The 59,596-nt window shown below is 46.8% G+C and overlaps 1 protein-coding gene across 1 annotated transcript; it reads right to left on the minus strand.

Moving 5' to 3' along the window:
- Window positions 1-19,235: 19,235 nt before the first annotated feature.
- Window positions 19,236-47,577, minus strand: GDNF (glial cell derived neurotrophic factor). Its single transcript, XM_040262357.1, has 3 exons — window positions 47,480-47,577; window positions 42,833-43,009; window positions 19,236-22,332 (listed from the first exon to the last, which is right to left on the minus strand). Exons 2-3 carry the CDS (start codon window positions 42,981-42,983, stop codon window positions 21,848-21,850), a joined length of 636 nt encoding a protein of 211 aa, XP_040118291.1. The 5' UTR covers window positions 42,984-43,009; window positions 47,480-47,577; the 3' UTR covers window positions 19,236-21,847.
- Between the last annotated feature and the right edge of the window lie 12,019 nt (window positions 47,578-59,596).

The following is a 59,596-nucleotide window of genomic DNA, read 5'->3' on the forward strand; positions in this document are numbered from 1 at the left end:
GTGACTTGCTCCGTGTCAGATGCACATGTATTTACGAGAACTGTGTGACCTCTATTGTTTCCTTTCTCTGGGACGCCAGGAGAGACGGCTCTAAGCGGCATTCCTTCAGTTGTGCTAGTTCCGGAGTTGGGAAGAACCTGTTCAACTCGCAAGCTGGACAGGCCTTTCTCTTGGACCTGAAAGATTTATGACCTGATCATCCAGAAGCCCCACCACAAAAACCTCATTGAGCCGGTTACATGTTATCTTCCGAATATCAGCTCAGATGAAAAGGGCCGTCTGGCCCACTGACAACCATCCATTGGATTCTGTACAGTGTATTATTGTCCAACGCTTCCTCAGGAGCTATAATTAGGTGATGGTGTAAGGAGGCCACGGCGTGCGTTTGAATAGCGACTCTATTTGGGTCATGATGTCACTCACTTGAGTCCCCTCTCATCATATAGCCTTCACCAGAGTGTGGTTGGAATTCAGCACACATGAAATCAGACCTTCACTGAGTTTTTCATGAAGTAATGATAGTGCTTGGGATGAAGAGCCTTTACATACCTGAAATAATTATGACTTAAGAGTCGAAGTTCTGGGACCCACTCTTTAGCTCTTTAATCTGGACAAGCCTCCTAGAGACTTCTTTTGTTCATCTGCTAATTAGGGATCATGGTACTAGTAACTTCTATGGGTTATAACATATGGTGTATATATTACTTGCCTTTCTCTCATCATACCCAATCGATGACTACATCCTGAATGTTCCACCTCTGAAGTATTAATATCTCGCAACTCTTTCCACAGTTCTCTGTCACCACCAGGCCCAGCCACCATCCACTCTTGCTGTAGATCCTTGCACTAGCCTCTTGGCTGGTTTCACTGCACCCACTCTTATGTTCCTCTAATCGACAGGCTGCTTCCACAATCATCTTGATGGCCAATCGCCTGGAACACAGCCTCCAGCTTCAAACCTTCCAGTGGTTTGAACTAAGCCATTCTCTGCAGCTGAAGCCCCAGTTCCTCATCTTGACTTGTAAGTAATGCATCGTCTGTCTTTGTCTGTATTGCAAAGCTCAGGTCATGCCACGCGTCTCCCCCACTCCCGCCACTGCATCAGCATTCCAGCCAAATCAGCTTATTTTCAGCCACTCAAATACCTCAGGAACTCTCCTCTTTGAAAGCCCTCTGCACTGGTTGTTCCTTCTGCTTAGCACATTCTCTTCCCTGCCTTGCCAACTCCAGATGCTCCTTTGAGAATCATTTTGAAATGCTGCTTCCTCAGGAAATCCTCCTGAGATGTCCCCCGCCACCTCCACCGTTATTATAATCTCCTAATAAACAGGCATGCTCTACTTCCCAGCATATGTCACAACTCCAATTAAATAATTACCTGGAAAGCATTTGTTTAAAGCTTATCTTCCTCTCTGGACTGTTTCTAAAACCCGGTTTCATTTCTAGTACACTAAGCGGCACACAACGTTCACTCATAAAACGTTGTGGAGGGATGAAACTTGTTATTCCTCTCAGCACTCAATCTGCCATTTTTTGCAATTGAATATCCTTGGGTCACCTTTGCTAGTTAATCTCCAGCCTCCTCTTGGTTGAGGATAGAAGGCTCTGTGTGAAGGAACTCCATCTCTAGGTTTTCCTGGCCACCGAGGGCTGAAAGCATGCTAAGAGTCAGAAAAGAGTCTCTAGGCTGCTGAATGTTACAGCTAGAAAGACACTTAGGGTTCAGTGAACCCCTTGGCCACATTTTAAAGACGGGGAAACTGAGGCCAAGAGAAATTGAAAGTTATGCTCAAGAGCAGAGCTAAGGAATGGATTCAGTGACCCTAAGATATTCTTTTCTCAGGCATTAACACACACATAGAAAACATATTTATACACAGTTTGTAGAACATTTTCTAAGTTTCATTTCTGTTGTTCTATTGATCTTTATAGCAGCCTTGAGAAGAAGGTAGGGCAATCGTTCATCCTCATTATACAGACAAGGAAATAAGGACAGGATGTCTGGTGACTTATGCCCACATCCAAGGTCAACCCAACTTACAAGTGCAAGAGCCTGAGTCCCCGAGCTTCAGGTTCTAGGGTGCATGTTTTTTCCACTACATTGCTCTGTTTCTCTTACAAATAAATACTTGTGTGTGTGCTTAGGCGCTCAGTTGTATCCGACTCTGCAACCCCATGGACAGTAGCCCACCAGGCTCCTCTGTCAACAGAATTTTCTAGGCAAGAATACTGAAATAGGTTGCCATGCCCTCCTCCAGGGAATCTTCCTGACCGAGGGACTGAACCCGCATCTCTTGCGTCTGCTGCATTGGCAGGCAGATTCTTTACCATTAGCGCCACCTGGGAAGCCCCAAACAAATACTTGGGCAACTCCATTTCTGGTAAGAAATGCATCAGCCAGAGAGTCTCAGATGGGAGCAGAGAAAAGTTCTGTTTCATTCTCTTCCTTGTTCACTTAGTGACTGTGACGTCTGTGACCCAGGTTTCCCTCTGTCCGGTGACACAGGATAAAGTCAGAGGAGGTGATGGGAGGCGGGGGCGAGGGATGTAGGTGCTAAGAAGTCAAGGCTAAGCCCTCGCTCTGCTACTCACAGCTGGGAACCCTAACCAGCTCATTAGGAGGCTCTCTGAGCCTTAGGTGTCTAGCTGTAAAACAGGTACTTGTTGCCTCTCTCTAGCATTGTTCAGGATTAAATGAGATAGTGCTTATAAGACACAGAGAAAACAGAAGGCACTGCTTAAGCACTATTTATCCTAACACCCAAGGCAGCCTGCAGCAACAGAGTTGAGAAAAAAATGTCAGAAAAGGTCAGCCTTTGGGTCAAAGAGGTATAAGGAGTTCTCAGGAGGGCACCATGAACCCTGAGGTATGGTTGAAAGGGGAGGTTTGCAGCTGATGCAGACTGTATTTTAGCTGCAGTCTCTTTGGCTGCCTCCTGATTTCATCAGTCCCCATGTGTCCTGACTGCTGCTTCAGTGCCTTGCTTGTGGTGAATGGAGGTGGAGTTGGGGGACTAGCTTGTTGAGGGTAGACAGTGTCCTAGCTGCCCCCGTCACCCCAGAAGAATCAACACATTTCCATACAAATTAAAATCCTGTCTCTGCATTTGGAGTGGAGAAGTTAAAAAGGAATGGGAGAAAACGTTTATAAATTCATCTGACTGTCAATCTGAAAATGGTTCCATTCTTAAAGCCATTTGTGAGCTTTTGTTTTCCTAAGCTGCAACTTTACAAAATGCATCCAGAAACCACGCTTTAAAGAAATCTACTCGACCGAGCTGTGAACACTGCTGATTTATGAGTACTTTTCTTCACAGTCTAGAAGTTAAAACAACATCCCTGATGGTGAAACTACAAAACATAAATTGAGAATTTCATTATTGACATTTAAATTAAAATTTCATGGCAGACTCAGGAGCGAGGAGGCGGGGTTGTGGAAAGATGTGGCAGGTGATCAAAGTAGAAATCCAGTTTAAAAAAAAAGAGATCAGGTCATTCCTGGGGAGGGTGGTCCGCTTCTGGAGAAATGATGGCCCTGGGAATTTACCATGTCCCTGGGCTGCGCTTCAGCGCACAGGCTGTCACTTGTCCACAGATCAAGGACAAGTCCAAGGGCAGACCCATCCTCCCGAAGTCCCCAAGACTGAGATGAAAGCAGAAGCTGGAATAATTTCCAGCGTGAAATCACTGTGGCAAAGGTCCGGAATCCTACACAGGCATAGCGAGCTCATTCTCTCCATGTGGGACTCCTTGTCTAATGAGGGGGCAGAGAATGTCTGAGTCTGCCCCCAACCAGGGCCCCAGGGCACCAAGTCCCCAAGCCAAGTCTCCTGTGCCACCATCGCCACCAAACCCCATTTTGAAGGGCACAGCTTCTTTTTCTAAGGAGAAGACAAAGCCTTCTCTCCTTCACAGAGTCATATAGTCATATATTTTTCAAAGATTGAAAATGATGAATCCAAGTTCATAAATGAGATATTCAGCATGGCAAGGAAATTGAGGCATGCACATACATATGCCTGGAAATAGCTTCTATGGTTAAGGAAGTGAGGATGTTACTGTGTGTGTGGGTGGGAAAGGAAGGTGCTCTTGGACTATACTGTCTAGCTTAGCTTAGTTAAATTGTCGAGCATAAGGAACCTAGTAGTAAGTGTCCAGTGGATTGGGAAGACACAGTTGTGATGGTGGGCAATATGATTCCCAGCGTCGTCACTGTGTCTGGCTGCAGGTCCCTGTTCTGCTTTTGCCCACAACCCTGGGCTCTCATCCCCGCCTCCAGGCCATCAGTGATCATGTGGGAGCTGGTGACCCCTAGCTCTTCATCCTCAGGCTCTACTGTCCATCTTCACCTTCACGTCCCACAGGCAGCCTAAGGGCACCACATCCAACGTGGAGAACTGGTCACCAAGCAAGGGCACTTGCTGTGCCCCCCGGTGGCTCCATCGATCCCATCATCCAAACATAAGCCTGGGAAGAGTCACACCCCCAGCTTCTCCCTCTGCCCTGTGTCTAACCTGTTGCCACATTATTTCTTCTTTCTGCTCATCGCACTGGTCTCCTCCTCTCCTTCCCACCCCAGCTATGACTGTCTTGGTTCAGACCTTCAGCTACGTCTTGCTCCTGGGCTGTTGCGGTTGCCTCCAAACTGGTCTCCCTGGCTTCTCTATCTCCTCCAAGCCATGCTCCACACTGTTGCTGCAGGAATCTTTCTGCAGCTCAAATGTAATTTTGATGTGACCCTCAAGGCTTTGGGTCACCTGCAAGATGAAGTCCAAATTCCTCACCGAGGCAGGCGAAGTTCCCCTGGCCCTGCACCCTGTCCATCTCTCCAGCTTCCTCTTTTCTTCAGTTCTCTAACTTCTTCACTCAGCACATGTTTATTACACCTGCTTGGTGCCAGGTACTGTGCAGGTGAAGGGACACGGTGGTGAAAGTAACCATCACCCTGCACCATATAATCTGTCTACACGAAGCACGTGCTGTTCAAGCTTAATGCGTTTGCTCACTCAGTTCTCTCTGCTGCTCCCCTGAGCCCGCACGTCCTTCCCCCACATCTGCGGGCAGGAACACTCATCTTTCAGTCCTTGGCTTAGGGCCCCTTCTTTAACAAAGCCACATCAGAACTCTCCTTTCTCTGCACCCCAGCTACCGTGTGTATACAGGTCTTTCATGAGCTCACAGTATTCCAAGGCTGGCCGTGCTTCATCTGACCTCTGTGGCCTCAGGCAAGTCCTGGGCCTTGGTTTCCTCGTCTGTGAAATGAAGGCATCATGATACTGCAAGGAAGGAAGAACTATACCTCGACCCATCTTAAATGTTCACTTGGGGCCCTTCAAAAAGAAATAACAGGAGAAAAATGGCTTACTAAGATGTGTAGCACACATCATATGGGAGAATCCTGTATAAAAATATAATAACTCAAAGTGGTGGCTTAGAATTTCAGCTTATCTAGCATCTTAAGCAAAGAACAGAAAATTTGGAGAGGAGAAATATCAATAACTTCAGATATGCAGATGACACCACCCTTATGGCAAAAAGTGAAAAGGAACTAAAAAGCCTCTTGATGAAAGTGAAAGAGGAGACTGAAAAAGTTGGCTTAAAGCTCAACATTCAGAAAACGAAGATCATGGCATCCGGTCCCATCACTTCATGGCAAATAGATGTGGAAACTGTCAGACTTTATTTTTTTGGGCTCCAAATCACTGCAGATGGTGACTGCAGCCATGAAATTAAAAGAGGCTTACTCCTTGGAAGAAAAGTTATGACCAACCTAGATAGCATATTCAAAGGCAGAGACATTACTTTGCCGACTAAGGTCCGTCTAGTCAAGGCTATGGTTTTTCCAGTGGTCATGTATGAATGTGAGAGCTGGACTGTGAAGAAGGCAGAGCGCCGAAGAATTGATGCTTTTGAACTGTGGTGTTGGAGAAGACTCTTGAGAGTCCCTTGGACTGCAAGGAGATCCAACCAGTCCATTCTGAAGGAGATCAGCCCTGGGTATTCTTTGGAAGGAATGATGCTAAAGCTGAAACTCCAGTACTCTGGCCACCTCATGCGAAGAGTTGACTCATTGGAAAAGACTCTGATGCTGGGAGGGATTGGGGGCAGGAGGAGAAGGGGACGACAGAGGATGAGATGGCTGGATGGCATCACTGACTCAATGGACGTGAGTCTGGATGAATTCCGGGACTTGGTGATGGACAGGGAGGCCTGGCGTGCTGCAATTCATGGGGTCACAAAGAGTCGGACACGACTGAGCGACTGAACTGAACTGAACTGAATGGGACAAAGGAAAGCAGTTGTAGGCTTCCAAGGGCGCCAAACTGTGGGAAGGTAAATAAAGGGAGGAAACTAATGGACTGAGGTTTGTTTGCAGATCTCTCCCAGGCCATCTCTGGTCTGATAAGAATCTGTCTTCAGAAAAAAGAGAATTTACATCCTGAAAAGGAAACTTTTTCTGACTTTGTTGCTTTTCTTTTTTTTTAAGGCTGCTCCATGTGGGCATGCAGGGATCTTATTCCCTGACCAGGGATTGAACCTGTGACCCCTGCAGCAGGAGCACCAAATCTTAACTACTGGACTGCCAGGGAAGTCCTGAGTTTGTTGCCTCTTAATTGCCTTTAGCTCAAGATGCCAAAGAGGCATATTTTGGGGTGACATATCCTGGTTTCTTTCAATTTCAACATGATGTTTTAAACATAGCCTGGCCCATTGTGTACCCACTGAATATTAGCTGCTATGATGACGATAATGATGTTGGCAACAAGGAAGAGAAAAATGAGGCAGCCGCCATGGAAAACAGTTTGGTGGTTTCTCACAGAGTTTAACATAGAGTCATCACATGACCAAGCAGTTTCATGCCTAGGTATTTACCCAAGGGAAGTGAAAACACATATACACATAGAAACTTGTACACAAATATTTATAACAGAATTATTTGTAATACCCAAACCCTAGAAACAACCCAAATGTCCATTGACAGATGAATGGATAAACAAATTGTGTATATAACACAAAGGAATATTACTCAGTCATGAAAAAGGAAGGTCTGATACAGGCTACAACTTGACTGAGTCTTAAAAACATGATCTGTCAGATTACTAAGGGATGAGTTGCGCCTTGTGGAAAACAGAATTCTAACAGTTTGTTCCAAAGTGACGTCTGTGAACACAGACCTGAAATACTAGGATTTGGATGGAAAAGGAAGGATGCCCCAAACAACAGGGAGCATGAGAGCAGGATCAAGCAAATACCGGGGAACATGGTGGGTGGGCGTGAAAAGGGATTCTTGTCAACACTGGTCAGAGGGTAGCAAGGAGGGAGGCCGGTGGGCAAGGTGCTATGGATGCCATCAAGAGGTGTGGGCTCCATCCTCTGGGAAGGGCCTGCAAAAACCAGGGCAGTGAATGAATAGGGAGACTAGGAGCAAAGGGATGTGGGAGGATTTTGTGGCTATGAGGAGAAGCCTGGGGAGAAGTAAGGCAGCTGTAGAAAAGACTCCATCTGCAGGGAATATATAGGACAGTGTGGCAGGTGAGGCTGAAATCAGACTGTGGGATTCAGTAGCGAATGTCTGCAACTCACAGCAGGCGAGCACTGCCCGTGCAGGTGGAAGTGGCGAATGCTATGATGTCTTGTCCGGCAGAAGGTGGGGCTCTGAGTGGGGCTGCAGGTGCCCTGGCTCCGGGTGTATCTCCCAGGTCTCCAGTTCCTTGAGTCCACTGGACATCACCTCCCTTGTGATCCTGCAGCCTTTGGCACTTGCCTCAATTTCAACTTGTTCTTCTTTCTCAGTAGATGGGGAACATCTTGAGGGCAGATGTCTTGATTGCCACACAGTTCAGACAGGAGGCACTCAGTCTCTGCTCATTTGATTGAAGAGCATCTCATCATCTAGGGAAGAGGACTTCCCTGGTGGTTCAGACAGTAAAGAATCCTCCTGTAATGCAGGAGACCTGGGTTCAATCCCTGAGTCAGGAAGATTCCCTGGGGAAGGGAATGGCTACTCACTCCAGTACTCTTGCCTGGAGAATTCCATGGACAGGGGAGCCTGGCCGGCTATGGTCTATGAGTTCGCAAAGAATCGGACACTACTGAGCAACTAACACTTTTACTTTTCACTGCCTTCCAAATACCCTTAGAAAAAGAAAATGCCTTCCCAATTAATGGTTACAGGTGACATTCCTAACTTGTTGCCTGGTGCGGACAGGAAGAAGGACTTGAGGAATGAATAAATCCCTCAGTTCAGTTCAGTTGCTCAGTCGTATACAGCTCTTTGAGACAGAGGATGAGATGGTTGGATGGCATCACCGACTCAATGGACATGAGTCTGAGTAAACTCCAGGAGTTGGTGATGAACAGGGAGGCCTCGCGTGCTGCAGTCTGTGGGGTCGCAAAGAGTCGGAGTAAGTCTCTAGGAGAGGTCAAAAGTCATCTCTTTTTTCTTTCCTTTTAGCTTCTGCATTTTTGCATGGTGGTTGCATTTTGGTGGGAAGCTTGGAAGGCCTCAAGAAGGATAATGGTGGGTTTGATCTGAGAAGAGATGAAAGAGTATGAAGGAGATTTGGTATGTGATGAAGGAGAAAAGAATCAAGAAAATGCTTGGTTTACCAGACTTTACCATGCAAACAGGCCAGGCCACAGGCCCTGGTTGTCATTGGGCACCTTTACTTGGCTGGGCCTCTGATGCTCCTGGGAGGCTGTGGGCCGTCTGACTGCATTTCAGCACTGTGCTTAGTGGCCTGGCTGTAACAGTCAGCATTACAGAGGCACTGTAGCTTCACTTCTGGGTTTTCTAATTCCACCTTGCAGGATAACTATCTGCTCTTTAAGCCAGTGTTACTTGCCTGATAGTGTTTTTCATACAAAAATTTTAGCTTTCAGCATTAACTCTGCTTGTGACTATTTACCCTTCCACCAAGGCCAGGAAAGTAGTCAGAACTGGCCCAGGCTTGTTGAAAGTGTTCCCGGATCAATATTCTTAAACTACCGTCTTCCCTGTGTCCCTCCACTGTAAACATCGGCCACGGTCTACGTTGTTGCTACTCAAGGCATGGTTTGAGGACCAGCATCAGCGGCATCACCTGGGAACTTGTTAAACTATCCCAGACCTGCTGAATCAGAATCTGCATTTTAGCAAAGTCCCTGGGTGCTTTGTTTGTACACTGAAGTTGGAGGAGGTCTGGTTGACGTAGACTGAGAGACGCACAGCTTCTTAGTTGACACCATATCACTGATGATTGCTCCTCCAAATAAATATTCACTCCAGGATATCTGATCTAAATCAGCTGGTGCCCTTAAAAAGCTCTCTCTTAATGTGTGTGCTTATGGCATTTACTTTTAGACGTCATTACTATTTTTGCCCACAGAAATTTGTCCAGTACTTATTCTTCCATAAGGGATTTCTCTTGAGATGCCACCTGTATTTCCCCAATTGTCCATGTCCCACAATCAATCCCATGTCCACCCCACTTCCATATCAAGCCTGACATTCCAGACGCTACACCATGTGAGAACCCACTGTCCCTTTCTTTGCATGGACAAGAGTTGGGCAGCCTTCAGAACATACCATATTTGTTCATTCACACTTACGTATCTTAGCTTTTTGGGGGGTCACCTATGGAAGTCCTTTTACCCCTTGGGTCATTCTTTCAAGATCTAATTGTAGCTACATGATTTGTTTGAAGCCCTTCCTAGACGCATCAAAAGTATCAAGGCCACACTGCTCCTTCCCTTATCCAAACTCAGATCATATGTCTATACCTATGATTTGGGCACAAAATCCTAGGGACCTTTGCATTGAAGTGTCAATAGTTTTACTTGCTTACAAAGAAACAGCTGGATGATTCTCTTTTTCACTTTAAATTTGGAAATAATTTTAGATAGAAAAGTTGTCAAAATAAAAAGAGGAGAACTCCCATACACCTTTCACTCAGCTTCTGCTAACACTAACATCTTCCATAACCACATACAGTGAGCAAAACCAGGAAATTAACCTTGGTACAACACTATCAATGACACTACAGATCTCACTAAGGGAGATTTCTTCAGTGTTCCTACTAATGTTCTTTTCCTATTCCAGGATCCAATCTGTGGTCTCACCTTGTTTTAGTAGTCATGTCTCCTTAGTCTCTTCCAAACTGGGAATAAATCTTCTCTTTCCTTGTTCCTCCCTCCCGCGCTTGACGCTTTTGAATAGTGCTGGTCAGATATGTTGTAGAACATCGTTCCGTTTGAGTTTGATACTTTCTCAAGGCTAGACTGAGGTTTTGCATTTCTGGTAAAAATTACGAGTGATTTTGCACCCTTCTCAGTGCATCCTTCTATCAGGGACTTGATATTAATACATCTTATTGCTGATGATCTTAGCCTTCCTCACCTTGTTAAGGTGGCTTCCGCTGAGTTTCTCTACTATAAAGTTACCATTTCTCCCTTTACAATTAATAACTATCTGGGGAGAGATATTTTGAAATTATGCAAATACCACTTTCTCCTCAAATATATGCCCACTGATTTTAACATCCATTGTGGATCTGCCTTCAAAATGTATCACTGTGGCACCCACTGTGTGTATATTCATAAACACTCAGTTGTGTGAGAGAAGTCCCTGTTTAAATCATTCCAGTAGGGTTTTCTATTACTTAGACTTTCTTTGAATTGTCTTTCTAAAGAGGTCCATTATAACAGGGTGGCACAATCAAATAAATAATGCAGTCTTGCATGCATCCATCCATCCATCTAATATTTCTTTCCATTTTTTTGTAAAATAAATCGATTGCCAATCTTCATATTTCTCCCAGTTAAGCCCTAACTGGTGTCCCCTACTCCCTGCTGTTCTGTTTGAATTATTACGTGAACTGGCTGTTTTGCCCAAATGAGTAAGCCAAGATAGGACCATTAATTTTTTTGAGCAGATGGTTGTCTAAATCGATGTGAAAAATGAGATGCCAAATTGTTTTCCTGGAATGTGCCATCACAGAGAATGCTGCTGTCGTGGACATCTGCTGCTTTTGCCCGCTCAGTGTCTCTCATCCCTTTCTTTAGGTGACAGCATCCAACTTGCTTTTTGCAGAATCTCCCCTCCTGTGTCTTTAGTCCACGTGGTTTCGTGGAGTTGGCCCACCCGCTGGCCTCGGAGGTGTGCACATGCCCCAGGCCTGCACAGAATTAGCCATCCCTTTGGCCATAGTAGGGTTTCAGTAGGAAAGAACTTGCCTGCCGCCGCAGGAGACTTAAGAGACTCGGGTTCAATCCCTGGGTCAGGAAGATTCCCCTGGAAGAGGGCATGGCAACCTATCCTAGTGTTCTTGCCTGGAGAATCCCACGGACAGAGAAGCCTGACAGGCTCCAGCTCATGGGATTGCAAAGAGTTGGACACAACTGAAGCAGCTTAGCTTGCACGCACACACTGGCCATAGTAAATGACTGAGAAATTGGCATCTGGTTCTAGTTGGCTAATCAGAATCTCTTCTAAAATCCTTGGTGGCATTATTACTGGGTATTTAAGAGAGCGGGGTGGAAGCCTGAAGCTTCACTGGACATCTTTGCCACTGTGTGTGGGGAAAACAGACTTGAGAATACGGTCGACACAGCGAGAGACAGTGAGGTGGGAAGAGTGAAAGGGACCTGTGCCTTGTGATGTCAGTTGATCACCTGGATCTAGCTTTTCCTGAAGCCAGGTCCATCCCAGGACTTTTCAGTTTCATGAGCCTACCTGTTCCCTTTCATTGTATAAGACAGCCTGAGTTGAGTTTCTTCTACTTGTAACTCAAAGTCCCGACAAATAGATACTTTTTAAGTATCCACTCCCCATGAGGACAGATGCTTGGGGCTCTGCAGGATTCAAAGACGGAGCCAGATGTGTGCCTTGCACTCTAGGAGCCCTCAACCTAGCCAAAACACAAGATCAGTGCACTAATATCCACACGAAAAGGGCCCATGTGATCAGCCTGATCCACCCACGAAGAGCTTGGCTGTTGGACTGCAGTGAAGCGAGTGATGAATACCAGCTGGGGGGAAATTGGAGCATTGAGGAGATGAGGGACTTTATTATTCCTGGCAGAGGGAAAGGCTTGGGTGAGGTCCAACTGTGGAAAGTGTAAGCATCTCAGTGAGTATTTTGAGATTTTGAGGTTCTATGGGTCATCCATAGTGACTGAAGGGTAAAGGTTAGGCTTAAAAGGAAGATTCAGGGGACCAAACAAAACAAAACAAAACAACCTAGAGAAAAGATTAGTTTAAAACAAATTGAAAAGCTTTTGATTGGCAGTCTGAGGGTTTGACTGGCAGCAGGAAGGCAGAGCAGGATTCTGAGTAGAGGAGCTAGGTGATTAAGATGTATTTGGCAGCAGTGAGCAGAGTTGGAGAGGGCAGGGCTGGGCAGCAGGTGAGGAAGCCAATGAGACTGGCTGGCTGAACTTCAGGGCAGGGTTGGGGAGGATCAGACAGAAAAAAGAAGGCTGGAGGCGGGTGGAATCCCAGCCTCTGAGAACATGCTGCCCAGAGCCTTTGGCCATATTTGCTCAAGAATCTTCCTTGTCATATCATTTGAAAGCCATACTTTTTATTTCACGCCAAACATTGTCAGAGGGAGCAGGGGCAGATTCATCCTGAACGTGAGCCAGCCAGCCTGGCACGCACACGTTTAATGGCATTCCAGACCTCGGGGCCTGGCAGGCGCCCTCGGAGCCCTGCCCCGGCTCTGGCTCCTGCCTCCCCGGAGTGAGGACCAGTATCCTTCTTCTTATTGGGTGACCTTCTGAGCAGAAAACGTCCAGCCCGAGACTCCGACCCAACCCCACACAAGCTGTGGACAGCTCGGCCCTCTTAGTGATGCCTCTGCTTTGGGAGCCATCCTGTTCACACCCTCTCTCCTCCTGCTCTCGCATTCTCCCCACTTGCCCAGGCTTGAGCAAGTCCCATCGGTACTGCAATCACTAACCCTCGCCCAAGTCACCATCGTTTCTCACCTTGATTCCTGCATCAGCCTGGCTGGTCTCCTGGCTTCCACAGTCTCAGTTCAGTTCAGTCCAGTTGCTCACTCATGTCTGACTCTTTGTGACCCCATGGACTGCAGCATGCCAGGCCTCTCTGTCCATCACCAACTCCCAGAGTTTACTCAAACTCATGTCCATCGAGTCGGTGATGCCATCCAACCATCTCATCCTCTGTTGAACCCTTCTCCTCCTGCCTTCCATGTTTCCCAGCATCGGGGTCTTTTCAAATGAGTCAGTTCTTTGCATCAGGTGGCCAAAGTATTGGAGCTTATTCCTTACAGTGAATATCCATAACTGATTTCCTTTAGGATGGACTGGTTTGATCTCCTTGCAGTCCAAGGGACTCTTAAGAGTCTTCTCTAACACCACAGTTCAAAAGCATCAGTTCTTTGGCTCTCAGCTTTCTTTATGGTCCAACTCTCACATCCATACATGACTACTAGAAAAACCATAGCTTTGACTAGACGGACCTTTGTTGGCAAGATAACGTCTCTGCTTTTTATTATGCTGTCTAGTTTTGTCATAGCTTTTCTTCCAAACAGCAAGTGTCTTTTAATTTCATGGCTGCAGTCACCATCTGCAGTGATTTTGGAGCCCAATAAAATGCAGTGACTTTGGAGCCCAGGAGTTCCGCAGTCTGCAACTCAGCAAAGCAGCTAGAACAACCGTTCTTTAACATCACAAACCAGATCTTGTCACCCGTCTTTTAAAACCCTTCTCATGGCTTTCTGCCTGAGTAAGAATAAAATCCCACATCCCTGTGGTGGCCCCAGGGACTCTGTGCCCTGACTCAGAGCATAACTGAATTTCCTCCTCAACTGGTTACCTCCTCAGCTGAATTTCCTACCCTTCCCTTGGAGCCTTTCTGCTGCTCCTCTGCCGGCCTCTGCTGATGGCTGCCTTTCTCTTCATGACCCATAACGTGCCTCATCATAACAGAGGCATGTATCTGTCAGAATAGGTGCAGGCATGCTTCAGTAACAGATAATTTCCACATTTCGGTGGCTCCCATAACACAAGGCTAGTTCTCAACCATCAGGCCATGTCTGTTGTGGGCTGGCAGAGTGGCCTTGTTCATCAGAGTCATTCCAAGTTGACAGAACAGCGCTTTCTTCACTCTTCCTGGTTGCTGTCCTCTAGAAAATGAAAGAGACTCTCAAGAGTCTCACAAGGGCCATTAAATGTTGGTTCAGAAGAAGCCCATGTCATCTCTGATCACATTCTTTGGCCAGTCACTGGCCTCGGTCAAGCACAAGAGAAGCCAGTTGTGTGATCTAATCACATAGCCAGGAATGGAAGGGGTCTGTCTTTATTTGGTCAACAGCGTGAGAGAGCAGCATAAGAACTCATTTATCTGTGTGTGTAGCATGGATTAGAACCCTTGGTGTGTCTTCCAGTCCAGACGTTATGAATGATGGCAGGGTCGGGGTAGAGACAGTGGAGAATGATGACAGAGAGGAGGGTTAATTACCTCTGCTCAAGCGCAGAGAAATGAGAACACAGCTGAGTTTGAATGCTCACTGGACCAGTAATGCATGTTAAAAAAAAAAAGGGGGGGGTGGTTATTTCTCAGGTCTTTTAGGCCAAGCATGACGGCATACTAGTGGTGAGGTGGAACAGTCCCCTTGCTCAGAAACAACTTACTTCTGGCATCTCCAGTTCTGCCATTAGAGATTCATTCCTTTGGTTCTATAATACCATTTCCCAAGTTGTGTCCGACAACACACTTAGATGTCAGCATGTGCTCCTTGGTCAAATAAGATGGTGAGGTGCTGAGTTAAACAACAGTGAACAGGCCTTGATTGGTATGTAACATGTACTGTCTCTTCCTGAGATGGAATCAAAATTTTCAGCATTTCTCCAGTTTTTAAAATCAAGGAACCCTTTCCTCCCTGAATGCTTCTCTAATGTTAACTAGATGGTTGGGGAAAGGCTGATCTGAGAGCCTTTTCAGTTCTCTGGTGTACGAGAGGCTTTTCGTGGGAGAAGGAAAGCACTGCAGACCAGGCTTTGAGAGGATGGGACAGCAGAGGGGCTGGGGGTCGGGGACAGAGGGTCTGAGAGGGAGAGGTCGGGTGCGAAGATCAAAAGTGACCCTTTCCTCAAGGATGGATACAGGGCAGAGTGCGAGCTCCTGACCCCACCTGCCCCTCCTCACACACCCGCCCTCCCTGCTCCCTCCCGCCTCTTGCCCAACCCATTCAGTCTCCAAAGCTCCACCTTTTCAAGCCAACAGCACACCAGGCCATCTCGAGTCCTGGCTTAGCTCTCCAGTCCTTGCTGCCTGAAACACCCTCTTTTCTTCAACTCCAGTCAGGGAAATTCCTTCTCTCTTTTAACCATCTGTCAGGCATCCACCTCCAGAATGCCATCCTTGATACCTTTATCTACCCCACAGCCTCAGCTGGGTTTATTATTCCTCTAAGCTCCCATAAAATACTCTGTCTCTTCATCGCTGCCCTCATCACTTGATATTTTTAAAAGATATTTGTTTACTTATTTATTTGGTTGTGCTGGGTCTTAGTTGTAGCCTGTGGGATCTAGTTACCTGACCAGGGGTCAAACCCAGGTCTCCTGGTTTGGGAGCTCAGAGTCTTAGTCACTGGACCATCAGGGAAGTCCCACCACTTTGTACTTTAATATTCTTATTTCTGTCCCTCTAATCTGGGATGCTCTTGAGGGCTTTATCTTTATAGCCTTATATCCTCCTCTGCTAGGAGATAGATACTCAGGAATTAATTGAATAAATGAGGCCCACATACAAGAAGTGTGTCAAAATCCCCTACATGTCCCAATTGAAAGAATTCCCCAAGTTAAAAGGATCTATTCCACATATTTGAAAACCTCATCTTGTCTGTCATGCCCACCTCAGCTGGTTCTCCTCTCCTGGGGCCTAAAGTCTTCTCTCTGCCTTCCTCACCATCTGCTCTTCTGTCTGACCCATTCTTACCTCTCTAATCCCCTCATGTCCGATTCATATCTTCTCAAGAAGAGTGAGTGAGTCTTAGAAGGTTAACGGCCATGCTTAGGTTTGTTTCCTGGAACAGGAAGTAAATGCAAATATCCTGAGAAGACAATCTAACTTTAAGGGTGAGAAGAAAGTGTTTTGTTTGTTTATTTTGTAGTTCAAGATTGGCTTTAATGACTGAATAAGATGGGGAAAACTAGAAAAAACCTGTGGGTAGAGGACCTGGACAGGTTGTTGCTGGCAATGCACTCAGAGCTGAATCACAGCTTTTGTGGGTCAGAGGCCCTCAATGAGTAATCATTTTAATAGTCATGTCCCAAATAGCACATGCCCCAAATGTTGCATGAGATATAATTATACTAAGAAATTAGGCCTGTTTATCTGAAATTAAAGTTATCTGGGAACCCTACTGTGTAGTTGTCCCTGACTTTTTTTTTTTTTTCCAGGTTTCTTCCCACCTGCTGCTCTTGGAGGCATTCTGGCACTTTTCAGGCACCTGTCACCGCATATCCTCCACCCCGACTGCACTCCCATCATTGTTATCCTCACCTGCAACGGGGCCGGGACGTGGCAGCATATTAATGATCACATATGAGTAAGTGGATGCTTTCCTCTTGTTTTCCCAACTCTCTATTTATTTTCAGGGATGACGTGGCAACATCTGGATTTGATTTCATTCAGGAGGTTGTGTGGGGAGATGAGAGTCAAGTCAACTATTGCGTGGGATTACAGTAACACCTTTTTAAACATGCATCTCAAGGAGATACTTGGGGCTCAGACACTTCCTTACCTGGTGGAAAAACGCTTGGGGCATGTGGCTGACACTTTCATCCCCTCCCTGCCGCTGTGCTCCGAGAAGTGAAGGTGGATGGTGTGAGGAGCCGACTCCCTCTTCCCTGTGATGCTGAGGTCAGGCAGCAAGTCAGCCGTGGCCCAAGAGGGTCCCTGTATGTGAAGGGGAGGGGGCTTTCTGTTTTTGAGACTTAGGTTAACGGAATTCTGATTTCCCATCTTTACTTTGGGAGTGGACTGGTTCTTTTAAAAGTTCTTTTAAAGTGTTACTTTGGCATCAGATGCATAGGAGAAAACGAGCCTGAGATGATGGTGGCCTGAGATGATGGTGGGCACAAGCTCCATGAGACCATCTGAGCCTGGTGTCCAGGGTTCTGACCCTGTACTCTCACACCATCCTCAGCAGTAGGGACTCCGATGCCCAACAAGAGCTGTACTCCTCTGAGGACCACTGTGAGGGGACATCCACTCCCCTCCTCCAGACTATGGGCCAGCCAAAGCATTGGTGGTTCCTAACAACTTGAGTTGGCTGAGCATGTGTGGTAGGCATCGTGAAAGTTGCTTTTCTCTTTGCTGCTAAGAATTTCCCAGCTTTCAACATACTCTCTCTTTCTTGGTTGCATGGAACGTCCAAAGCTGACCACTGGTTAATCATGCTGAACAAGAAACCCACAATGCTTAAATGTCCAGAATGTGTGTGTGTGTGTGTGTGTGTGTGTGTGTGTGTATACATGTGCACATGGGGAGCTCCCCAGCTGGTTCCCCATGTGTTTTGCCTTTTTACAAATCTCCAGTCCCCCTCTCTGCTCATCCCCATGTTTACAGGAGCAGGCAATATGGCCCAAGGTAGTTTCAAGGGATGGTGAACAGATATTAAGAGAAAGCAAACACAGCCATAGGCGTTTTCATGGTCCATCTGGGGAAATCTGCACGCTCCATGCTACTCCTGGGCCGTCACAGTGTCCATTAGTTTAATAATGGCTCTAATAGGTGCTACATTTCTCTTTTTAAATTTATTTTTGGCTCTGCTGGGTCTTCATCGCTGCACAGGCTTTTCTCTAGCTGTGGCGAGCAAGGGCTACTATGTAGTTGTGTGTAGGGGCTTCTCATTGCAGCTGCTTCTCGTTGTGGAGCTCAGGCTCTAGGGCAGGAGGGCTTCAATAGCTGGATCTTGTGGGCTCAGGAGTTGTGGCTCCTGGGCTTTAGAGCACAGGCTCAATAGCTGGGGTGCACGGCATGTGGGATCTCCTGGTGCTAGGGATCAACTCTGTGTCTGCTGCAATATCAGGTGGATTCTGTACCACTGAGTTCACTAGGGAAGCCCTACACTTCTCTTTTTAACTCCAAAAAGACGTTATATAACTCAATGTTTTCCCAACTTATTTGATCAGAGAACCACTCCATTTTTAAGGAATATCTCACCTGGTCTGTCATCCTGGGAACACACTTTGGGGAAATGGTAAAGGGAGAGGAGATAAGCAAGTGTTTGCATTCCTCTCCGAACTTTGAACCAGAATTTAGCATGGAGAAAGTGCCCTAGCCTAAGCGTTGCCCTGGCGGCAGGACTCCAAGTGCCCAGAGTGGGTACCAGGCACTGTCCTGGCGGGGAGGGGGAGGGCATTTCCGGCACTGTACTGATGCGCTCGGCTGGAAAGCCTAGGCTGGTGGCCACTTAGAAGAGTCTTAAGAGCATCAGTTTTGTTTTGGGCTTGAAACGCTGTACAAGGCCACCTTTTAATAGTCACAAGGCCTCGGGTGACACAGCACGGGGTGTGTGTCATCCGAGGAGGAAGCATGCTCTCCTCCCCCAGCCCCGGGCCATGGCATTTCCTCTCTTCGGTGTGTTTTTCTTGCCACCAGAACAACTAAGCCTGGGGCCACCATTTGCACAATTCCCCGGATCCTGCTACTTTGCCGGCGGAGAACCCACGTGAACCTCAGGCGTCACCCGGGATTGTGCAAAGCAGTGGCGCTGTCCAAGTGCCTGCCTGCCGCAGGGTTTTGCCAGGACACTCCCGTCTATTTCTTAAGTCCTGCCTCAATGTGACCTCCCATTAGAGCAGGCCCGTTATTTTCTATTATGATACCCTATTTGTATCCTTTATAAATGATGACTCATTTATTGACACACAACCCCCTACATACTTTTTTTGAATATTGTCTTTCTCTCTTCAAATGAAGTATCAACTCCACAAAGAGAGAGCAGAGCTCAATCTCTGTTGAGCAGAGATTGTTGTGGCCACTGTTGGATCCTTGGTGCCTTGGACAGTGCCTGGCACAATGACGCATGCCAAGTATCTGTGGAATGAATAAATAAAGAAGAACTTTGTAAGTTCTTCCCCACTTGAGTACTGATTGGTTGTGGAGAGTTGATGGACAAGGTCACTGACCAACCAGTGGCTGAGTGGTGAAAGGGACGGACTTCTAGCCTGAGTCAGCTGTGGTCCCTGGGTCGGTGAGATAGCATAGAAGTAGAGAGAGCAATAGAAATGAGTTTTTATTTGTAAAAAGTTACAAAATAATATTGTACAAAAATAAAGTCTGTAGAGAACTTTGGTTGTATAACACAAACGACTGAGACAGATCAGAGAAGTCAGAACTTCCAAAGAAGTGCACTCCTTACTGGATCAGATGGTAATCACAACAATAAAGAAAAATCACAAACTTTACCCTTTTGTGGCTTTGGCGGAGAGATTTGCTTCAGTGAAAACCTGCTTATGGTGTGTAGGTGATGCTGGGAAGGACCTGTCAGCATCCGTTGAATCCTACCGCCCCTGTGGGCAGAGACTCTCCACAGGGAGCTGGGGCTAAGGCTGACCCCTGGGGACACCAGCCACCAGATCTGCCAGGACTCTCTGAATTGGACAGATGATCTGGGGCTGCATCAAATTGCACTTCATGAACGACCGGTCGGCTCGACCTGTCCCTATTTTGAGCAGGCCACTCCTCAGCAAGTTCCCCGTCTTGGGCCCCAAGAGAGGGTGAGGCAGGCCCTTTTCCTCTATTTTCGAGTCCTGCAAGGGGAGCTGAAAGGACAGAGGGGGCAGAGTGATGGGCAGCTTGGGTCCGTGGGGGTGGGGGTGGGGAAGGGATGTCTGGTAACTGCTGCTTCTTGATTACTTTGTAAAATTAACATTGTTTGAGGGAGGCTAGTAGGCTATTTATTTGCCAAATCTGTACCACTTGAGCTAATAGCCACTAATGTAGTGATGTAGTGATAGATAATCTCTTTGATAAAAATCTTTTATGAGGTACGTCTCAAGCTCTTAAAATAGGGCCCAGTGCACTGAGCATGGGGGCAGTGACCAGACAAATCCATGACCTGGTCGCTGAGATAGTTTTTCTCGCCCTATGTCCCTGCCCCGTCAAAGGCTTTTCAGTATCCATGCGGTGGGGCAGGTGTACTGAGGCTGGGCCAGGGTCCATCTTCCACATCCACCCTTCCCGGCCACCTTCTTCTGAGGAGGAGTCAGGTGTATGGGGGTAGCCCCTGGTGGCTTGTATGGCAACCAGGCTGACCTCACTCCCAGAAGGCCTGCAGCGCTCCTTGGCTCTGCTGGGCCTGGGGAAGAGTCTCCACTATCAGGGCAGAACTCCGGCTACTTGACAGAACTGTTACTGTGAGGTCAACATTGAGTCCAGCACCACCTACTAAAGGGACTTTAACCTTTGACATATGTGGTTATGCGTATCACAGATAGATACATGTGGAGGGGAGGGTGAGAGCTTCAGCACAGCAGGAAAAAGAGCACACGGCCTGTCTGCTGGGACAGGGAACCATGTAGAAATGAGGGCAAATGCCATGGTCTCCACCTGCTGCTCCTGAAAAGGAAGGCCCATCAGAAATGTTCCTTCTGACATGTTCCTCTCTAACATATAAAACCAGGTAAGATGCTGAGACCCAAGGGTAGAGGGGACTGGAATCACACAAGAGCTTTTCTTAAAAAAGGTAAAGTAAGTGATTTTTGCCTAGCGAAAGTCTTTTTAATACTTTGAAAAGCATGGACCCTTGATCCCAATTAAAATTTCCTTTGCCACCTTCCTTTGCATTTTGCGAGCACATATACTTTGGCACCTTTGAAAAGAAACTTTAATAAATAAGGGCAAAAAAGAGAAACTCATTAGTGAACGGTAATAAATAACAATAACTTAAATCTCAATAAATATCTTCTCTATATTTCTGTATCTGAAACAGATGCATTGCATCGAGTAGCTTCTCTGGTCACTGGTGACCACGCATAACGGAGCTGGGGTGTATGTAACATCTGTCTCTCTGTAAACCGACAGCCCAGCGGCCTCCCCGCCCCGGTGCAGCTGGGGGCCTTCCCGCACGCTCTCCTGCAAGAATGCTGCCGAAAAACCACACTGGTTTCCTGTTTCCAAGGGCAAAAAGGAAATACCTTCAGGTTTGGTTTTAGTCATGAGGACAGCCTTTTTGGTTCCTAGCCAACTTCTTCCCACCCCACACACCATGTTCGAAATCAATCACCCACCATTCCCCAAATTGCTGGTTGGAGTAAACGTCAGGCCTGAACCTTCCAAAGCAAAGGTTACTATCTCTCCTGGATCTTTGATTTTTTTTTCTCCCCCTCCTTTCCGGGGTATGTCTCCACTGAGTGAGAGAAAAATAAACCTTTCTTGCTTTCAGCAGTAAAACGTAATGACAAGGAATGACACCAGGAGGACCGTTTCCCTGGTGTCTCTAGACATGTGAAAGCAAACCACAGGAGATACACTGGTTTGGTTTCCAGTGCATCCGCGACTGCGCCCGTGACCCATGGCGGTGGACTGTATCAGATGAAACGAGGGCAACACCCAACCAGGGACACCAGCCCTGAGCTTCCGGTGACGTCAGCTGCCATCCCGGAGAAGGCGGACGGCTGTCTTTTCTCTCCTGTCCAGTCTCCTGTAGCTGGATCTCTCTCCACCAGGCTCCCACAATGGCTGCCTTCCTCCTCCTCTGCCTCCACTTCCTCCTCCTCCGCCTCCTTGGTCCTCATCTTCCACTCTGGGCAAACATTTTCTGGGAACCTTGGTCCCTTTCTTTGCACTGTAGCAGGAATGCAATACACAGCAGTCTCTGGAGCCGGAGTCAGATACATCCACACCTTTTAGCGGAATGCTTTCTTAGAATATGGTAAACCAGGTTATCATCTAAAAAGGACAGGTCGTCATCAAAGGCGATGGGTCTGCAACACGCCTGCCCGACTTTGTCACTCACCAGCCTTCTACTTTTGGATAAGTTTTTTAATATTTTGTCGTACATTGTTTCGGCTGCATCGCAGGAGCCGCTGCAGTACCTAAAAATTAGTTCCTCCTTGGTTTCGTAGCCCAAACCCAAGTCAGTGACGTTTAGATGCACGGCGGTGAGGACGCAGCCGCGATTTCGGCCCCTCTGGCCGCGCCGGCCTTTCCCTCTGGCACTCTCCGGGCTGGTGGCCGCCCCCTGCCGGTGCCGCTCTCTCCTAGGAAGCACGGCCATTTGTTTATCTGGTGACCTTTTCAGTCTTCGAATGGTAGCTTGAATAAAATCCATGACATCATCAAACTGATCAGGGTAGTCCTCTGGCATAGTTGCTGTGCAACAAGAAAACAGAGACGGACACATGAGGCAAGAGCAACGACCATTTCAAGGAGTCTCTAAGCTCGGTCTCTCTGAAGGGCGACCCAGTATGGCCCCCTGCAACCGCCCCCTCCCCACCCGCCCATGGCAAAACGACCCCTTCAGGGACCACTGTACACCCCCAAGGACAAAGGCCAAAAGGCTCCCTCCAAGATTCCCAGGAAGGAAATTCAAGACTAACACGGGCGGGGGATGACACACTTCCTTGTGGAGAACAAATCCTTAGAAATGTTAATTTCCACTTGGATGACGTCTGCCATTTTTAACAAGTCTATGTTGAGATGCTGATGGAGGGTCATTTCTTGTTCTAATAACGGTAACCTGCAGCGGGGTTCTCAAATGTGTGGGTAGGACTGTGCTGGGATACTTGGAGGAAAATGCAGAGACCTGGCCGACCCTTAGGGGGAAGTGTGGGAAGGAGCCCTGGGCGAGTTCTGAGGTAGGTGGTCCCTGGACCACACTTTGAGAAACCCTGTCTTAGAAGGTGAAAGAAAGATTAATCTTGGAAGACACTGCTGCTTTTACCTGGAATGTCAAGTACTTCTCCCTGAACTCCACCCTGACTTAACACCTCTGCCCTGCTGAGTTTTGGAAGGAGAACCATTTGGATAGATCACATGAAAAAGTCCTGAATTCAACTATATTTTAACACTTCCTTAAAATACATTAAGAGACTGAAAAACAGCCCACTGCTCGCTAATAAAGAGACTAATTTACCACTTCCTTGGATTAGCAGGACTTTAAAAATACAAGGTCAGATCATAAGATGATGTTTACATGTATCGCAGCAATACATGGAATGCAATGCTGCCTGTGGACAGGGAAGTGGGGTCCTGCACTGGCTTTGGCTGCAAACAGGACAACAGACACGCGCCTTAGGAAGATCACATGGAGCAGTGACAGGTGATGCTTCCAGGGTGTTGGAGACCTTTGGGCAAATGCATGAATTCAAGGGTTTTTGGCACTTTTGCTGTATTTCAAGCATTTGCTTCAGTTGATCAGTAAGAGAAGAGAAACTATTTGAACAACTGAATACATTTCTAAAAGAGGAAAGTAATTCAAACGTCCATGTGTTCAGTACTAGACCTTTTATGCTCCACTCATCCCTTTTTCAGGGCTTCCCTGGTGGCTCAGATGGTAAAGAATCTGCCTGCAACGTGGGAGATGTGGGTTTGATCCCTGGGGTGGGAAGATCCCTGAAGAAGGAAATGGCAACCTACTCCAGTATTCTTGCCTGGGACATTCCATGGACAGAGGACCTGGTGGGTTCACAAAGAGTCCATGGGGTCACAAAGAGTCGGACATGATCCCATTTTCAGGTAATTAGAATGTTTAGGGTTATACATTGCTTAGAAAAATATACCCCAAAAGAGTTGTTAGCAAGAGTGAACTTTTTTTTTTGCCAAGACCATGGTAAAGCAGAGGATTACATTGTACCTAACCCACGTCAAATTGTTTTGTTATGAACGAATTGCAACTAAGGCAACTTAACCATATCTATCTCTCTTTCTTAGCTGTCTATACAGATAGATACCTAATGTATAATATTATCTATATTAGGGCAAAATATAGGACATATAGTAATGAAAAGAGTGGGGATGGTATGGAATTTCATAATTCTAAATCTAAATCTAAAATCTGGCACTGGGTGGTTCTGTGCACAGAGGTCTCGAAGTTGCTTCCACTGGAGTTCGGCCAGTCGCCCCTTGCCTGGATAATCACACCAGACCCGAGCCCCTGCATTCCCCTCCCCTCCTTCAGTTTGCCTTGCACCTGGCAGCCAGAGTGATGCTCTTGAAACTGTGAATGCAGCTCATGTCCCTCCTCTGCTCCACGCCCTCCAAAGTCCACACTGGCCTAAGGCCCTCTCTGACGCCTCCCTCGCTCCACCCCACTCCCAGCCTTTGTCACTGCTGACCTCGTGTTCGACTTCCCTCCTTACTGCCTCCCCTCCAGCTCCTTTGGCCTCCTCCCTGTTCCTCAAACACAGGATTTCTCAACCTCAGTGCTACTGATACTGGGGCTGGCACACCCTTTGTTGTGGGAGCGTTTAAGGATGTTTAATTACATCCCTGGCCTCTACCCAGGAGACGCCTGTACTAGCCGCCACCCCCATCCCAACGGTGACAAATGGAAGTGTCTCCAGATATGACCAGACGTCCCCTGGGGGCAAAATTGTCATGGCTGAGAACCGCACACATCAGACACAAACAGGCGCTCGGCCTTCTGCTGGCTGTTCCCTCTCTACAGAAACGTTGTTCCTGCAGAGAACCCAGTGATTCACACTCATATCCCCTTCAAGTCTGCTCACAAGTCACCACTACCCAGCCCCACCTTGACCTCCCTGTTTCAAATTCAGTTCCTCCCAACCCCAAATCCAGATCCTCTTGCCCTCTTCCCCCCAGAGCATAATACTTGACCCCCTCCAACACACTGTCGAACTTTTCCCATGGTGATTATTTGCTGTCTGTCTTCTCTGAGCGAATGTCACCTCCAGGAGGCAAGGACCTCTGCTTGGCTTGTTCACCAATGGATCCTGGGAGCTTACAATAGGATCTGGTCCCTGGAGGCCGGCAATGATTTTTTTTTTTTTTTTTTAACAACTCAGGTCACTTTACGAGGGTAGAGAGTCCTTCATTTCTCAACGGGACTTGGGCTTCAGTTCAGCCACACCATGATGAATTGAAAGGCTCCAAAATACACAGTCTCCATCACATGGGCAACCCCAGTGCCCAGAAGTGCAGTCATCTGCTGCTGCTGCTGCTGCTGCTAAGTCGCTTCAGTCATGTCTAACTCTGTGCAATCCCGGAGACGGCAGCCCACCAGGCTCCCCCATCCCTGGGATTCTCTAGGCAAGAACACTGGAGTGGGTTGCCATGTCCTTCTCCAATGCATGAAAGTGAAAAGTGAAAGTGAAGTCGCTCAGTCGTGTCCGACTCTTAGCGACCCCATGGACTGCAGCCTACCAGGCTCCTCCATCCATGGGATTCTCCAGGCAAGAATACTGGAGTGGGGGGCCATTGCCTTCTCCTACCTGAGAGCAAATAACTGTCTCAGAGCTGCCTTCCTTGCCAGCTTCCCCTGAACCTTTACAGTGTCACCTCTCAAAGCCCACCTCATTCCGAGAATTCTGAACAGCTCTGGCTTCCTGGGAGCAATGATTTCTCAAGGAATACTGGGAGAGTGGGAGGGTATTTGAATTCAAAATTTCCTCTGAACCATTTCCTACAGGAGTCCCTTAGGAATCTTCTTTCCTTCCTTCCTTTCCACCTTTCTTTGTTTCTTCCTTCTGCCCTCCCTTTCTCCCTTCCTTTCCTTCTCTTTTCTTTAAAAAAAAAAAAAAAAATTTCTTGGCTGTGTTGTGGGGCTTACTGGATCTTAGTTCCCAGACCAGGGATTGAACCAAGGCCATGGCAGTGAAAGCACCAGGTCCTAATCACTGGATCACCAGGGAATTCCCTAAAAAATTAAAAAAAAAATCACTTGATGTTAAAGACATGAACTACTTATTTTGACAAATGAGTTGCTTCTGCTATTTGTGACTTTTTTTCAACAATAAGCTATAAAAGAGGAAATTAGGTATGCTTGGTTTCAAAAACCTGAACAGAAGTCTGAATTTCTAACTGATAAATTAGTGATTAGTCAAAATACAAAAGAAAAAAAAAAAGCCTTCAAATTTCTGAAAGATTCTTTGTTTTACAAAAGGATTCACATGATGGGGTCCCTAGTTCGTTTTAAGAACTTTTGAATAGGTCATTAAGTTAAGAACCTGGGAACATGGAAGTTAAAACTGATTAAGAATCAACTAAACTGATTAAGACTCAACTAAAGATTAATCAGAAATGAGTAAATGTTAGTTGCTCAGTCATGTCCAACTCTTTGCTACCGCATGGACTGTAGCCTGCCAGGCTCCTCTGTCCATTGGATTCTCTGCCAGGCAAGAATACTGGAGTGGATTACCATTTCCTCCTCCATGGAATCTTCCCAACCCAGGGATCGAACTCAGGTCTCCTGCATTGCAGGCAGACTCTTTACCATCTGAGCCATAAGGTAAGGGAAGAAGCCCCGATAAATTAGCGATTAGTCAAAATACAATAAAAAAGGCTTCAAATTTCTAAGACTCTTTGTTTTACAAAAAAGGATTCACATGATGAAGACCCTGGTTCTCTTTAAGAACTCTTGAATAGATCATTAAGTTAAGAACCTGGGAACATGGAAGTTAAAACTGATTAAGAATCAACTAAAGATTAATCAGAAATGAGGATGAAATATTACTGAAAGTTTAACATAAATGGGAAAACATTCAAGTTCAAAAGTTCAGCTTATACTAGTTTAGACTCATTAATTTATATATCATGATAAATTACATTCTTTTTACTAGAGTTATAATGATTTGAATCAGCATTTATAATGTTTTTTATTAATTGCCCAACAATTTCAAAGTTCCGGAAAAATACTGTCCCTCCTTTTTATGACATTTCGACTGTATGCCTTTGTCCACTGGCTTTGCTTGCCAGATAAAATATAGAATACCAAGTTAAATTTGAATTTCAGATAATTAGCAAATGAATTTTTAGTATAAGCAATCCTCAGTAATGATTGGGACATACTTATCTTTTACTGTGAGAACGTTTAGTTCCTTTTTCTTTAGTTTCTACTTGGCCTTCTGGGGTGATGTGTGTAGCCGTGTGGATGCACTCATTGATCATTTACGCTTTAGGGTGAGGTAGTGAATGGATCATTAAGCTTGAATTAAAAGTCTGACACTGGGGAAGCAGTCAATCCGTGTTCCCTGTGTTAAACTGAAGAGAGCCGCTATGAGAACTTCTCCTTTCATGGGACATCTCCCTCATAACTTGTTGTTAAGGTGGAAATATTTATTTAAGCCTCAAGTTCAGGACATAGGCAATTCTAATTAAACTGAAGGGATTCTGCCCTCCCCATCCTCTTTTCCTTCTTGAAGAATAGAGTAAAAAAATAAATATTTATGCTGAAAGTTGTACATGGATACGAATTTTGGAAACTAGAAAAGGGCAACATGATATTTTCCAAACCACAGAGCAAAGAGGCCTGTCTCTTCCAATGGAAAATTCCTAATCCCAGGCCTTTTGCTGCTGACTGAGTTCATTTCTAGAGAGACCTCCATTTATCAACACGAGGTATTTGTGGGGTGCGTTGGGAGCCATGCACCTCACTGAGCCATTCTTTAGCATCCTGCAGAAGCCCAGTAACCCAGCCCAGGCAAGTAAACTCCCCAGCAGGAACCAAGAAACCCATGGCTGCCTCCATGTTCCTGGAATCCACTGAGCAAAGTGGAAAGAAAGGGGCTTGTGTTTGGATTAGTTCCCCAAATGAAGACTTGATGTCATATCACTTTCTTCATCCTATAAAGGGCTTGGCAGCATGTCAGCTACACAAATGGCCCTTGTTAGTAAGAACTTTGACAGTAAAATACTTGCAAACCACAAAAGAGGAGCATTGTTTTGAAAAAACAGGTCAAACACTTGCTCATTTCCCAGACCCACTTGGAGGCTCGATCTTAGAAAACATGGACATCTAAAAGCTAAAGTTTCTGAAAAATCAGAATGCTCAAATGCATTTAAGTCATCCTTTTAGTGTGCAACTAAATATTTTGGCATTATTCTATTTAAAATATTTAAACTTTGATGTGTCCTTCATATAAACAATGTTATTTAAACAAGTGAAACCTTGTACTGGGCCAGACTCCGGGAACAAACCAAACTATTCACTACCCAGACTTAGCCTTCCTCAATTATGGGAAAAAAACAATAATGCTACCCCAGGAACAAAGGCCTGGGATACTGACTATCTTGTAAAGTTAATTGAGTTTTTATAGGAACAATGGTGAGACCTGGAGTACTCCTTGTAATAGCCCAACTAAAAAGCACATAATTCAAAACATTATCTTGGCTAGGCTGGCATTTAGTGGACAAAGTTTTCTTTTAAATGTTAGATTTATCTTAAAAAAAGAGTACAGGTTAATGATACTTTAATCAAAGAGGTCATTTTATATTCCTATTGGATGGTTGCCCTCCTCTCCCCGGCCGGGTTTCTAAGCCACTTTTCAGCCTGTCTTCCACCCATAGGCCCCAGGAGGAAGCCCACAAGCTCAAAGTTGTGCACAGAGCAGTGAGGATGTGACCCCTTACCTAGAGTGGGAGGGGTCTCTGTGGGGCCCAGAGAAGAGGGGCCTGGACTTTGGTACCCACAGAGGGCCTCTTGTACCGGAGCCGTCTTCCAGGCCAGAGCCAGCCTCAAGGATGCAGGGGTGCTGGAGAGAAGACCCAGATGTTCCTTGTTCTGGGGTTCCTGCCTCTATGCTTCACTGGAAATCACCCAGCTGCTGGGTACTGGATGGGCAAGAGTTAATATGCTGAGGTCCATAGACGTGACCTACGGCCTGAGCCAGGGCCACACAGGTGAGACGCGCATCTTCAACCAGCACCTGGGTGCCCTCGCTCCAGGCAATGCTCAGTTCTGGGGTGGGCTCGACCCGGTATACGAGGCCTAAGATGCTGCGTCTGGGGGCACTGCAGGGCTGGGCAGCCCACCCTCACATGTGGAGCCTCCCCTGAAAGGTGGTCTACAAAAGGAGGCGAGTGGAAACCCCCTTGGCAGTTGAGGACATTTACTCTGATATTCACTGCCCACCTGAAGCCCAGGTAAAGTACAAACTGCTCTGTAGACCAAGTATATGGAAAAGTTCTCTGTGTGTGTACACACGCACATGTATACACTCACGTACGTGCATATATATATACACTTCTAGGTGAGTCTGCATGCTGTGCTTGGTTGTGTCTGACCCTTTGCGACCCCGTGGACTGTAGCCCGTCAGGCTCCTCTGCCCATGGGACTCTCCAGGCAAGAATACTGGAGTGGGTTGCCATTTCCTCCTCCAGGGGATCTTCCCAACCCAGGGATTGAACCTGCATCTCCTGTATCTCCTGAAATGGCAGGTGGATTTTTTACCCCTGAGTCATCCGGGAAAAACCAACACATATACACACGCACGTCTGTATGAAAACAAAGATCAGCCTAAGATTTATATAACCTCTCAAGAGAATTCCCAACTAATGTCATTCTTTAGAATATTATTTTTACTTTTCAATAATGTACAAACATGATTTTCTTTCACTAATATTGAAATAAGAACTACATGGTAGAGCCTCACCTTTAAAATTCCTCATATTACAAATGGCATCATCCTGTATTATGAGCGATAGCTTCCTTTGTGTACTTAATAGTCACAAGAGAAAGGTCCCAACCTGAACTTGAACCCCAGTGACATCCCTGCAAGGTTAAAACAGGGGTCGCATAGTATCTGTACTTTATAGAGCAGGAGATAAATATCTATCTGCCCAAGGTCATGTGGCTCATAAAAGTGGACTCAGTTGGTTTGGTTTCAAAGCTCAGGCTGGTTCCAGTGTTCCTAGCTGCCTATCTGTTTTTAAGTAAAAATTCCACGGTGGTGCAGCTTGTCTGCTCTCAGCCTGTGGCAACTTACTCTGGAAGGAGGGCAAGGACTCCACCTGCATGCATTTACCACATTCAGAACAGGAAGGGAGAAACACACTTCCTATTGGAAAGTTCGGCAGGCATGGAGGTGCATTAAGTAAATTCTGAAGTTAGGCTGCCATGGGCCACAGAATACAGTATATTGTCTCCAAAAAGGGAAAAGCATGCGGGTCAGGGGCACCTCTCCCAGCTCCTGGGTCTTGCATGTCACTCCAAGGCAGAACTGGCAGTTTCCCAGTAAAAACCGGAAAACCGGCAGCCAAGGGCGGCGGCAGATTCAGACAGAGAGGCCCTGTCTCCGGAAGCTCCTCAAACTCACACTGGCGCCAAGTGACAAAGTCTCACTGCAGAGCTGGAGAGGACAGAGCCCGGGATTCCATCTGGGGTCAGTCCCTGCTCAGCCTTGCAACCTTGGACTAGGCAATCCTTCTGAAGTCGCCTATCCCTCTGGGGTGGGAGGGGGGGGTCCCCAGTGCTGACACCCTAAGATGTGGACAGTCGCAAGTCTTGGTGGGAAGCCCCTGCCCGACACTCATCTCTAGTCACCCCCATCAGGGAGAGGACCACCTCTGCTGATGTCCCAGCACCATTCTGCTCAGCCGCCACCGGAGACCCCACAAGAGGTTCTAGCAGCCCTAAACGTTTTTTGTTTGCCTCTTGTCTCAACATCTTGGTTACTTTTGAAATAACCAAGTGCCTCTCGACTCATCAAATCACCTTCCTATGTCGTCTTTAGGAGAGGTGAAGGGATGTGTACGGGGGCCATGTATCTGAGTCTCAAAACATCCAGGTTCTTGCAGGAGGCAGCCTTACATTTCAGTCTTCACCTGGAAAGGCAGCGATGGAGCCCATCATCTCTGAGAGCACAAAGACACCAACAGGCTATGCTCCTCCAGCCCTTCTCACCCAAATGGCCAACAAAATCGGTTTTAGTTTTCAAAATAAAACATGTTCTCAAAATCTCTGTTTTATTCATTTACGATTTTGCTGCTCCTGTCATATGTAGGCCATGCTTTGACCAACGCGACACATACTTATGAGCTATACCATGTCTGGACTGTTTATTCTACAATTTGAGAAAACATGCTTAGATCTTAGAACTCGGAGGCTAGAATCCTCCACGGCAACTGCTGCCAAATGGATTGTGACAGTCCCACAGCTTGTCCTGGAAACTGTTCACCTTGTTTTTAATCTGACCTTCCGTGACCTCTGAAATGTGCAGTGTTGGTCCGGGAGAATGTTCCAGTTCTCCGAAAAATTCAAAGTTCTGTCATCTGCTATTTAAAAGTTTTGATTTTGCCACTCAGTTGAAAGCATTTTTAAAAAGCGTCCTTGGGTCCCTAAGTACTAGATTCCTGAGGTTATCTTGCACTATGTAATGACTGCCCTCGGCTTCTTATTTTGGACAGATATTCACCTAGCATTACATAGGCCATCCGGATCACTTCAAGAAGGGTCCATGGCACCTATTCTATGGACAGTTACCAGCTGAGGCCATTTACTAAGTCATTGTGACCACTGCTGGAGCCACTGGTGTATTCTCTTCGTGACCAGTGGTTGGCTGGCAATAAAACATAAAATGGGTTTATTTGAAAAGTATTTGTGTTATAAAAACACCAGTGTTTTGTCGTTTAAAAAAAGTATTTCTGGATCCTCTCAAGGCAGAAGAAAAGACAAACTAGTTCAAAATTCAGAAAAAGGAGTTCTGGGTATACTGTTAAAGGCCACTTTGCCCAACGAAAATGCCATTTTATTTACCATCTCCACCTACTTTGACCAACATCACACATACTTCTTAGAAATACCATTTCTTGACTATTTATCCTACAATTTAACTAAGAAAACTTATCATCACTATAATTGAAATTACCACATGAATACAAATAGCTCAGAAACTTTCACTTAGGAAAGATGGACTATATTCATTTTGTTATTCAGATTCCAATTGCTCTGATTTCCACCTATGCGGTCCATGCTATTATAGTGATGTTAATAATTTTATGGTAATACAGAAGTGGCTCCCCTGAGGGGAAAAATGTTCATTCTTCTGCTTTTAAGTCAGGAAAACACCCAGTAGGGTGTCCATTTGTCAGCTAATCCATGAATACCTGGTGTGAGCTGAAAGCACTCCACAGCCAGCTGTAATCACCTCACGCTCAAGAGTGCACCCCAGGGGCCCTGTTACTGTCCTTACAAAACACTTTATGGGGAGGGTGAGAAAGTTACCCAATGAAACTAAGCACACACAAAGGGAAAATAATCCCTTGTGGTGTTATCAAAGGTGGGTGGTTTTTCAGGGGAAACCCCAGAGGAACCTGCAAAGCAAAGGAAGCTCACTCCCTCCTTCCCAGAAGGCCCTGTCTGCAGTCCAAGAGGCCTGGCAATTACACTGGGGCCTGCATCCAACTTTCCTGGGCCCTTCCCCACAGGGCCAGCTGAGCACTGCTGTCGTTTAGTCGCTCAGTCATGTCCAGCTCTTTGAGACCCAATGCACTGTAGCCCACCAGGCTCCTCTATCTATGGGATTTTTCAGGCAAGAATACTGGAGTGGGGTGCCATCTCCTTCTCCAGGGGATCTTCCTGACCCAAGGATCGAACCTGGGTCTCCGGCATTGGCAGGAGGATTCTTTACCACTGAGCCACCTGGGAAGCTATTAACTTGGCACTGGGTAGAAGGAACTCGAAGGGCCAGAGAGACCTGGGCAAGAAGAGGAAGGACCGAAAAGCTGAAAGGAGAATAAAGAGGGTGAAAGGGAAGTGTTCTCTATCATTCTAGCCTGCCTGATGGATTCCTGCCATCAGAGTGAGGAGGGACTCTCTACCCCTCAGTGAATGACTTTACTGGACTCTCAAGGACTCTTCAGGTAATTAGCTAGAAATATCATTCAAACCAGTCAATCCTATAGGAAATCAGTTCTGAATATTAATTGGAAGGACTGAATCTGAAGCTGAAGCTCCAAGACTTTGGCCACCTGATGAGAAGAGCCGACTCATTGGAAAAGACCCTGATGCTGGGAAAGATTGAAGGCAGGAGGAGAAGGGGATGACAGAGGATGAGATGGTTAGACAGCATCATTGACACAATGGACATGAGTTTGAGCAAACTCCAGGAGATAGTGAAGGACAGGGAAGTCTAGCGTGCTGCAGTCCATGGGGTTGCAGAGAGTCGGACATGATTTAGCAACTGAACAACAACAATCATTCAAAACCAGCTGCATTCAAAACCTCCACTCCTGACTTTTCTCCTCCCTGACCTTCTGACCCAGCAAGGAGAGGTATGCAGCAGGGCGCTGCACTGGCAGGAAGTGGTCATGTGGTCCCAAGGTAAGTGTTGGGTTAGGCTTTCCCAAGTCCAGTCTGGCTGAGTTGCCTCTAACTTTGTGTAGCCCCGGCCTCCCCCTAAAATGGGGAGCATCACTTGGAATGGGAGAAAAGTTTTTAGCTTAGGGCCTGGAGGCATTTAACAAATGGCCCACACAGTCAGTCCTATAGTTTTCACATCTGATGATGATCCTTCATCAACATTACACTGGAGGAAGCAACATGAAGATCAACTCGGCTGGCTCATGGACAGAGGACCCTGAAGGGGACGCAGACACTGGCTCCTTGCTAATCCACTGTGTCCCACAGAGCAGAAGGGGCCCTGGCATGGTGGTCTGTGGGCAGAAGGAGCAGACCCATCTTGGGAGTCTGGGCTGCCTCTTCCCTCTTCCTAGGAATGCCCTCAAATTAACCACGCAAACCTCAACTGACTCCATGAACAGTATTTTGTGTTCACCAGGGCACTGGTCAGTGTCTTCAGACTGTGGCATGTATCCCTCAGGGGGACAGTACGTGAGGACTTTCTAGAGTCTACGGGGAGTTTTAGAAGAATCCATGTCCAGATCTATAACTTCCACATGTGCTGCATTCTAAGCCCAGTCCACAGACAAATACTCCTGCAGCCAGTTTTACGATCACCCTTGGACTTCCTCAGACAGATGCACTTCTTGCCCATCTCACTCATTTTACCGCAAGACACTGTCTTGTGGATAGATACCTGTAAGGACAGTCCGGGTGTGCAAGGCTCCTTGGGCTAAACTGGTGCTGGTGACTCACGATGTGAAGACACGTCATCATGAACACAGTGTTCCAAAGATGTGAACCTGAATCCAATCAAGTGCCAACAATTCCACAAATGCAACCCAAGGGGCAGTCTGCAGAACCGCAGGCAAGACAGCCTGGACTTCTCAAAATGTTGTCGGGGGAAGAAAGGGTTGGGAGCTAATTCCAGATTAAAGGAGAATAAACAGACACAACAATCAAATGCAATTTGTGACCCCTGATTAAGGAGAAAAACTATGAAGGACATTCTTGCCAGTTGAGGAGATGTGATTATGGACTATCTATTGGATAACAGTATTGTACAAATGTTAAGTTTCCTGAGACTGATAACTGAATTGTAGTTACATAAGGTAATGTCCTTGCTCCTAGAAGGTTCACACTAAACTATTTGTTGTTGGGTTTGAAAGTAATTCTCAAATGAAAAAAAAAAAATGAAGCAAAATGCTAACAAGAAGTCCATCTTGGTGAAAAAGACCCGTGGGTGTTTATTGTACTATGAATATTTTACTAAGGAAAAGTCCCATATGAATAAATCAAGAAACATCAGACTGGGTGGTTCCATATTTCATTCTGGCCAGGCAGTCATGGCAAGGCATGATCTGCTTGTCGGTCCATCCACCCACCCATCTATTCATCTTACAATTAGGATCCAAAAGGGTAGTGGTTGCCATAGATGCAGACTAACGTGTATTTGAAATGAAAATGAAGTTGGACCTTTTCTGACGAAAAAAATCAATGTATTTGAGCTGATACATTTGGATAATTTCCCACAAATTGAATAAGCTAAATTTGCAGCTCCAAAGTTTTGCCAAAAATATTGAAGCACATGTCTAGCTGCCAAATGGGCTGGAAATTACTTCTGTTACAACTATTTAAACTTGTTGGAAAATTACAGATGTTACCTTAGGAGTGTGTGCTAGTTTTTCAACATAATTTTGTAGGTTTGCAAGAAGAAAAGTTTTAAGACTTTCAAAACTAGGCCTTCCAACTCAGTTATCCTATAAAATTATTAAAAAGTGGGTTTTATCTCTACTGAGTTAACCAGTTGATTCTCAGTAGAGACCTAAGATCTGCTTATACAAATCCACTCCCGTTCCCACAGAGGTGGCTGTTCTGGCTGTGTGCTGTTGCCCTTGGCTTCCCATGTGGACACTCCCTGCCCTGGGCAGAACAGAAGCCATCTGAGAACAAGTACCCCCCTGAAGGCCTCAAGTATTTGAGGAGACCTCACTCTGTCCCAAAGAGTTAGGGAGCCTCCCCTCATTGCAAAAAGCATTGATAGTTTAGGAGTGTGTGAAGAAATACACGTTTCTTTCTAAAATGTCCTGATTTGGATTCTGAAGTACCATGAATAAAATAACCCTAGGTCCACTCTGGCCCAAACAGGGATCAAAGAAATGGCCTGGAGGAAATAAAATATTCCTTGCTTCGGCTAATTGATTTTCCTAGAAATACATGTTTCAGAGAGTGAATGTATTTTTAGCAAACCAAGATTTGTGTTTTCTTAATCTACTAATATGAGAGTACAGTCTGTATTAAGCCAAAATTACTGGTTTGGGGACTAGAAGTTTGAGGTTTGAATTCTGGCTTCATCACTTACTAAATTTGTGACCCTGAGAAAATCTCTAGGTCTCATTGCTTCATCTGTACAATAGGGATGCATAACATCTCTTACCCAGTACAGCTCAAACTTACTCGATTTTAGGACAATACATGAAATCTATTTAAAAATAACAAATGCTGGAGAGGGTGTGGAGAAAAGAAAACCCTCCTACACAGTTGGTAAAGGAATGTAAATTGGTACAGCCATTGCGGAAAACAATATGGAGTTTCCTCAAAAAACTAAAAATTGAGTTGCTGTATGATCCAGCGACAAAACTGTAATTCAAAAAGATACATGCATCCCTATTTTCATAGCAGCACTATTCACAATAGCCAAGACATGGAAACAGCCTAAATGTCCATCGACAGATGAGTGGATAAAGAAGACATCGTGTGCACGCGCACACACACACACACACACACACGCACACACACAGGAATACTACTCAGCCATTAAAAAGAATGGAATAATGCCATTTGCAGCAACATGGCTAGACCTAGAGGTAATCATACTAAGTGAACTAAGTCAGAAAGAGAAAGACTAACAACTATGATATTACTTACATGTAGAATCTAAAATATGACATAAATGAACTTATCTATGAAACAGGAACAGACTCACAGATGTAGAGAACAGACTTGTAGTTACCAAGGGGGAGGGGTGTTGGGGAAAGATAGGCTAGGCACTTGGGGTTAGCAGATGCAAACTATTATACATAGAATGGATAAACAACAAAGTCCTATTCGATAGTACAGGGAATTATATTCACTATCCTGTGATAAACCATAAGGGAAAAGAATATAAAAAAAGAATACATATATGTATGTATAATTGAATCACTTTGTTGTATAGCAGAAATTAACACAATATGATAAATCAACTATACTCAATAAAATAAATTTAAAAACCCTATTTGTTAAAAATTGGGTTACTACATGAAAAGCAAAGAGGTGTAATGATACTAACTTTATTTTTTGTTTTTATTTATTTTTAACTGAAGTATAGTTGATATATACATTCTTTATATATCTACTCTTCTTCAGGTTTTCATTATAAGTTATTGCAAGATATTGAATATAGTTCTTTGTGCTATACAGTAGGTCCTTGTTGGTTATCTATTTTATATATAGTAGTGTCCCATGGATGGAGGAGCCTGGAAGGCTGCAGTCCATGGGGTCGCTGAGGGTCAGACACGACTGAGCGACTTCACTTTCATGCATTGGAGAAGGAAATGGCAACCCACTTCAGTGTTCTTGCCTGGAGAATCCCAGGGATGGGGGAGCCTGGTGGGCTGCCGTCTATGGGGTCGCACAGAGTCGGACACGACTGAAGTGACTTAGCAGCAGTGTGTATCTGCCAGTACCAAACTCCTAGTTTACCCCCTCCCATCTTTCCCTTTTGGTAACCATAAGTTTGTTTTCTAAGTCTGTGAGTCTATTTCTGTTTTGTAAATAAGTTCATTTGTATGATACTAACTTTAAGTTTTTATTTGTAGCTTTTCACTTGCTAACAGGTTGATTCAATTATGCCCATGCCTAGACACTTTTAAAAAATAAGGGCACACTTTAAAATGAAAAATATGCCTATGCTATAGATTCATGAAGCCTGGGGCTTGAATAATTTTTGCAGCAAGAAGGCTTAGCAGTGAGATCCCACTTGCTGCCACCTGCCTGCTTGAGATACCCCAGTGGCACCCCGCTGCCATCAGAAACAGAGCAAGCACCTTCTTTTCCTGGATTTTACAGCATCTCATAATCTGGGTATCACCTACAGAGATAGCCTAAATTTCACACCACTTCCCGCCACCTGTTCTCAGTACTTGGCGACTGGTCTGGCCTCCTCCTTGTATCCACCACCTGCGCCTTCCCCATATCGTGATCACAAACTTGCCTGTGCTTCTCCTTGGTCTGGAATGTGCCCTTTTTCCTTTTCCTTCCTTTCTTAATACACATCTTTCAAGTGCTAGCTCAAATCCTCCCTCTCCACCGAATTGTTTCCTGCTCTGATCTCCAAATCCCAGTGACTTCATCCCTAGGAATTCTTACCATGACCATAGCTAATGCACACGCCTCGGTAGACATAGCTATCTGTTGGACTGACAGTCCGCCCACCCACCCACCCATCTGCCTATCCATAGTTTACAACTAGATCATAAGCTATTTAAGTTCACAATTTTGCCTTTTAGATGCCCACGCAGCACCTAGAGCATGAAAGATATTTAATACTTGCTTCCTGATTGAGCTCAAGTGATTAAAGAATACGTTTTAATTGAATAAAGAGGCTATGGACCATTAAGTGCTAAATAAACCAAGAAGAAAGGGACATTTGGAAGGGAAAATGCTAGAGAGCTTTTATTTTTCTATCAGTGAAAGGAGAATCTTCTGAGAATAATTCTTTGGCTGTTGGATCGGCCTGAGGTCCTAAGACTCGCCAATTCATATTAAGCCTGAAATAGATTTCTCTAAACAGCAACAGTTTGAAATAGGTCTTCAGACTGAGGCCAGAAGGAGATGTTGGTCTCAGATCTTGAGTGAGGAATCAGTGTTTCCTAAAAGCCTGATGTGGGATTTCTTGATTCCAAGCACCTCATCCCAAATGGCAGAGCCCCCTTCCAACTTAGGGACTTTATTACAGTATTGCCTGTTCATATAGTCCCTAAAATAATAATTAAAAAAATAGATGGATAGTGCTTATTTATTCTGAACTTTATATCCCACAACATTAGATTTGAAAGCCTAACATTTAACTACCTTGTTGCCTTAGAAGGTTTCTTAGCCAGATAACAACAGGCTGAAAGTTTACTAAATTCACTAACAGTCTTCTGCTGGGGTTTGTGAAACAGCTTGAATTAAATATCCAGGTGGGATCACTTAAAACAGAAATGCTCTATCTCAAGACAGGGAGCCTCGAGCTCATAGCCTCCTTGATCTCTTACATGTAAGGATCTTATGGTGCCCTGGCTCCCTTCTCCCCATAGGGGACGAGGGTCTCCCTAACATGACCATGGGAATCTGGTGGGAAAAATTCCGTAGAACTATGTGGGCTCAGCAAATGGGGAAGGGAAGGAGCTGTGAAACCTGGGAAGAGCCAGGGGGAGCTGACCCGGGGGCAGAATCCCACGCAAGGCTGGCCCAACTGACGGACTGTGGGGCCCAAAATAGCCTCCCCGCAAGGCCTGCATTTCTTCCACTCTCTGTACTTTGTTGAGCTGCTTGAAATTCCACCATTTAGAGCAATGTCTTGGCAGAGGCTGAACTGAAAGCCTGGGACCGGAGAAAAGACGCTCACCGGGTGTGTGTTGGGAGGAGCAGCATGGCTAGTACGATGGTTGTTTATGGGGCATGGGCTTTACAAAGCATTGCCTCATGTAACTGTTCCTAGCAGCCCCGGGAGGCAGGATGAATAGTGTTCCTATTTCACAGATGAGGAAACTGAGGTTTGGGAGCTGTTAAGTAACAGTTAAGTGGCCAGGCTGACTGAACTGATGTGAACTTGAGCTACTGCTTGTTGAAACTCCATGATTTCTCGCTCTGTGTCCCCCTTCTGCAGATTATGGGAAATGACAACCTGGGAAGAGACTCCAGCTTCACAATATTGTGAATCATATCTCAAATTGATCAAGGTTACACAGAGTTTTGTGGGTTAGTCTGAGAACTTGATGGCTTGATTTGCAAGACTGTTCCTCTAGGAAATTTTGTGACTTGCTGCCAAACTGGTAGAATGGATTATATTACAACGCATTGTGGATTACTTGCAATTATAATTTAGCAATGCTCAGTGTTTCTTCTAGTTGATTTCCGGTCACACAAAAAGACCATCTTTTCTGACCAAGGTTTAGTTTTAGTTTACAATGCCACCAAATTGCACCACACCCTGTACCTTTATTAGACAGTACATTTTGTGAGGACAGGGGCTTTTGTCTGTGTACTGAGGATTCCCTAGCCCTAGGACAGTGCCTGGCACACAGAGGCACACATTAATTACTTGTTGAATGAATAAGCGCTTTTAGATCACAAAGTTTTAAAAAGCACGTGCGTTTTGTGCTTTGTGAAACACATTTAGAGTTATCATGCACAGCTGAGATCTGGTATATGACTATGATTAACCTTTAAAAACTTCAAGCAACTCTTTGCAACACAGTTTTATTCATTAGTTGAAAACTTTCCTCCCATATAAAGTATTTTCTCCTAGGTAGCAAGACTAAACACTCTGCAATTCAGTGGTTTAGAGAAACTCAGGTTCTGGCTTTAGCAATCTTCCTCCTGCCATCATGGAACCCTGGCATTTTGGATAAACTGCTTTACATCTTTAGGCCTGGGAATTTTAGGGGCTACCTTTCAGCTCTAAAATGCCATGACATCTGTGCACAAGACCTTCTAGTTTCCCCTTTTACATGCCTCAGGCCTGCTCTAATCACTCGTTAGTGAAGACACAGGTAAAAAGCACAATGATAAAATGAAAACAAAGATGGTGAAACAAAAGTCCTGGATGACCAGAAAGGAAAACCACGTGTCTTTAAGTTTAGACAAGTTTGAAGCTGCTACAAGAAGCAGCCACAGCCCATGAACTTTATCGTCAACCTCTGTGCAGACAAGTGGGCCAGTTACGAATTCTACTTGGTTAGTTCAACACGTGATAATGGTAGGAACAAGATTCTGGCTGCTTCATTTACATCAGAACCAGCAGAATACATGCGATCTCAAGGGGGAATGTGTAGACAGGGTGCAGTCCAGCCCCCTTTGAACAGCACAGAATGACTGACTGAGGTAGCACGAGAGAGCCTTTGCTCAGTCACTAAGTTCCAAGCATTCCAAGAAGAGGGATCAGTATTTATGGCACTTTCTATTTTCAAATGATGAGTGACTTAATGTTTTCTACGTAAGCCTTAACTGCACGGTGTACAGTGCAGGATATAAATGTCAGCACTGTGACGGGGCGTGTTGACACTGGTTGAGTGTTCAGTCTGCACATTGTCTTTATCCTGCCTTCCCCGCACTGACAACTTGCTACCGAATTGAACATACCTGGAAAGAAGTCAATTTGGCTTAGAATGCAGCTCACTTTCTCTTTGGGAACATTTCTCTTTCAAGGATCTATTGGGTCTTCCCATAGATAAAACAGAATCGGGTGTGCTCTGCTGGTTCAAATGTAAATACAGTAGTCAGAATCTTGTCCATTGATACTACTGATACTACTGATGACTTAGTATCAGTTTTGGAAAAAACCTCCCTTCCCCCACAACTCCCCCACCCCAATCAATAAGATTAATGTTACCTTGCTTGCTTTGTGACTGGCTGGACCTTACATGAGGCACAGATTTTCTTAGGGTATTATCAAGGCATAGGGATTCACCTGACTGCACGTTAGACTCACCTGGGGAACACCTAAATCTCTAGTTGCCCAGGCCACACCCTAAGCCAATTAAATCAGAATCTCTCTGGGTGAGGCCAAGCACCAGTGGTCACTAGAGCTCACCAGGTGAGTCCAGTAAGCAGGGGTCTTATGAGTCTCTTCCCAAAGGAAGGTTAGGGTAGAGCGTGAAGGTTGGGGTAGGCCAAATCTCAGTCATTGGCATTTTGGAGTGGCAAGGCCTTCCTTTACTGTACAGCTATAAACTGTTCGTTGAGTTTGGCAGTAAGTAATTTGTCTGAGGTGACAAAATTAGCCAAAAGCAGAGCCAGAAGCAGGAGCCAGCATTAAATAAGCCTAGGTAGACAGGATACTAATATGCTTATTAAATTTCCATGAACTAATCAGCTTCATAATCAGGCACAGTCATTTTTCCTCCAGAGTGCCTTGGTGAGAAAACTATTACCTTTCACTGGGTTCCTGTTCCTCTGACCTAGGCTGTTTGAATGAATGAAAAGCCGTTTAGCCTTCATGGGTACTGTTCTGAAGACTATGGCACTAAAGTGCATTTTAAGTTTCTACTGGAGAAACATTATATACACTAGGATAGAAATTTGTGGCTGAAACCAAAACCTTTAAAAATAGGTTTATACAACTACCTGACATACACTCTTGGAACAGTTACTTCAATTTCAAGGGAATCAAACTGTGTTCTCTAACCCTAAGTCACTCTTGAAGACTTCATTTGTCTTAGAAAAATGCACTTTTTCTTGGGACTTCAGGAAGAAGATGCTTTTATTGTAATCAAGCATAAGATAAGCACATCACATTTCCTGGGCTACTTTTAGCCCAAGGCCACAGGTTTGGGGGACTCCAGCATACAGCTGACTTTGGAGCCCTTTCCAGTGGTGCCTATGATCACAATAATTTTCAAATGCAGAATAGGGTAATAGAAATGGGGAGTAGCCAGCATGGTTATGGCTATGGTTTACTGTTGCTTTAGTTTGGGGTTGTGCAAATTTTCTATTCCTCCCCAGTAATCTCTAAGTTGTGATGAAGCATATTCTGCTTTACGCAATAGATAAACTTCTCAAGAGCAGAGGGTAAATTATATCAAATCATAGTTGACATGCCCTGATAAACTGCTAAGACATTTTGAGAGGCAAATCACAGATTTATTTTCTAATATGAATAATCTAGTCTTAAAGTTAAATTGTCATGTGTGGAGTGAACTACAGGTTTTTGTTTTTTCCCCCCAGCCCCAGCCCACCACTATTTATCATTTTCTTTCTAGAACCGGAACTTTCCTGAACACACTCGACACTGCCCAGATGCTTGTTCTGGAAATCAAGGCCTTTCTGTGTTTTCTCTGACTCTGGCATGGTTTTGTGAAACCTCAGCCTCTTCCCTTGCAAGGGCAGTTTAGGATGGAAAGGCAATTGTTCTCAGAATTCAGCACAGCCAGGCACACCCAAACAGAGACAGAGAGCTTTGGAACAAAACATGGGTGTGAGTGTGTGTGTGAGTGTGAGTGTGTGTGTGTGTGAGATGGGGAGGCAGAGAAAAGAGAACAACTGTGTGTTTTCCTGTGGTGGTGGTAGTGGTGGGGAAAACAGCCGTTGATCGGAATCTAAATGAGCAGCAGAAAAGTGTGTTACCCTCTGTGTTGGGCAAAGCCAGCGCGTGCCATACACAGACTAGGTGTTGCAGCCTTGGGGCACCAGTTGGTGGCGGCGCACCGGGAGGGGGCTTCGGCGCCTGCGCGGCTCTTCCCTGGGAGGCCACTCTACCGTCGGGGCTGACTTGGGGGTGCGTGCGGGCGGCGGGTGGGGTGACCCTTGCGGGGAGGGAACGGTTCTTACAGTCACTGCTCAGCGCGAAGGGCGCGCGGCGGCGGCCGAGGGAGCGGTCTTCGGCGGGCGCCTCGGGAGGCCTCTTACCGGCGGGCAGCGGGAAGGCGGACGCGGTGTGGAGCAGCACCAGGCAGACAGCCACGACATCCCATAACTTCATCTTAGAGTCCCGTCCGGCCGCGGCACCTGTGCGGGCGGGCGGGCGGGGGCGCAGAACCGGGGAGAGCACGTTAGGCCTGGATGCTGGGGCCCGCGCGGGTCCCCGGGGCTCCCCTCCAGACTTGGCACCGCCCTCCTTCCGGACCGCTGCGGCCGGGCGCTTCCCGGGCACCCCCACCCTTCTTTCCTTCCCAGCGCCCTGCCTGTCCCCGCTCCGGGGTGCGCCTCTCCGGCTTCCAACAGACAACTGCTTTTTTCTTCCGCCATCGGATCCCAGGATTTCGGGTCAAGGCTGCTTCCCCCCGCCAGTACCAATACGACGACAGCAATACTGGCGCGCAATCCCATCCCCATTGTGGGAGGCGACCGGGCACCCCTCATCCTGTGCTCCCGCCCCGTCCAGTAGCTCCCACAGACCACCCACCCCCCTCCCCGGAGAACGAGCGCTGAACCCAAGCAAGAGACCAGCCCGCCCGGGGTCCTGATCCTGTCCTCAGCTAGGCGGGGGCAGGCTCAGTGGCACCACGAACCTCGCCCAAGCTTCATTCCTCCCATTTCAATTAGTGTTTTGTCGTCGGAACAAGAAGCCAGTGGGGACTTAAAGACTTTGAGGCTGTCCAGGAATATCTGTGTTAAGCTCCTGAACTTTCCAAAGTTTCAACTCGGTTTAAAATACTACTTCCACTTCTTAAGGTTATGAATATTAACATATGAAAAGGCCTAACCACGCATAACGTAAGGGTTCAATAAATGCTTTAGCGTTACAGTTAGGGAGGGATTGCCTCGGTCTTGAAAATGGTCGTGGTGTACTCGAATACCCTCTTTATTTTTGCATTTTTGCAAGATTCTGGCCTTAAATCCTTTCCCCTCGCAGAGGGGTTTCGAGCTCCCCACGCCGGGTCACAGTCACTCCTGGACGATCGTACCCTGTCGGGGACGCTACACAGGAGCGCGGGGCACCAGAAGGTCTAGACCGGGAAAGGGCGCACGGTGGGGGCTCAGTTCCTCTTAGGGGGCTCCGTTTGGCTTCTCAATCCTCGCACCCCTAGAAAGGAGGGTCACGCAGTTGAGGGCGGGTGAGAAAAAGGTTACTCTTAACTCAGGGCCCAACTCCACGCAATAAGGAGGCGGGGTCGGGGGGAGACCCGGGCACCTTGAGGTGCCTCCCCAATGCCAGCGTTCTAATTTCCAAGGTCATTCTAAAGTGGAAATTACGAGATTCGTGCAGTTGATTATCCCCGTTCCTCCAAGTAAAAGAGATTCTTAGGAAAAGCTCCTTGAACTTTTTCAGTGGAAGAGAGTAAGGCAGTTCCCAGGTAAAAGTAAAAACCTCGACCCCATTCCTCTCCTTCAGTCGCCCGGAGCTCCCGCCTCCCTTCCAGCAACCGCCCCCACCCCCATCTCTACCCAGAACGCCCTCGGGGTTCCCGTGCAGGCCACCCCGGGAAGCGTTTAATTCGACCGCCACCTCCCACCGCTGCGGAGACGAATGCATTTTCCATCCCTTGGGCGTCTGTTTGTTCGCTACGCAGCTGTTAGGCTCGGGGAGTCTGTAGAGACCACGAACTCCTAAACCCTGCTGCTCCCGGCGCTCCATGCCCCCCCTGGCTGGTTTACAAATCCGGGGAAAAGGAAAGGCTCTGGGTTGAGGCGCGGGGGTCCCAGGCAACACCTCACCCAGGCCGTGCAAAAAGAGCCCTGCGAGGCGCTAGAGCAGAGACCACGCGGGAAGGCGAGGCCTCCCGCCCCCTCGCCCGGGTGCCAGATCGCGGGCACGTGCGAACTGTCTGCCCGGAGGGGCAGGGAGGCGCGCGGTTAATGCGCCGTCCCAAATCGCGGTGCCCGCCAGCAGGAAGCGACACAGGCACCAGGTTTCCCTTCCTCACTAAGAGGGTTTTTCCTTTTTTTTTTTTTTTTCTTTTTTTCTGCTTGGCAGGCGGAGGGCTTTTTAAATTGGACGTGGAGATCCTCAATTAGAAGTGTGACGAAGCTGGCAAAAGAGAACACAGAGGAAAACTCCCCTTCTCGTCCAAAGGAGGCTCCCGCCCCCGCCCTCCGCCGGTTGAAAAGAGCTCGCCCACCTCCCGCGGGCGAGGAGGGCGCTTTCTTCCCTGTGAGCACCGCCCGCGCAGGCTGTAGTCAGAGCGGCTTTGTAGTTCCCGGTGTTTGCCGGGCGGAGGGAGTCTGGAGGTTGAGCGTTCACAGCGGTCTACGGGGAGGTTTTTCCCAGATCCCGGTGGGGTCCCCACATCCCCACCCCCAACACACCCAGCGGCTTCCCTGTCGGTCTCTTTATCGCTTTCTCAAAGCACATCTGTCCGACGTGTTTCAGCCGCAACCGGCAGCCTCTGCTACGCGCGCCAACTGCCCAACGCGCTGCCACATGCGGTAATAAACAAGATCTCCTTCTCCGCTAGGTGCCCCCGCACCCGTTCCGGTACCCCACAGGCTGGTCCCTCTCTGCGTCCGGCAGAGCAAAAGGGGAGGTCGCGGGCACCAGCACCTGGTGATCCTCAGGCCTGGGGCGGAAAGGACGGACGCCCCAGGGAGCCGGACTGCGGGACTCGCCACCGGACGCTTCTGAGTTCCCAGCACCAGGGGGCACCAGAAACCGCCGGAGTCCCGAAGCGCCCATGCGGCAGGGCGGCTGCCTTGCCACTTTAAGTATAGAACCGCTGCACGAACGCTCTCCACCACCCCCCAATCCTCTCCGAATCCAAATTACCCCCGGGACTTTTGGATATCCTCACCAGCATCCCTGCTGTTCATCCTCTCCTACCGCTCTTCATCCTCTCTCCCGGATTTTTCTGTACCCGCTTCACTTAGGCTGGTTTCTCGGCAACCTGGTTTTTGAACTCCCCCCCCCTCCCCCGCGTCTCGGTGACAGCCTCACCGCGCGGGTAACCGCTCCCGCCGCCAGTGCCCCCGCAACTTTCCTGTGTCTGGCAGGCTGGGAGGTTTGCCCTCGAGATCCAGGTCTCAGGAGGAGAAAAAGGGAGGCGAGAGTGGACGCGCTGTAACTCGGAGGCTTTCTTTCGGAATACGGACAGAAGTTGCTGAAAGATGTATTGCTTTTTTCAGCTGTGCCTTGTATCCTGAACTGACGGTGGACTTACTCAGTTGGGCCCAAGACCGCAGTAGGGAAAAGAATGAGCCACGCTTTCTGCAGACAGTCTGGGAATGGGTCAAGGGCCCGAGGCTGTGTTTCAGATCCAGAGTGCACCCGAACCCCTTGCGAGAATGGGCTGGGGACGCTGCGGGCTCCTCGGACACCTGACACTTGTAAAGGCGCTACTGTCCCTGAACCCTGCCAAAGCGAAGATATGGCGAAACTCAGTGCAAACCCGGTCGCGGCTGGGCGGAAGCCCAGAAGCTCGCATTGGAGCTTCGCGGGTAGAGGTGCGTGCGCGAGGTTATCAGTAACATCTCTTCCCTGGAGTACTTAAGTGAGCATCGAAAATACTGTTCAAGAGTCGAGTGCGCTCTAACATATCCGCGGCAGCCCCCAGGAGAGTTGTGTTTGCCCCCACCAATGAGCAAAATTCTTGCGAGCACAGGGTTGGGCAGCTCCCCCGGAGTGCGCGCGTCGGGCTCTGCAGACCGGTTTGCCACCGCCGAAACTAGGGAGGCGCCAGAAGGCTGGGGAGGTCCGCGGAAAGTGATTTCCCGCCCCAAGAAGGGCTGGAAACCAAAAGGCGGCGAAATCAGCCCTGAGGTTGTGCAAGGTAGTGGTGGAGAATGTTAACTGGGGAGGTGGCACAGAGTGCAGGAGAAAAGCGGTCATTCAAATCATCACTTAGATGGCGTAGGGAAGAACTTGAGGCTCGAAAGTCTGTTGGAGACGAAGACCCAGGTCCTGGGCTATCCCGGAAGCCCCTCTCTTAACCTCGACGGGAATGGTTAGTTGGAATTGCGGGCTCATGCAAGTAACCGGGTTCAGAAAAGGGCGAGGAATGTAGATTTGCAAGACGGCTCCAGAGGAGGTGAGCGCTCTGTTTTTAGGTCCTCAGCACCTTTAGCAGCAGCCCCTCCCGGGGCCTACACTTTCCCTCGGAACAGACCAAAACAAGTTACACCCCACTAATGGTATCTATGCAGCAGCGCCTCCACAGAGGACCCAACTTTGGCAGTGGTGGTGGGTTCAAAGACGATCCCAGCCCGGCACCTTCCCAGGACTTGACAGAAGAGCGCCCCGCCGAGTCGGGGAGGGAAACTGTCCCTGTCGAATACTCCGGGGTGTAGAGGCATGAGGGACCCCAGAGATCTTTGCCCACGTGGAAAGGCAAACTGCCCCTCTGCAAGGCCAGCCTGTCTCCAGTTTAACTTCTCTTTCTCTGTCCTCTCAGTGTCTCGGTTCCCTCTTAGTCTCTTCTCTTTCTAGACCCACTGCCCGTTCTGAGGTCCAGCCGCGCCCCCCTCTGTCTCCAGCGCCCCGCAGCCCGCCGCGCCCCACAGCCCGCCGCGCCCGCCTCCCCTTAGGCCCTCTCCCCCACTCACCTCGGATCCGGTCTCCGCAGACCCCCAGCAGGACATTAACTCCAGGAGCCCCGAGTCCCAGCCAGGAGACCCATCCGGGCCGAGGGCAGGAGCGCGGAGCCCCGCCCAGCAGGTTAGGGGCACGAGTTCGCAATCCTGGGGCCGTTCCCGGCAGGGAGGGCACGCAGGAGGCGGCGGCCAAGGCTCCAGCCGCCGCCGCCGCCGCCGCCGTGAGAAGGGCGAGGGATGCCGACAGCTCCCCCGCCGGCTCTCCGCACCCCCAGAAGGCAAGGTCCGAGCAGCCGCCGCTGCCTTGGTTGGGGGGTGACAGGGCTGCGCGCGCCGCGCTCTCAGCCGGGGCCGCGCGGGCGCGGGGCGCGGCGGGCGCTTCAGCGGCGGCGGCCGCGCTCTGCGCCTTCTTGGGGCGCCGCGCCGGGGAGCACGAGACGGGCCGGGCTGATGCTGCCGCCGGAGCTGAGGTCTGGCCTGGAAATCCGAACGAGACACCACGTCAACCGGCGCCGAGAGTCCCGCGAAGACATGAGGGCGCCAGGAGCGCAGGCTGGTCCTGGAGAGCCCGGGCCGGGGGCCGGGGTGGGGGAGGGGAGGCGCGGGGCCCCGGGAGGGGAGGGGTCGAGCGGCGGCGTTGGCGGGGAGGGAAAGGAGAACAGCGAGGAGGCGCCCGAGCTCCCGAAGCGGGGGGCTCCGGGTGCGAGTGGGTGACGCGAGGGGCCCCTCCCCGGGGTGCAGGGAGAGAGCGCTCAGCGCGTGGAGACGCGGCCGGGCTCGCGCTTCCTCCTCGCCGGGAAGATCCGGAGGAATGTGCGGAGCTCTGCGCGGACCAACCGAAGGGGGGCAATCCGAACTTGACCGCGGCGCCCGCGCCGGGCTTCGCCCTCGCGCCTAGCTCTCTGAGCCCGGGCTCTGTCGAGTGGAGAGCTGCACTGGGCTTTCCTCGCGCCTATCGAAGGCTTTCCTTCCACTTCGATGTCTAGCTCTCTGGCTTTTCTGCAGGGCAGAAGGCAGTGGCGAGGAGAGCTGCTGCTGGCCGGAGTTCTCCAGCACTACGAAGGAGAGATGCGCAGCGGCCCAGGGAGGGAAGCCGAGTATTTGCCAGGGGACGCTGAGACTGGAGCAGAATTTATAGGGCTCTCACTCCGTGACGTGCCCTCCAGTGGCTTTTCTGATTCGCTTTCTGACCTAAACACACATTAGTTTAGCCCCCATGCTAGGGCCAACGCGGTCTCCACATATCTGCTGGCTGAAGTCAGAGGCTTTGCATATCATGTATTACACGGCAGGCAATGAAGAAGGCTTCTGAGGCTGGCCGCTCCTCGGTCCTAGGCTCCATTTTCATGCTGTTGTAATATAATACCAGACGTGGGGTAGACACATACATTCAGAATCCCAGTTCCAGAGGCCTAAGATCACTTGATTGGGAACAGGTCGGGGAAGGTTGGACTAAACCTGCTTGTATTTTCGAAAATGCAGATGGGAGACCTAAGCAAGCACTGCTTTGGGTGCTGAGTTTCCAGTGAGCAGGGACCCAGCGCCCATTCCTGATCTCTGTGAGACCTTTTAGGCATTCCTTTTGTTGGTTTGCTCACCACCAGACGAGCCAGAGCCTTCTTTTGTAGAGGACGTGAGGAGGGCAAGTCCTTACACACCCTGCACATGACTCTCCCCATAAATCCGTTGCATTCACCCAGGGCATGAAATTAGCTCTACCTTTAAAATAATGTACTGAGTAAGGTATGTCTTTGCTAAGCAGAAACCTGTTTTCCGGAAGCCACTGGACCTGAATTCAGTGGGACCTCTTTTATTTTATTAGCTGGGGCCAGGGAGAGCATAAACAGGCTCAGTTTACATCCATGTACCTCTTATTTTATGACTCATCCGGCTGTTGAGGAGTATGTGTTCGTGGAGTAACTGATACAGACAATAGACAGGGGAATTGTGTGTGGCAGTGTGGGGGGAAGAGCCCATATTACTAAACGTCTTGAAAGACAACTATCAGCTACTTTGGAGGTTTGTCAGTGACGTTAGCGTGGGAAGAAAATTGTTATTAATGTTACCATGATTTAAGGTTAAGTGGAGTGAAAATCAAGTCATCCAGACATACCTTAGCTGAAATTAGGATGCCTACTGGAGTTCTGCAGAATGTGACATATCCTCCTTTGATAGATTACAGTAGAAGTGTAGATGGGTTTGAAAATGGGCTAAGCTTAATATACTTATCCTACTTTAACACTGTTTCTGGAATTCGAAGGCGACCCTCGCCAGTGTTCTTCACTGTGAATGATTTCTTCATTTTCTGAAGGCTTTTCCACTGGGGATGGTCCTGCCTTCCAAACACTTGCAGTGATTTAGTGCTCGCTGTTGTGCCAGGCAAAGTGCTAGACCCTGGGGATTGTGCTGACTGGGATTTTGGGGGCGTTGCAGAGCACAGATACCACTGAGTTTACCCTAAGTAATGGGAGTTGACTGTGGAAGGAAGGCTGACCGGAATCTTCACTGCTCAGCCACGTGTCTCTGAAAAGCCTTCCGGAAAGGCCACCCAGCCAGGCCTCACGAAAACTGGATTGAAGTTCAGGAACTGGAAGGTCATTCAGGATCCGGCTCTGTGACTGGGTTATCTTGCTGCCCCCCTGAGCCACAGGCATCTGCCGTCCCTTCAGCCGCCAACGTGATTCAGCTCCTCTCTTTCTGTTTTTCTCCGGGTGTCTCTTGGCTTCTGCTCCTGCTACCAACTGCTCAGCTCTTTGTTGATCTCACATTTAAACTCCTTCAGTGAGAAGATCTTACTGGCCCCACTGGGCACTAGCTAGGTGCTCGAGATGGACTGAGAGCTTTTCAGTCAGGACATACGGGTTACTGGACACCCTGGAGCACAACAGACCTTAGTCAGGTTCTTATTCCCGGACTAATCACCCATGTCTATGTTGTTGGGTCTCATGTTCCGAGACTGGCCATCTTCACTTAAGACACTTCCTAGAGTTCCTCTTTGCCTTCCCTGCACAGGATTTGGGCACCCAGAAGGAGCTGTGTTAATGGCAGGCACTTGGAAGTTTAACAAACCTCTGTCTACTACAAGACTCAAGGATAGATAAGATATGACTCCTCTTTCTCTGGAAGCTTACCATCTCTAAGGAGAGGGAGGCATGTACACAAGTAATCATAGTATAAAATGATAAATGCTGTAATAGAGGTATATGTGAGGTACTTAGATGTGATTTTTACCTGGCAAGTGGAACCCTGGGGAGATTGCAAACACATACCCATGCCTCGGCCTTGTTCCTGGGCAATTAAATGTGAATTTCTTGGGTGGTGGGGCCCAGGAGTTGGTATTTTGTTTTAAGCTGTTCTAAGTGCAGCCAGGGTTGAGGTACCAGTTAGTTTTCTTTCCCCTAATGATTATAATAATCATTAATATGATGAGTCTTTTTGCGAGCCAAACTAAGAGGCTTACCTATTTTGATAGGTTCCAGGACTCAGACTTTTCCAAAACATTAAATCCTTTTGAAATACTACTAATTATCTTAAATAGTAACATAAAAGAAAGTATAAAATTAACTTAGAGTTAAAGCAAATACTTAGTTTTGAAAGAACATTTTTTAGATGATTACAACATTCTAAAGACTACAGAAGAGGTGAAAAAGTCGAAAAATTTTCAAGATCCCCCACTATAAAGCCCAATATTTAAAAGTACTGTAATTGATATTGACAAAAATCTTAGACCTTCACAGACAATGAGAAACAAAGCTGCTTCCAGAGTGACTGCCAGGAAGCAAGCATTCAGTGTCTTGGGCACAAGGGGATGGCCTGATGTTACCATCTCAAAGTCCCCAGATACTGGAAGTAGAGCCCCCCAATAGCTCTGTGTCTGCCTCTTCTCCTTTCTCCAGGAGACAAAGATATGTTTGATTTGATGTTCCTCAACATCATCCAGACGAGAACAATTTGCCGTCCAGAAGAGAACCACTTTTGTGCTGAATAGATGGATGGTCCCCTGATAAAGTAATAGCAACACACTGCTAAGAAATCTCACAGTGTCCTTAGATCTCAGTCTCTCATCTGGAAAACCCTGCCAGAAACTCAGAAGGAGAGAGGCAAGTATAATTCAAACATCTCATCTTCTCTTTGAGAAAAAAAGAGTTCATCACCTTGCTAATTTCCCATTTCACCATTATCATCATCTTTATCAGAACTCATTGTGGATCTTTAACTGAAAGATGTCAAAATCATGGGTGCTCCCGGTGCCTGAAGTCCAGGGGAAGAGAAAAAGTGAAAGCGGCTCTGTCGTGTCCGACTTTTTGTGACTCCATGGACTATACTGTCCATGGAATTCTCCAGGCCAGAATACTGGAGTGGGTAGCCTTTCCCTTCTCCAGGGGATCTTCCCAACCCAGGGATCAAATCCAGGTCACCCGCATTGAAGGCAGATTCTTGGGAGGAAGAGAAAACACAAACAAAAAATGATAAAGAATACAGGATTTCCTGAGGCTATGGGCCTTGAGTATGACCATATTTGGAACTCAAACTGGGGCTTGAGAGTGGTAGTAGGCGGAGAGGAGGGGGAGCCAAGGGGGAACATTCCAGGCTAGGTGTAGGGGTCCTTGCAGACTCAGTACTGCGAGCTGCAACCTGGAGGGGCAGTGGGGTGGCAGGACAGCCTTTGGCCCTTCACAGAGAGTCCTGGTGAGCTCCCAGGGGAACCTTGCAGCTGCTTTGCCTGTAAGGGCCAGGACCCGGGTCCCTGGACTTCCTCATAACGTGGGTCATGACGGCTGAGACCGAATCCATCACTGGAGCAGGGCAATTTCCTTTTCAAAGTCACCACTTTATTGGGCAGGGATTTCTTTCATGCTCGCTCACTCTTTAACAGTCATTTTCACCAATGATACGATTACTCATAAAAGAAAGATAAATGTTCTATCCTTTAAACCACTTAGAAAAGAGAAGAAAAAAGAACAAGGGAAAAAATGGACTGCGTTGGCCTCTTTGTAAGGACTAAATTGTAAAGTAGATAACTTCTTTGGAGTAAATTGTCTCTCTTAAGAAATTGATTCTGACATTGACACGGTAGATTTATCAGTGATTTCCAGCAGTTTCTTTTATAGGGATCAAATTGCCTAATTACCCATAATTTTGTTTTGGGTTCTTAGGATTACTTTATGGGAGTCTTCTTTCCTGGTAATAAACCTTAATCAGGTAAGAGGGTTCCAGCAGACTCTTACTCTGGTCTAGTGGCTACAAGTTAGGTTTGGCAAACTTTTTCTGTAAAGGGCAGGCTCTTTTGGGTAGATATAGGAAATATTTTAGGCTTTGCAGGCCATACAGTTTCTCTTGCAGCCACTTAACTCTACCCTTTTGTATGGCAAAAGCAGCCATAGATAATATATAAATGAACAGGCACAGCTGTGTTCCCATATAGCTTTATTTATGGACATTGAGATTTGAATTTTATGTAATTTTCACATGTCATGAAATACTGCTCTTTATTTTTTCTCTTCAACCATTTAAAACATGAAAACTATCCTTAGTCCTCAGACCACACAAAAGGAGGTGGTAGGTAGGATTTGGCCTGAGGGCTGTACTTTGCTGATTCCAGTTAGGTTCAAGATGTAACTCTGAGGAACTATATCACCTATAGAATTAGGGAATTCCGGACATGACTGAGGTGACTTAGCAGCAGCAGCAGCAGCAGAGCTGAAAAGCACCTGAAACTTATAGTCTAATCTCAGTTTACCAGGAGAGAAAACTGAGGCAGAGAGGGTTAAGTGACTTATCCAAGGTCACTCTTTGAGTGAGTGACACACTCTTACTATCGAGAAAACATGGGATCAAATGACTTCACTGGTGTCTGTGAGTGCACTGACATTTGCACGTGTGCTTTAAGGACAGCAGTGGGGAGTACATGGGGGGATGTATTGTATCATTTTTCTTTGAAACTGGGACTTAGTATTTTTTGTTGAGGCAAGAAATGAGTCCAAATACAGAGAAATCAGTTCAACTCTTTATTGGTGGTAGAGGTTGATGTCTGGCCAAATGGGGAACAAAGCTTTGAAAAGAAGTCAGTTATCACCTTTCAGAGTAGCAGAGGGCTTCCAGGTGTCTCAGAGGTAAGGAATCCACCTGTTGATACAGGAACCACAGGGACATGGGTTCGATCTCTGGATGGGGAAGATTTCCTGGAGGAGGGCATGGCAACCCACTCCAGTTTTCTTGCCTGGAGAATCCCATGGACAGAGGAGCCTGGAGGGCTACAGTCCGTGGGGTCACAGAGAGTCAGACACGACTGAGTGACTGAACACACATGCATAGAGAATAGCAGAACTTCCAGGCAGAGCACAACACTAAGGACATTTCCCCCACCCTCCTTAGTAGTCCACTATATTTGGCTTTATACAGCGGGTACCCAGCATTTCATCACAAAGGCGCAAAGATGTGTTGAGAGAGATTTGAGTGGGGAATCAAGACCCCTGCATCCTAATCCTTTTTCAACCACATCATGCTTGCTGCAGAGCTTCTGGAGTCTTCCTAAAGATGTAAAACACAGGCGATAGCTGGAGATACTGTCAAAGATGAAGGTTGACGCTAGGGCAAGGACTCAGCATTTGGACCTTCAAGCCAAAACATGCCAGGGGACCACTTTGCCACATATTAATTGCATCACACAGACTTCAACCTGGCTTCTTCTCCTTTGGCCTAAAATAGACCAGCGATTTGACCATTTCCAGTTTTGGCAACAAAACAAGAAGACAGCCTTCTCTGCCATCGTATCCCCTCCCCCATTGCCTTTTCCACTTTTCCTCATTGTGGGAAAACAGCTAATGAATCCTCATCAGTATTTATGGACATAGGGATTTCCCTGGTGGTCCAGTGGCTAAGACTGCAAGCTTGCAATGCAGGGGGGCCCAGGTGCGATCCCTGGTCAGGGAAATAGATTCCTCATACCACAGCTAAGACCTAGCACAGCCAAATAAATAATTTAGAAAATATTTACAGATTTAATAGAAGCTAGCAATGGCACCCCACTCCAGTACTCTTGCCTGGAAAATCCCATGGACGGAGGAGCCTGGTAGGCTGCAGTCCATGGGGTCGCTAAGAGTCAGACAGATGAGTAGGACACTACTGAGTGACTTCACTTTCACTTTTCACTTTCATGTATTGGAGAAGGAAATGGCAATCCACTCCAGGGTTCTTGCCTGGAGAATCCCAGGGACGGGGGAGCCTGGTGGGCTGCCATCTATGGGGTCGCACAGAGTAGGACACGAATGAAGCGACTTAGCAGCAGCAGTAAACGTGTGTGAATTTTGTGGCTGCTTCTAAGCAATTATCCAAGACTCCCTCGTTGAATCAGCAGCAGGGCCAAGACTATGGGAGGAGCTAAGGCTTCTCCTTTAGCATCCTAGGCACCTCATTTGTCTCACCTCCTCCCAGTTAGCAGAAACTTCAAAATGAGAGCCCCAAATCCTGAGACCTGGTTACCAGGAAGTCAGCCCAAGGATCGGGCAGATCAGATTGGAGCTCTGTCCCTGACAAGCTGCAGGAGCTTAGGAAGCTTCTAGCCTCACCTATTCTCTCTTGCTGGTTCTCTCTTTTACGGGGATTCTGTGTGAAGTATCTGTGTGAGTAAGTGAGATAATAAACCAGATTTTCTGAGTTCATAAAGGACTCCCTGGGAATAATTTATGCTGCATGTAATACCTTCTGGCTGCTGAGGTGCTATTTGATAAATGACTGCCCTCCTGCAGGGCTCTAAGTGGAACTCTAGTGACCCAAAAAGAGTTAGTACCTCCACCAAGAAATTCACTGACTCCTGGGGCATAATTTACCCTCCAGCAGGATCTGGCCAACCATATGTGAAGTGCTGGGCGTTCTGTGAGAGAAAGTCAGCTTGAGAAATGTAAAGAATTAAAAGACTACAAAAAGCATATTTGCAGACAATTCTTCGAGGAATCCATCATGTAACTTTTTGCAGAACAACCCCTAAGATAGGTTATTGTTATCCTCTTCAGAGTCATTCTCCAGCCAGTGCAAGATCAGTGCATAAAATACCCAACATAAGTTTAGGGAAGAGCATATTTGTAGAATGACTTCATTATTCAAAAAATAATGGATGAAAGGTTTGACAGTGCATTTTAGACATCTGAGTGAAAAACAAAAGGTAAAAGTAAGGTAAGTGGAATAAACTATGGGCTTTACAATGTTGATAGTAGGAATATGACCTAAATGTGCTGTGCTTAGTCATTCAGTTGTGTTCGACTCTTCGCAACCCCATGGACTGTAGCCCACCAGGCTCCTCTGTCCATGAGGATTTTCCAGACAAGAATACTGGAGTGGGTGGCCATGCCCTGTTCCAGGGGATCTTCCCAACCCAGGGATCAAACCGGGGTCTCCCGCATTGCTCGCGGATTCTTAACCATCTGAGCCACCAGGGAAGCCTGACCTAAATGTAATGGATCACTTTTTTGTACAAACACAGGAACACTGACATGTTAAAATGTGGCATCCATTTCAAAATGGTCACCTGAGGAGACTACATGTCCTAGTATGCAGCTATTGCTCAAAGCACTTTTAGGATGTGGGTATTTGTTCATCCAATATAAATTGTTCAGGCATTTCCCTTCCCAAGGCCTTGTGTTGGCAGTTGTCAAGGGACGTAACAAGGCATGAGCTAGCATTCCCCTATTCAGTGGTGGCAATTAACTGGATTTTGAAGGTGGATTTAATTGGGGACAAAGACCAAGTCATCTGAAATAAATTCTAGTGATAGAGACTAGAGAGACAGATTTAGAGATACTCCTCTGGTATAAACCGGCGGTTAATTGCAGTGATGGGCTCCATTCTTCGCTCTTCTCTGTAGCCATCCATGCTCTTTGTCATGTCACTATAAAAGCAGAGTCCATCTCCCCGTCCCTTGAATCTGAACCAGCATTGTGACTTGTTCTGGCCACTGAAATGCAATGGTACTGAGGGTTGCCACTTTTGAGCGTGGGACCCAAGAGGCCAATATGTTTCCACTGATTCTATCAAACCTCACTGATTCTATCTAACCTTTGCCATTAACCATGAGAACACACTTGGGCAAGCCTAATGAAGAGTGGGAGACAAGTGACAGCCAAGGTCAGCTGATAGCCAGCTGACTCCTACCCTCCCTGTCCCCACCCATGTAAATGGGCCTAGTAAAGATCATCAGAGCTGCCTTTCTGATCACTCCAGAGATGAGCAATAAATACTTCCTTTTGTATATTACTGGGGTTTTGTGGTTATTACACACCATTGTTCTGGCAACAGACAACTGATAGAGCTTGCAAACTGATTCCAAAAGAGGACCTCACAATGTTGAACAGGAACAACAATGTTCCTGGGTTAAACAGTGTCTCAAGATGACTGCAGGAGGCTGAAATACACATTTGAGAATACATGTCGCAGTGTTTATTGAGCATCCTTCTGCTGTCCTGCTGGACTTTGTACCCATTATATACAGTTGCTTGCATGCATTTGACCAATTATTCTGCAAGGGTAGCAACCATATTTTTTATTTTTGTATCCTTACTATCTAGCATAAAAATTGTTGTTCAGTCTCTAAGTTGTGTCCAACTCTTTGTGACTGTGGTAGCTTCCCTGGTAGCTCAGCTGGTAAAGACTCCACGGGCAATGCAGGAGATCGTGGTTCGATTCCTGGGTCGAGAAGATCTGCTGGAGAAGGGATAGGCTAACCACTCCCGTGTTCTTGCGCATCCCTGGTGGCTCAACTGGTAAAGAATCTGCCTACCATATGGGAGACCTGAGTTTGATCCCTGGGTTGGGAAGATCCTCTGGAGAAGGGAAAGGCTACCCACTCCAGTAGTCTGGCCTGGAGAATTCCATGGACTGTATAGTCCATGGGGTCGCAAAGAGCTGGACACGACAGAGCCACTTTCACTTTCACTTTGTGACCCTGGACTGCAGCATGCCAGGCTCCTCTGTTCTCCACTATCTCCCAGAGTTTGCTCAAATTTGAGGCTGTTGAATTGGTGATGCTATCTCACCATCTCATCCTCTGCCACACATAAATGGTATTTGTTAAATGATGGGAAGAATTTCATTTAAAGTCAAAACTTGCATTGTGTGCTTTAGTAACTTTGATCTATTTGTGGCCTGTGTGGTGTGTAGTATGTAATTTTAAAAATGTAATTAAATTATGCAATTATTTGGTTAGATTATACCTGTACATGTTACAACTTTCAAAAGGCACAAAGGCATTTTCATTGATAAGTGACTCTTTCTCCCGTGCCACCTTTAAGCCATCCATTCCCAGGGAAGACAATTATTGGATTCTTATTAGTTCTTCCCATTGTCTCAGTGGTAAAGAATCTGCCTCCAATACAGGAGCCACAGGAGATACAGATTTGATTCTTGGGTCAGGAATATCCCCTGAAGGAGGAAATGGCAACCCACTCCAGTATTCTTGCCTGGAGAATCCCTTGGACAGAGGAGCCTGGCAGGCTACAGTCCATGGGGTCACAAAGGGTCAGACATGACTGAAATGACTTAACTTTTATCAATTCTTCCAGAGAATTTGCAGTCATTACAAAAAAGCTTTTGTCTAGGAAAGAAAGAACACGTTCAACTATTATCATTGAAAAGTCTGCATATTTGACAGCCCCTTTACTTTTGGATGGTTGGTCCTATCGGAGGTAACCTTTAGGTCCTTTGTTAGAATTTTGAAAGACTTATTATCCCTCAGTTTGTTCCTTTATGATTCAGCACTTTCCCTCAGCTTAAGGTTTGAACATTGCTGGAGTGAACACAGCTGTTTGTGTTTACTTCTTTGCTAGTATACTTCTATCACATGAGATGTCAGCCCAGCTCCAAGAGCCTGCTAATTACCATGGAACCAGGCAGCAGAAGGAGCAGATAAACTCAAAACAGTGAGTTCTCTGGGTGACAGGGAGCCTAGAGCTCTAATGTCCTAAAAAGAACCTTTTATCATGGAGAACTCAAGCCTTTACTTGATGATAGTGGGGTGAGTATAATTTTAATTTAAAACTCTTAAAGCATTTTTATAGATTAGCATGCTGTCTCTGTGTTATAACAATGCAAAGGTTTATAAACATGGCAAAACCATGTTGGCTGGAATAGAGCTGGCATTGTATCTTTTAAGGCATGTTTAGGGGTTCTATGAAGTGGTTTAAACCAAAGCCACAAGAGTGAGAAGAAACTTATTTTCAGATGGATTTTAGTAGACTGCTGGTTCCTCAAATTTATGTGCTAAAGATGCATACTTAAAAAAAAATCTATTTTAACAATTAAGTGCTTTAAAAATTTTCCTTCTCATGATTCATGGAATTTCAGGTTCAACTAGTGTTTAAGCACAAACTATGTAGTAGGTATCGTATGACGTTTGTATATATTTTCTCAGTGAACTATATTGATGATTACATGTTATGTTATAAAGATCCAAACAAGAAAAGACTTATGAAATAAAATGATGTATTTGCTTTATATCTGCTTTTTATGATTTGCATAACCTTGATTCACATAACATGGTTGCCCATAATTTTGCCACAGAAGAAGTCTGTATATTTAGCAACAAATTTAGCATGATTCAGTGACACTCATGTGATGGCCATTCTCAGAGAAGAAACACTCCTGCAGCCTGGCATGACTGGGATGTTAGTTTTTTTCTTTATGATTGAGGGACTGTTTCATCAAAATATTGTTTTAAACAGATGTGCTCTGGTGTTTACGGAGGGGAGAATTTAAGCCTGATTAATTAGCAGTTAGTTAAGACATTTCCCTGCTCCTATCTGGGTAGTCTGGGGATTATGAAGCTGTCAGTAGGTTATATTCAGATGATGAAAAAAAAAAAAAGACAAACAGCAAACCAAAGTAAAGCAAACCTCATATCACTGTGGTGGGATGTAAAATATTGTGTCTTAAATGCTTGACACAGTTTTTATTGGAACGTGAGTTTTTTTGAGTGGGCATAATAGTACTAACCCAGGGGTGAGCATACTTTTCCTGTAAAGGGCCAGGTAGTAAATATTTTATCTCTGTGGGCCATAGAGTCTGTTTCAGTGACTCAGCTCTAACTGAAGCACTAAAGCAGGCATAAACAATATGTAAATGAATGAGAATGACTGTTTT

Source organism: Oryx dammah, unplaced genomic scaffold, assembly GCF_014754425.2.
Source record: "Oryx dammah isolate SB20612 unplaced genomic scaffold, SCBI_Odam_1.1 HiC_scaffold_20, whole genome shotgun sequence".
NCBI classification, from domain to species: domain Eukaryota; kingdom Metazoa; phylum Chordata; class Mammalia; order Artiodactyla; family Bovidae; genus Oryx; species Oryx dammah.

What these genes read in the sequence shown, in the direction of transcription:
- GDNF (XM_040262357.1), bottom strand. Translation starts at nt 42,983, where the DNA reads ATGAAGTTATGGGATGTCGTGGCTGTCTGCCTGGTGCTGCTCCACACC. An exon ending in CTTCGCGCTGAGCAGTGACT is followed by an intron (nt 22,333 to 42,832) that starts GTAAGAACCGTT and finishes CTTGTTGCACAG; the next exon opens with CAACTATGCCAGAGGACTAC.